Genomic DNA, 72,089 nt, shown 5'->3' with positions numbered 1-72,089 from the left:
ACTACAGCTCATTCAGAACTCTGCTGCTCGAGTCCTCACTAAGACCAAAAAAGTGGACCACATCAGGCCAGCTCTGAGGTCCTTACACTGGCTGCCTGTCCGTCAGAGGATAGACTTTAAAGTTCTGATGCTGGCCTATAAAGCTCTGAATGGTTTAGGACCAAAATACATCAATGACCTCCTGACCCAGTATGAACCTTCCAGATCCCTCAGGTCATCTGGATCCGGTCTTTTATCAGTTCCCAGAGTCAGAACCAGACACGGAGAAGCTGCATTCAGCTTTTATGCTCCTTATATCTGGAACAAACTCCCAGAAAGCCTCAGATCAGCTGAAACACTCAGTTTATTTAAATCCAGGTTGAAGACTCACCTGTTCTCAGCTGCATTTGAATAAAGCACCAAATCCACACTTTTAAGCTTAAATTTCAAAACTTACATTTAACTACTGATTTTATCTACTGTTCTGATTTGATCTGTTTTGATTTTATATACTGTTTTGTTTGTTTGTTTGTTTGTTAATTAGTTTATTTGCTTGTTTTAATCAATTTTAAATCATGCTTTTTATTTGTTCTTGTTTCTAATATCTCTGTAAAGCACTTTGAATCACCTTGTTGTTGAATTGTGCTATACAAATAAACTTGCCTTGCCTTATTTGGTCCTAGAGCCAAAAATCGACCACACCATAAAAAGTGCTATAATATTATATTTTTTCCCCACTTTAAATTACTTTTAAAACTACTTCTCCCTGAAATATTCATATAAAGTTTTCTCTCTCACACACACACACACACACACACACTTAAAAATATCATTTTTTGTTGTAACTCCCAAACTCAATGGTAATGTAACAATACTTTTTCAAACGACAACGTCAGCACTTTTCGTACTCAGGACAGCGAAAGTGTTTCTGTGCGCACTTTGGCACACGGCGAGTCAGACCTGTACGCTGGAGCGTCCGGAGCCTAGTCATTGTCCGCCAGTTTGTCGAAATCCTCCAATGGCTGTTCCAATCGATCTCCTCTTCGCTCACAATTTGCAGATAATTGGTGTCGCTACGTGATCCATTAACAGTGTGAGCTGAAAGCATCTCCGTTTTCTGCTCAATGCGCGTCTATTTAGAAATGCGGTATCTTAGCTTTCCATCAATGACTACTTCCAGGTCATTCAACCGCAGCTGTATTTAAAAAAATGATTTTTAAGGGGAAAATAAAATCCAATTTGCTTTTAGTTCTTGCTTTTATATTCAATTTGTTTGCATTGGAGTGTGCCTGTCTGGCCATCAAAATACTTTTGAAAAAAAGTGTGTCTTTTTTTATTATTTTATTTATTTATTTTATTTTTTTGACATAAAGACCTTTTTTTTTTAAATATAAAGGTCATTGATAGTGACACACAACACCACTCCCCCCTTTTTAAAGCAGAAAGACATGCTCAAAATCTGAATCTTTGGCTTGAGTTCGTTCAATGCTGAAATATGAAGGGCGCCACCTGGTGGACAACTAAAAAAATTAAATTTTAAGGCCCGGACTCTAAAGTGCCCCCCTCACTTTGACGATGGCACTACATTTAGTTATGAAAAATGAAATGAAAAATAGCGTTTATAATGGTTTTCAATGGGCCGTTTTTTGGCTCTAGGACCAAAGGTGGATGCATATTTGTAGCTTATTTTAAGCTAATTTAATGAACTCAGACCGCAATTCTAAAAATGTTTTTTAAAAAAAAATGTTTGGCAAATTTGGCTATATTCTATTCAACACAGTGAAAATGGCTTGAAATTAAAAAACACAGTGGATGAAAAATGGCTCCAGGACCCTCTTTCTAAGGGTTTGCTACCAGTCCTTCATTTGTGGTTATGAGTTACTTTTTAAAACACTCACTCTCATTCGTTCCTTGGCGTTGACCAACTCTCGTTTTTTCACAGTTTGGCTGAAGTCCTCGGCCACGAAGTATAAATTGTCCCGTCCTCGTTTGAACTTCTCGATGTTGCAGTAGACAGGGAGCGCGGACTCGCCCGTCAGCCGCTTCAAAATGTCACTCATGGATTCCTCCTCCGGTACCTTCATTTTAACGAGTACCGTTTGATAAAAATAAGCTACCACCTGGTCGATTTAATTCTTTATCGTGGCGCCATGTAAAAGAGAACAGCGAGAGGCCTCTGGCTGGCGGAGGATCACACCTGCGTCAGGAGGGTTTTAATTAGAGTCAGGTGTTGTGCCAAAAAGGACTTCCGGTATTTTCCACACTGAAAAAAAAAGAAATTTTGAGCAGGAAAGAACATTCCTGTTACATAGAAGCCGCTATCAGTTTGGGGTAAATGGACTTTTATATATCCTTTATTTACCAGGGGAAAGTCTCACTGACATTAAAAGTTTATTATTTAAGAGTGACCAAGTGGGCAGCAGAAATTACAATGAATTTAACATAATAGTGCTATCAAGATATTCATAGGCTGGTTGAATATACTTTAGGTACAATAACACAGAGTCATAAAGATACTTGCAAACTTGGTAATTTCTTCATATGTAGTTTTTCATAAATCCAGTTGACTTCAGTCCTTTTTCCAACATAAGCAAAACATCACACAGAAAAAAAAAAGATATTTGCCAAACATATCCATGATGATCAAGTCATTTTAAGCCAGAGAGAACATCCCTGTCTGAGAAATAAGTGCCTCCTTCACACTTCCATAGCTTTATTTTGGTGTCTGATCACTACCATGACCCATTACTGATGGCATTATTCACACAACAGGTTGCTTGTTAATATGTCAACAAGCGATCTGTTGTTATCTCTTTAGCATAATCTGGAAACCTCCCTCAAATATAAAAAATTTCACTGCTGAAATCCACACAATGACTTTTTAAACAGTAGTCTGGAGAATTAATAGAGGCCTGCTTTTCTCACACCAGGGAGACGTTTAAAATAAAAACATATTCAATTAAAGCTCCATTCTGACAATGTGTCACATCAAAACATATCTTTTCAGATTTTACAAATTGCTTTCATGTTCACACCTCGGCATCTTTATTGTCTTTAGGGCAAGTCAGACAACTTTACACTGCCTCAAGCAAACCCTCAGCTTAATGTCAGATGTCTCCTGTCTGCTTTAACTCCTCCACCTCCACAGCTGCTTTTCTGGGAAGATTTTTCTGCCGGTTCCCATTGTTCATGTAAATCAAAAGTTTCGGATGCTCTTTCACCTCCAACAGTCAAATCCCAGTTAAGCTTTTCTCAAAGCTTCTACTTTCTTCACATAAAGAGGAACTTTCACAAGTATAGCCACAGAATTCTTCTCAGCTGTTTAAACTCTTTTTTTTGGCAAATCTTTAATAAATGACAGAAAATCATACTGAGATCCCTGTTTCACACCATGAAAACAGTCCTGTGAGATATTCAGGATGGTGCTGGCTATCCCAGCTGCCAGTGATGTACACTGGATAGGTTACATGTCTATCACACAGTATTGTCATGGTCCTGGGTCGTGCGACCCAGTGTTTTGTGTTTAGTCTATTTTGATGTTTATTGTTTGTTTAGGTTCATTAAGTTATTCTAGCTCGTTTGTAATTATATTACCCTTGTGTTAAGTCTCCCTTGCCCTTCATGTCTGTGTGTCTTATGTTGCCAAGTTCATGTTGTCATTTCTGTCATCTTCCCCTGTACTCAGTCTCCCTGGTTCGTGCATCTACCTGTCATGAGTCATGTCTGCGTGGTTATGTTTAGTTCATGTCATGTCTAATCTCCATGTTTCCTGTTTTACTTTGAAAGTCTGTATTCAATGTCAGTGTATTTAGTTTCACTTCTCCTGTCCTGTCTTTAGGTTCATGTGTGTCAGCTGTGATCCCATGTGTGGCCACTTCCCCTGATCATCCCTCATGTGTGTTTAGTCTCTGTGTTTCATACAGTCTGTGTCGCGTCGTCTGTGTTCCCACGGTCGGTCTTTGCAGTTATCACCATAGTCTCTGAGTCTTCTTAGTTTGTCACAGTACTAGTTTTCCCAGTTTAGTTATAGTCTAGTTTAGTCACGCTATCCCTGTTGTGTTTGTACACTTTGTCTTCAGCCATAATAAAGGCTCGCTTTCTGTTAAGTTCACTCCCGTCTACTCACTTGTGTACGCACCTGGGTCCATCACACACACCACCACACGGCCTGTCTCCGCAGACCGTGACAAGTATAACATAATATACAATATAATAGAAAGCTATTTATCTCTAAATGAATACAACATTTGTACAATTTAAAAACGTTAACTTCCTGTAGGCTTCTCATCAACCACCATGGTCTCCATGCCATTATGGGAAAAGATTGTAAATGTACGCAATTCCCTAGAATGTAGAATGAAAATGGTTATTTTTAAAATGAATTCATTATTATTTTCTAAGATAACTGAAAATGCAACGTTCGGGTGAACACAATCAGCTTTCTGGGAATTCATATTTTTTCTTTCAGTTGATAACTTTGTCATTACAACCAAGCACTGCAATTAACAGTTAACCTTTTTAAGATATGAAAACTCCAAGGAAAATACAGCCTGAGTAAATAACAGGTTTGATAAAAGTCCCTTTAGAGGAATCTAAAGCTTGATTATATTCAAGCTTTAGATTTCTTTTTAAGGCAAACAATTATGTGCTTGTCTTTATGCTAATGTTAGGCTTGGAAACACTCAGAAATTAGCTTGTTAAATAGGAAGGCCTGTGACTCTGGGCTGGTTTAAGCTTTTCAACAAAAGGCTGTGAGGCCTGCCATACTTCAGTGTATTTAACTGCTGCACTCGACAGTGCATAATTACAATAAGCTATTTTCACTATAAGAAAAGACCAGAGTCCTCCAGTCCAACAGCCCATTTCAACAGGGGAAGGGACACTCGCCCCACAAGTCATTCATCACATGTTCAATCCATAACTATGTTTTTCATCAAATTTCTCTGTGAAAGCAGGTAAGTGTAAGCATGAATCCTGATTTGCTGCAGTTTTTTTTGGTCTTCATTCACTCAGAGAAGCACATATCTATGTCCTTTAATCTCCCATCAGAAGAGAAAATAGGCAGATCGTGAGTATAAACTGTACTTAATGTATCTAGTCCTATTTTCTTGCAGAGTGATGTGAGATATCCAATAAAACTGCATCAGGGATTGCTGATTCAGCAGGAGTGAGCACATGACTTGTACTGCTAAGAGAGTCTAAAACAAAGGAAGTAACCGCCTTTTACTTCATGGGCCACCAAGGCATAACATCCCATATGAAAAGAGCACCCCTCTTTGTTTATATTTAATAAGTTTACAGCAAAGGTGTCAAATATAGGGCCTGGGGGCCATAATTGGCCTAGGAAAGGCTCCAATCTGGTCCACTAAATGGCTTTGTAAAATTTAACGTAGGGCATAGATTTTGGACTGTTAACTCTATTTTCATAAGTATAATTGTATATATTCTGTCTCAAGCTCTCAATTTACCGGTTGATCTACGTCTCTACCCTCACCTATGGTCACGAGCTGTGGGTAGTGACGGAAAGAACGAGATTGTGGATATAAGCGGCGGAAATTAGCTTCCTCTGAAGGGTGGCTGGCCTCTCCCTTAGAGATAGGGTGAGAAGTTTGGCTATTTGGGAGGGGGTCAGAGTAGAGCCGCTGCTCCTTCACATCGAAAGGACCCAGTGTCCCACTGGGAGGAGGCCCCAGGGCAGACCCAGGACACGCTGGAGAGATTACATCTCTCGGCTGGCCTGGGAACTCCTTGATGTTCCCCCGGACAAGCTGGAGGAGGTGACTGGGGAGAGGGAGAACTGGGCTTCTCTGCTTGGGCTGCTGCCCCCCAAGTCCCAGCCCCGGATAATCGGAAGAAGATGGATGGATGGATGGATGGATAGTTTCCTTAATGGTTAGAGTGTTTAACAGTAAACAACCATGTCTAATTGTATCAAGAGAATCAACCTGTCTTCAACAAAACCCTTAACGTACAGCCTTTTTTTCCGTTGCTATTCATGTGTAAAGTGTTCTTGGGTTTCTTGAAAGGCCTTATACAAATTTAAGTCATTATTATTTTTATAATACTCCACCTCACCTGACCATAAAAGCAGGTCTAGAAGATCCTGGAGTGAATTAGCACTTCCTGGGTGTAATCCTGTAGATGGCAAATTGCAGTATGAAGGAGAGCTAAGAAACAGATTAAATCAAATGCAAATCTTAAAAATAAAAACTTCAAACATTCGGGGTAAGGAAGGTCTCTGCAAGTCTGCACGAAAAGAATCTGAGTAAGCTGTATGAAAATGGAGGAATGGTGTTTTTTCAGTTATATTTCCTGTGCTTTTCAGTGTTTTGCCAGTCAGAGAAAAACTGACAGCTACCCTTTGAGAAATTGCACTTTTAGGATGATCAATAAATCACAGCAGCAACAATTAAATATACAAAGTAAACCGAAAGCAAGGATTTAACTGTGTCTGTGTGTGCGTGCGTGCGTGTGTGTTTCCAGAACAGTCATTGTTATCCGAGAAAACAAATCCTCTTCAAACTCATTATAATGACATTCAGTGTTGAATTGCTCATATTGGTCCATAACCACACAGAAACATTTGATTAAGTGAAGATTAAGACATGATTAGGAGAAGTTGAACCTCAAAGGGAACATCTGAGTGCTGTAGCTGCACTAACGTACAAAACAAATGTTAGAACAGTCGAATAATTAGCCAATGAAACAAACACAACAACAAGGGATAAAGAGAGGAGACATAAGAGGTTATTAGTATAAAACCCCATTATCTTTGATCCTACCAGAACAACAAACTGGACTGGGTGAACAGAGCGTCTGTACAGGTTTGGGGCAGACGCCACTCAGTAACTTTGTTTTTGCACCACTGTGGAAAGCTGCAGTGTGCATGAATGGAACCAAACTCTTGATTTGGATGGTTTCATGTCTTCTGCCTCTTGTTATTATTAACACGGAAAGTTATGCTGTTTAGACTCCATGGTTCGGGCTCTCAATTTAAATTAAACTGAGAATAAATTATTATTAAATGATTACACAATGCACTCACACATTACCATTTAGATCATTATAATAATAAGCCAAAGTCAGCTCTATCAGTGTGCATTTATAAACACTAAGTGGAGTTGCCATTATGTTAACATTAGAGCAGATGTAAACATTTTTACTCAATATTGAACTCTTGCAAAGCTGATTTGCATTATATCAGCACTGCAGGGAGTCAGTTTTTGATACCCCATCTACTCCCATACTGGACTGGACTTCTACTTGCGTCAAGTGCATGGCTGCTGGAAAGCAACTGCAATTTTATCTACATCGCACACTTCACTATATGTAAACTGATTATGCTTAAAATAGAAGTTAAAAACACAAACACTGTGGAGGCTTTAAAATGCCAGTAAACACAACAACTACACACAGCTCCTGAGTGTAAACCAATGTGCATCAATACATGTCCTCTGCTTTGTATTCATTTATTATATGACATCATTATTAGCTATAAACACTGGGTTCTACATAGCCATGCTATTTTGCCAAGTGAACAAATGCACTTACCAATCAGAGCTTGAGTTTTATAAATGTGCTGCAGATCAGTACTCGGATAGGACATGATATTGGACAGAGTGTCAGAGTCATGAGAATTACACCAGGATGTGGTGGATGACAAAAAAAAAATCTTGTTATCAATGATAAAATGAGCTCCAACAATATTTAAGCAGCTATACTGTTTTAGATGTGACTGAGGATATTTCAAAATTAAAGCCACTCACTGTAAGTGCTCCAGCAACAGTTCAAGTTTCACCACACTTCCTTCTCAAGGTTGGCAAGAGACACTTCTCACAACCTTCCACCCTGTTCTCTGAAAACTGTTAAAACAAAATCAGCTTTTCAAGCATGTTTGCTCATACTGATCTACTAATCCTGATACTGATACTTTTAACCTATAAAGGCAGCTTATGTAGGGTGGGGCAGAGTGCCATGATTCACGAAATGAATCATCATCAATTTCCAAATTCAAAGCACATTTTAAGGTTCAGACATTTTTATGGTGCATGTTTGATGTATATTTGTAAATTTTTATATTTTATGTACATTTTTCACTTGCATAAAAATAATACAATAATACAATTCAGTGAGCTACACACTGAACTTAGAGGATGGAGACAAAGCATGAATCTTATTGTGCTAGTATCGATCTGACACCAGTACTAATGTTTGTATGGATACTGTCGATATTTGGATCGATCATGTTTGTCTACAATCAAGTACTTTCACACAAACATAAAAAACTACAGGTAACTGTGGCAATCACCTCACAACCAAAGCAATCACTGAGAGGGTTTTTTGTGCAGCAGGCAAACTCTGCTATCAAAATAAAACAGGAAATAACTAACTAAACACTAACACTCACAAACCTGACATACAGAGATGTGAGGCTAAAGGTTTGGAAAATAACATAGGCGACTACACAAAGTAAACCGAACCCAGAATACTAATGTCAGCTTGAACTGAAATAAAGACCTCTAGATATAAATGTACATGAAAGTCAAATACAAACAACAAACTAACTAAGAAACAAATACATGTCCATGAAAAGTCAAAGCTCTTTTGCCTCAGGCCATGAAAATGAAATATACTTTTATTTAATCACACAGACAAAAGCAAAAGGTAGAATGTCTGAAGGTCTCAAATAACTGAATAAAAAGCACAAGTTGTTTAAAGAGTCCTCTCCCTGCTTTGGGTTGCGAAAAGAGGCACAAACAAGAGAAAGGAAGAAAGCCTGCAGTGCTTCATCCATTTGTCAGATTGTTTGTTTGTCCCCGGCATATCTCCTTCTCTTTTATGGGATTTTATTTTATGTTTTTTTTTCTTTTTTCATTTTGGCCTTGGTTTATTCTAAGACTTTTGACTAAATGCCTTTCATTGACTAAACTCACCAAAGAGTCCTATTTTTGTGTCCTCTCTACAGCAGTCCATCAGACATATCTGACATATACTGTGATTTATTAAGCAGATTTCCCCCTTTCGGATTTTTCCAGTGCAACAAAACATAAAATAAGGATAAAAAAAAATCAGCAAACTTAGAAAAAATTGTGGTTTCTCACACGCCATCTGAAATGTCTGTTCTCCTCTGCCTCCACCTACAGCTCTTCTTACAGGCTCTTATTCCTCTGCCTCCATTTCCATTCAATGCTTTTAACAACTTTCTGATCACTCTTGCTGCCTGTGAATTCATAATTGACTTATATTGGTTAAATTAAAGCAATAGCAACGAGCGTGACCAATTGCCAGTTGTCCCGTTTAGGAAATATCATTGTAATTGTTACGCTTAAGCCTCCATTCATTATTATTATTATGAATCACAGGTGTATCATGTTGGTCTGTGAGAATGTGTTTAGGATTTTGAAGAAAATTTAAAAAACAATCTGCAAATTGTTTGTAGAGGCATGTGGGGATATCGATCAGGGGTCATGCTGTGAGTTATGTCTTTATGTGGCATTTGGCTCTTCAGGTTTCTACCATGCCAACTCCAGACAGCACTACGTGACAAATTTCAAGTGGATGACATTTGTGTTCAGACCAACAAAACAGGAAAAATTCAGTCTTAGTCAATCACACAAATATTTCTTATTCTGAAGTAAAAGTTATCTGTGGAGGCTGTGGTTCAGGTGGTAGAGTGACCCTTGAAGTGACCTTGGACAAGATAATAAACTCTGGGTTGCTCCTGGCACATACATTTGTGTGTGTTGACTGTTATTTAAAAAGTGTTTGGGTATAGATAAAATCACTATATGAATGTGTGTGTGTGTGTGTGTGTGTGTTAATGGGTGAATGAGACTTCATTGTCACCACTCTTAACGCAGTCTCAAATCAGTGCCACATTTCCCATCCACATTAGCCTCACCATTTGTAAAACAGTTTGCATAATGAAAACGTATGATGTATTTTCTACTTTCAATGTAACGCTTTGCAATTTAATTTCATAGTTTAAACTAAAAATGTAAATTTTGGAACACATCAGACGTTCACACTAGTCTCTCAGGCAGAGAGATAATTGCTGTCTCGTACGTATCCCTCCCATTCCCGTAATGAGCAGCGAGAGCCAACGCATACAAACCGACGGTGTTCCTTAAAGGGGAGGTTACTGAGTATTCACATAACTTGACGCATGACGCAACACGCCTCCTTACACAACAGTAGCTGCCTGGCGCATTACAGATTTTCATTTTACCTAAGCTGATCTCCGCACACACCCATTGTTTCAGGAAATGTTTGGAAACCATCAATCACTTCTAGGAATATCATTTTTTGAAATAAACAACAGAGTTGTTTGCCGAACGACTTGAACATCTTGTTTCACTGGTACAACTGTTTCTGTGGAAAAACTATCTTGTATTTGGCAACACACAGAAAATTGAATTCCTTCGTACACCAGTTAATTTGCAGAAAGGTGAATTTTAAACAAAAAGTCACACCACAGCAAATTCGTGATAAAATATACTACACGGCATTATAAAGGCAGCAAACATCTGACACTAAAATCCTCGATTCAACAATAAAACTCACATATCACGGAGATGGAGGTCAATAAAATGTAACTACTGTGAGATTCATTAACTACTCTGAGTTGTTGGGTCTAAGATATAACATCTGTGCTGTGGTAATGTTTACTTTTGCCATCTGCGGTGCATCAAAAGTGTTTCATGATACAAAATCTGTTTTAATGAGATGAAATCGAGAAAAGTTTTTCCCAGAATAATGAGATTCATAAAGTTGTCTTAGGACACTGAGCGCATGGTATAGAGAGCCAGAGTTAGTTCTTTAGCAACAAAGCTCCGAAAGCTGACCAAGTTATGTAAGTAAACACTAAAACAGTATATATGCTCCTGATGCAAAACTGCTTCAAACACTCTCAAATGTATTTTCACAACAATTCACTTGTAGGCAAAAACTCAACAAGTGTTGCTAATGTGGTGATGGAAGACGGATGGTTGTTTGCGAACAATCTAAGGTGCAGAGGAGGAAGAGGAGGAGGAAGACAAGAGCAAAACAAAGGACAGTACTTCCAGATGTTCTTCTTCATTGAATGATAATGAGGCATGCAGGATAAAGAGCACAACCCTACTTCAGCATAATCAGGTTGCCCTGTGTTGTACTGAAACATCTGTGTACATTGCTTTTTATAAACTATATAGGGCATGTGGTGGTTACTTACTGCTTTTACTGCACTTACATTTGTTGCTTTCTTTGTGTAGGATTGAATGAGTGCCACTTGTGTAAGGAAGGTCTGAATTTTTAAGCATTTATTAGCCCCACACGTGGGAAATTTGTTGGGTGGACAGTGCGAAGTTACAAGCACTAAAAATTAAGGAAAACAGTGGAATAGAATAAGATAAAAAGAATAACATACTATGTAAAATAAAATGTACATACTATGTTTTGTTAGAAAAATTACACTTAGTGGTATTGCACATATGTGGATGTGTGTGTCTGTCTGTGCATGTGTGGTCATGTGCGAAGAAGATTTATATGTGAAATAGTTTTTGGTGCTGATCTGCACTGAGTAAGTGAAAAAAAGATGTGTTATGAAGTTTCGAACTGGGTTAATGTGAGTTAGATTTGCATGGTGATAGTTCTGTGTAAGATATTGTTCCATCATTTTAATGGAGACCACAGGAACTTCTTCCCTTCAGATATACTCTTGGAAGTTTTGATCTTATCATATATTTTGTTATTGTTGCTAGTGGTAACATTGTTTAAATATAGGAACCAGACTTACTGAGTTTTTGTCTGAGCAGTTTCAGAACAAAAGAATGTGAAAAGCAACATATTATTTCTGCTTATAACAGTACCTGCCCACACGTCTTTCCATTTGATCTATGCCCTTCAATCAAATCCCTCTGGTCACATACCGCCGTGACCAAACATAACTTTCGAAATCATTCTATAAATAGATGTTCACGTGATGCAAGGATCACTCAGAAGAGGGGGCCTTCGATGCTATCAAGTGTGGGCATACATACACCAATACTGTTTACAAGTCGTTTAATGAGAGAAATTTGGATTATAAGTGCCAGGATGTTCCAAGCATCTTTGAAAATGTGTGTTTTTTTTGTTTTGTTTCATTTGTTTCTTTTTTTTTTATTTCCTTCCTTTTGTTTATTTCCTTTTGTTTATTTCCTTGTTTGAGTTGTTTATTATTGAGGTATTGGATAAAATTTGGAACCTGCCTGAAGTGAATTTTATACACTATTGTACCTTGTATAAAAATCACAATCTGCAAAGTATCAACAAACGGCTGAGAAATTGCGTTCCTATTGTTTGGTTCATATCTGAAACATCTCTGTACTGTAGAAATAGGCGGATGAATCCAAATATTGATAGCATCGATTAAAACGCTGGTTTTGGTAACAGATTAATACTAGGATTGATATGTTGTCTCTATCCTCTAAGTCAGGGGTGTCCAACTCCAGGCCTCAAGGCCCAGTGTCCTGCAGGTTTTAGATATCACCCTGGGTCAGCTCACCTAAATCAAATGATTAGTTCATTACCAGGCCTCAGGAGAACTTCAAGACATATTGAAGAGGTAATTTAGCCATTTAAAGAAGTTGTGTTGGATCAAGGACACACCTAAAACCTGCATTACACTGGCCCTTGAGGCCTGGAGTTGGACACCCCTGCTCTAAGTTCAGTGTGTAGCTCACTGAATTGTGTTTATTGCATTATTTTATGCAAATGAAAAAAATCCTCCTCCTCAAACATGCACCATAAAAAATGTCCTTTTTGAAAAAACCTTTTTGTGTTGACTGTCACATGTATTATATCTATAGCCTATAGCACATTTAAACAACGTTTAAATTCAAGTTTCAAAACACATGAAAGGCTGAATGGTGTCCTTTGTTGTGTTAAGTATTGTGGAAAGTAAAAAATCGTAGTGATTTAGCGGTCATTAAATTCTGTTATGAATTTGGAAACTGATGATGATTCATCATAACACACTGCCCTACCCAATATCGGCTGTCTTAAAAGTAACAGTATCAGTATTGATATTGGTATCTTTAATACTGGCCCTGTATTCACTTTGTATCACTTCGATACCAAATTTTGTAGTACCTCAGCACTGTTGTTCTGTAATTTTTTGGAGAAAAGTGATATCACCGCGACATCTCTGCAGCCAATCGGCGCCCTTCTTTCTCTCTGACGTCACCACACTACCAGGTCCAGGAAGCTGGAAGTTTCACTAGACTTTTTTTTTTTTGCACAACTCTGTTTTTAAAGACGAGTTTAACTTACGAATTTAAGACAAGTTAGCACTGTTGTGTGTTTGTTATTTAAGGGAGGTGTGTTTGTATTTAATTTCTCTGTAAGTCTGTAGAGTAGGAGGACGGGAAGGACGTAAATTCGCCACACATCCCTGACTAAAGATGTCAACCTCGAACCCTCTGGCTAATTACAGCACGGAACTCCACGATGACCAAGCAGATAAAGTGAGTACTGGCGTTCAACACTCCGCTAGTTATGTTTTGGTAGCTATCTCCAGTATGGTGACGTGACATTTGAACTTGATACGTCTCAGGGAGGACGTGAAACCGGGGTCAAACAGGTCGCTAGGCTGTTAGCATGTATTGTTTGCGTGTTATTACTTCTTCCTCTTTGGCCAAAAAATCTGCCGTTAACTTAATTAACCCCACTTCATTGCTCACACTAGAGGAAGTATGAGCAATGCATTGGGTAACAGGATTCAATAAAGCTTATTACGCACTCTATAGAGAAGGTAATGTCATATCAGGTTTCGTCAATGCAGTGTGTGTGTGTGTGTCCCTTTCTTACTCTCTGTATGGGGAAATCGTTAACGCCCTTTTCTTGGAAGAAACGGTAAAGTGTGGAAAACTTGTTCAGGGAAGTAAAAGCACAGTAATGTTAAAAACTTTAGTAGTTCCTGTCATTTGTGTCCCATTAAGCTCAGTGGGGATATACTTATAGCACCGTCCCATATCATCAATAAACCTGGGTTTTAACTGCTACGACTTGAATTTTATGTTCTTGATGGTTCATTTATAACAGGAAAAAGCCATCATTGCTGCAGAAAGCTCCAGATTTTATTTAAGAAATTTGCAGTGTGCCCAAAACAAAAGAAAACACTTAATAACAATAAAACAAACCCAGGGTGACACAGTGGAAAAGCGATTAGCACTGTTGCACCAGAGCAAGAACACCCTGGGTCTGAGTCCCCCATCTGACTGGAGCCTTGTTGCTTGGATTCTGCATGTGTGTGTGGGTTCTCTTCAGATACCTCGGCTTGGCTCCAGCCCCCTGCAAACCTGATTTGGATAAGTGTAAGAAAATGGATTAATGGGAAAATAAAATCATCCACAATAGGAAGGTTACTTAATGACGTGGTATTTACAGCTTTCCCAAGGGATTGTCACAGCGGATGTGTGCAGAAGTTTGATTTGGTGCAGTTTTTATGCTGCGACCCTTCCTGATGCAACCCTTCTATTTATTCAGGCTTGGGACAGGTTACTTAATGACATGACACCATACAATACAAGTTTACAGTATTATTATATTGTCATTATACATAATATTTTCAAAAATATTTAAATTTGTAAAAGAAAATTCATTGCAGGAATTTTTGTTTTTATCATTATTGACACAGGCTTCAAGGCCAGCCCCTTAATTCGAACACATTCTGTTTGATAAGTTAGTGACATGCTTTGGTGAAGGGACTGTGTTATGCTGTTAACGCGGTAGAGATGGGAAAATCTGTCTTGACTGAGATCAGGCAGATAGCTACAGTCTTCTGCACAACTTGTCCTTTTCACGATGCCCAGAGGCTCACAGTTAAAACACACGTCATCATTTGTGAAAACACAGGGATGATTAGCAACCCTAGTACAAACACTTCCTGTGACTGCTTCAAATTAAAAGCCTGCAAGTCACAGGACTGTAACATTTACATGATAGAGCCTTCTTTCTAGGCTAGCCCTTGCATACTAATAGATATAATCTGTACATTGCCTACGAGACTGTATGCGAAAGATGGGTGCTTAGTGATCAGCTTATGTAAGCAAGTTAAACTGTATGGGTGAAAATGCACATGCCTGATAATTACTATTAAATAATAGCGTAATAAAACTTGAATTTACTGCCATTTCAGACAGTGTAATTCCTTTTGTATTCCATTTTGAACAATCTTTTCATTGCTTTTTCATTTCATTACCTACGGTTTGACTTCTTATTCAGTGTTTCTGGTGGTAATCTTATGCAATTTGTCAAAATAGCCAAAACGAAATTACAGCAGTATTACCCTTGGACCTTTTGAGCTGATTCTTTTTGATTAATGGCTGAATGGAACTCATTTGGCCTTTTGTTCTGTTGTTTTGCTTTTTTCTCCTATTGTTGCACTCCAGTCATTGCTGTCATTTAAACGGGGAATTGTATGAATTGATGATTTTGCTTGTTCATTGACGCTACCATTCATCTACGAAACCTTTAACAGCTTCTCTTGCTGTGAGGCTGTTTACTCACACTCAGCTTATAATTACAAAACGTGAATTGGTCTGTCAGATACTCCTGCTGAGGGGAACATTTAAAGAATCAGACCTCTTCTCTTTCTAAATTAAATTTTAAATGAATGAATGAAGTATAAATTCCCATCCCTTTAGACTTAATAATCCCCTAATAACAAAGTAAAAACCTGCTTTTAGAAATTATAGCAAGAAACTTACAATAAAGCTTTGTAGTAGCCCCCTATAGTGTCCAGCTGGTGTGTGTGTGTGTGTGTGTGTGTGTGTGTGTGTGTGTGTGTGTGTGTGTGTGTGTGTGTGTGTGTGTGTGTAATTTCAGGCTTTGGTAACATACTGTACAGTGTTTGTTTTTTCTTCTGAAGCATAAGCTTAGCATAGTCTGTCACTTTCCACAAAAGAAAACGGTACAAGGCGCCTGTGAAGAACACATACAGTTATATTGTGGAGGACGGGACAGTCACGATCATGGTTCAGAACTGTTCTAGGAGCAGATAATGAGTCCTGATAGCTCGTGACTCGTATGAGATGTGTAGCTCTCCTCTTGAGAAGGATAGGAAGCGCTGTCTACAAGAGGTTAAATGCTGCTGTAGCCCATCCCAGCTGTCAAAGGGGAGGTAGTAGGATAGCAGGACTCCCAATGAGCAAGTTGCTGCTGCAGGGCGCCATAAACAGTCATTCACGCTCACATTCATCCCTACTGCCAGTTTAGAATCACTGGTTAACCTAACACATATGCCTTTTTTCACTTTCAAAGTAAGTAAAGACAATTTTCAAGATAATTTGCGCGTATTGAGGAGTTTAAAGAAGCGTCGATTTTATTATTCTAATATTCTTCCTGTGGTGTAGCAGTTGGAGAGAAAATTAAAGTTGACAGAGAAAACGGTTGATAAGATAAAGATTCTTGCATCTATCAAGATGATAGCGCTCCTCCTGGGTCCTAATCCAGTCAGTGTCAACAGTTCATACAGCTCCCTCATTCACAAGGGGTCGCCACAGCAGGCAGCTCCACGTATTTGATCTGGCAGATTTTTGCACCAGCTGCCCTTCCTGAGGCAACACCCCAGACATGGGAAAGCTCTGAATTACACCTGCTATTGATCCTCTCTTGAGGTCAATAAAGAGAGTTAAGGTTAGTGAAAGGCTAATGAAATACTCTCAATAGCAATTGCAAATAAGCGGTCAAAGAGGGTACCTCTGCCTCTACCAACGCTGAACAGGTTGGAATAGAGACTGGAGCTTTGGATAATGTTTCGCCCCTTGTCAAATCCCTTCAAAGTATAGAATAAATATCTCCATTTTACTCTATCAAAAGCTGTTTCCACGCTCCAGCAAAACTAATACCTGTGGGCCTGAAGAGTCCGAGAGGAGATGGTTAATACTGAGAAAGACCCTCGCACTGAAAAAAGAAAATCTATTTTTAACAAAAGTGTCCTTTTTTTTTTTTTAAATTAGGTATTGGAGAGATCTGGGTTACATGCAGTACATGCATTATACTTTATTAATAAGAGAAAATGCCATATTCATTGAGAAATTTGCTCTTTTAACTCACTGGAACAGAGACGCGTTATATAAGCCATGTGAAGAATCTGCAGGTGTATTTTTATGTACTATGTACTTATGTAATATCACTGTGTGTGTGTGTGTGTGTGTGTGTGTGTGTGTCTGTGTGTGGTATCAGCCTATTTTCCTGCCGAATCTTAGTCTCTTCCTTTCAGAAAGTGTAATTTCCACTTTCATAGTACTGATGTACAAGGACTACAACATTCAATCCATTGTGTTCCCTAGATACACGGTCCAACCCGAGGACCACGGTGACCTAGTACCAGAGTTGAGTTGTTGAAATGGGCTTATTTTCATTAATTTCTGTTATAGCTGTTTTTTCTCTCAAATCTTGAACAATACGTGAAATTTTTTGTTACCTTCTTGCTTTAGCCTTGCTCCAGACTGTTAAGTTTGCCTACAAAATCTTGTAAGGATTTTCAGAATAATTTTAATTTCTTTCTTTGTTGGGACGTCTTAGGCGGGGTGTCAAACATAAGACCTGGGGGGCAGAATTGGCCTGGTAAAGACTCCAGTGCGGCCCACTAGATGGTTTTGGAAAATTTGAAGGATTTTGGACTTTTAGCTGTTCTCATAATTTTCACTGTTTGTCCCACCCATAAAGACCTCCCCCGTGGACATTCATGCTACACGGAAGTAATAAAGTAATAGTAGAAACTGTTAAATGACAGGAAAGTTCCAGTTCTTTTAGAAGTCTTTTTTTTTTTTAATATGTCCACAGTAAAATAAATGAATACAACAGGACATTTTATGTGAATTAACAAAAACATTCTGCATTATAACTACAGGACAGTGTGGGCAAATTTCTTCCACTTTAAGCCCAGTATTAGTTCTGGTGACAGATTTCTTTCATTTAATGCAGCAGCAGTACTTAATCACGTAGAGAAACTGAGACATGTTGAAATTACACTTCTTTTTCTTATATTTTCCCATCTCATGGATTAAGTGAGTGTAAAGTTAAACTACACACTGACAGAAGGGGCCTTTCACTGGTCTGGCTCACTTCCATGCCCTCAGGTGTAGGATACCACAGTATGGACACAAGTTTGGTGCAAAAAGTAACATCTTCTATACAAAATGTATAGAAGTGAAGAACAAAGAGTCTAACAGTCACGTATTGAAGCAGCTGGAGCACACCTTGCGTTGGGAGTTTTAAATATCAAGCTACACAATGTCAACGTCTTCAGTTACCAGTTGGGGAAACTAGAAGAAGTCATTTGGCATTTATTTTTAACTTTAACATGATGATGCTGTTTACTCTGTGTTTCTATTTGAGTTTGTGTGGGGTTTTTTTTGGGTTTTTTTTTTTTGTTTTTTTTTTCAACACTTGAAAGGAAGCTACATGCTATTAAGCAATTATCCTTTTGAACCCTGCCAAGGAAGACTGTAATGCATGTTATATTTTCTGATGCAGACTAATCTAGTACTTAGGAAATACTAACTTTGTTAATTAATTACTTATTTATTTATCTAGGTGGACAAATACCTTCACAACCTCCAGCTGTCAGATAAGACTTTGATGGACGTGTCACTACGATTTCGTCGAGAGATGGACAAAGGCCTGTGTAGAGACACCAACCCCACTGCTGCTGTCAAGATGCTGCCCACATTTGTGCGCTCCACTCCTGACGGAACAGGTAATACCCATTTCACGTACAGGATAATGTTCATTAAGGCTGGGCTATATCATACCATTCACGGTAATACCGGTGTAATTTTGGGCAACGAGAGGAAAATGAAATATCGGGATAGAATATGGGTAAAACGCGCATGCGCAGTGCCTTTGTTTACATACGCACATGGCGGCGACACAGAATGAGAAGGCAAAAGTGGATCGTTGAATGAAACGGATGAACCAGAATTGGTTTGTGAAAATGCTGCAACTTCAGTGGTGTGGAACTGGTTTAGCTTTCGTCCGTCAAATACACAACAAAGCACTATTTTCGGTAGCGCATGCTAGCGGGCCGTCGTTATTACCGTGTTTTTTGGAAAATACGGCGCACTTAAAATCAATCCTTTGATTTTTCTGAAAATCAACAGAGCCCCTTATAATCCCGTGTGCCTTATGTATGAATTCTAGTTGTGTTTACTGACCTCGAAACTATTTTATGTACACGGCGCTCGAAAATCTGTCAAATGTTTTAGTGCGACTTTGCTAAGCTATGAAGCCGCACCGCTTGATGGGTTGTTGGAGCATTACGGCTATCGTAGGCAGGAGCCTCGCGGAGTGATGCGTACTGTGCTTCAACATAATGTTACCGTATTTTGTGTATAACCTCTTTTTAAGTTTTGTGGATATTATACATGGTTATGCTGAGGATATGTCGGCCAGTTTCCACTGGAAATGCCTTTTGGTTAAACTGTCAGCAAGGAATTTGCATTTGCACTGTTAAATTTTTATATAACTTTAATGCACATAAAAAACAGCTGCTTGTTTAAGTGAAAATACATTGATGGGGTTTTTTTGCACTAATAAAGTTGTGGAGTTGTAAAGTGTTTTGTCTAGTGTCAATTATATCGTCAGTTATATCGTTATCGCAAATTTTCAAATGTATATCGTGATAAATACTTTTGGTCATATCGCCCTGCTCTACTGTTCATATGAGACTGTAAAGAGTTGGTGTAAATGACGTGTCCAGTGAAAATGTGTTCCTTGAAAAAAGTGGATTTTGTCTTGAGGCAAGATGTTCTCATCTCAAACCAAAAACTATTTAGATAATTCATTCACACATAACATGTTCAAATTTATCCTATATATCCTCTTTACCATGAGAGTATCTACTACAAGGGTGAGGAGTGAGGAGTAACACTGGCAGCCACCTGTGTGTCTGTGTGTGTGTGTATAGAATATGTATATATATATATATATATATATATATATATAAATATAATATTGTGAGTGTTGTGCTGTATGTAACTCTGGGTTTATTCTTTTGTTGAAAAGAACAAGGACAATTCCTGGCCCTCGACCTTGGTGGATCAAACTTCCGAGTGCTTCTGGTCAAAGTCATGGGTAATGGCGAGCAAAAAGTGGAGATGGAAAGTCAGATTTACGACATTCCTGAACACATCATGAGAGGCAGCGGGTCTGAGGTAAGACGCGTTCCACATTATGGAAGGCTAATTTATGTTTTTTCTTTTACCGTGTGCTTTGCTATCGCTGAGGTTTACGAGCCATGTACGAAGAACGAAGCACGCACATTGACAGGAGAAATTGGCCTCATCAACCCAAAAATGACAATTAAATTATCATTAGTTTATTTGAAGTACATCTATACAGGCAAAAAGAAAAGACTGTCTTTTAGTTCTAATGAAATAAACTCTGATCCCTACAGTGTGCTAGAATGAGGTAAATACAACCTCAGATGAACAATTACACATGAGATTTTATACTGTGTCATTATTTATGCTCAAAGCCAAAATGCAGAAGCAGCATGTGCAAAACTACACACTCTGCATCATTCAGTAACTTATAGGACCACCAATTAATAACTTAAAATAATACTTTTCAGTCTCTCAAATTATTGTGGAGGAATTTAGGTCCACTCTTTGCAGGCGTTCATTTCTTAACCGCTCTCTTAAGGTTGAGGACTGGACTTTGACTGGGACACCTTGATTCTTTTCTCTTTCAGCTGTTCTCTTGTAGACATGCTGCTGTGTTTGGGATCACTGTTCTGTTGCAGAACCCAACCGTGACCAAGCTCTAGTAGTTAACAGATGACCTTATAGTTGACTTTAGAAAACTTTTGGATACAGAGGAGTTCATGGTTGATGCAATGGCCTTGACTTTGCAACTCTGCCAAATTAATGTTTGCTCACATGTTCTTTTCAGAGAGATGTTTCTCCTGGCAACCTTTCCAAGCAAGCCATATTTGTTCAGTCTTTTTCGAATAGTGCTGTCATGACCTTTAACATTGAACATGCTCACCTGAGGTCTGTAGATTCTAAAATGTTTTGTGTTTTGTCTGAGCATTAAATTTACTATGATGTTCCCTGGGAAGCGTGGCAGCTGCCTTGAATGTTTTTCCCATGTGAATAATCTTTTTCACTGTAGAAAGAAAAAGGAGTTCACATTGTTTGGAAATGCCCTTCCAACCCTTCCCAAACTAATGGACAGCAAGCTACTGAAAACCTCTGCTTTTATAGACAGGCTCACACTTGCTGATGATCAGTTACAGTGGCTTGCAAAAGTATTCGGCCCCCTTGAACTTTCCCACATTTTGTCACATTACAGCCACAAACATGAATTAATCTTATTGGAATTCCACGTGACAGACCAACACAAAGTAGTGCACACGTGAGAAGTGGAACGAAAATCATACATGATTCCAAACATTTTTTACAACGACACTAAACATAAAGCCAGGGCAACAATGGAACGGTTTAAAACAAAACATATCCATGTGTTAGAATGGCCCAGTCAAAGTCCAGATCTAAATCCAATCGAGAATCTGTGGCAAGATCTGAAAACTGCTGTTCACAAACGCTGTCTATCTAATCTGACTGAGCTGGAGCTGTTTGCAAAGAAGAATGGGCAAAGATTTCAGTCTCTAGATGTGCAAAGCTGGTAGAGACATAAAAGACTGGCAGCTGTAATTGCAGCAAAAGGTGGTTCTACAAAGTATTGACTCAGGGGGCTGAATAATTACGCACACCCCACTTTGCAGTTATTTATTTGTAAAAAATGTTTGGAATAATGTATGATTTTCGTTCCACTTCTCACGTGTACACCACTTTGTGTTGGTCTTTCACGTGGAATTCCAATAAGATTAATTCATGTTTGTGGCTGTAATGTGACAAAATGTGGGAATGTTCAAGGGGGCCGAATACTTTTGCAAGTTCCCCCACTTAAAATGACTAAATACTTTTTTGCCCCACTGTATATCACCACTAGGGATGGGTATTGAAAACTGGTTCTTGTTGAGAACTGGTTCCCACTGTTTCAATTCCTTGGAATTGTTTGCCATTTTTGCAAATGATTCCCTTATCGATTCCAGTCGCCCCGGATGACGTCACCACGTTGCGGAGCGTCATTTACCTGGCAGGAAACGCGGCGCCTAACGCTCAAAAGTTTGATTATACTTTACGAGAACGGCTGACAACAGGGCAACTTGCAATACTTGCAAAGTAGATATTTCATTTAAGGGAGGAAACACTACGAATATGCAAAAGCATTTGCTCACAAAACACGCGATGACCTTAAATGAATGTCGTGTTTTTAATTCTGCTCGACTCGTGAATCTCAACCCAACAGCAGCGGTAACGTTTGCACGTCCTCTCCCGTTAATGCGGCAGGTAAATAATCAACTAACAGTGCATATTATGTTAGCGCGATCTGCCTTATTACAAAACCTGCCATTACTGTGCATTTAGGTGACCATGATGAGAGAGACAGACAGAGTCTGGCTGGCTCAGATGCTGGCAGTTCTCACTGCAGTCTACCGGTAGCGTCTCCTTTCAGGCCAGGATAGACGAATGTCACCGAGCAGTAAGTTTGTGGTCAAAGGCTTGCACCCATTTGCCACAGCAGAAAAAAACAAAAACAACGCTTGGACACTGCTAGCACGGGGCGCCTACACAAACGCAAAGCAGGAGATCAAGCATAGCTGAATATGTTTCCAAACCAACTTCATTCTAAGCCAAAGCCATTTTTTCTTGTAAAACAAAGGGGTGCCTAGCAAAAAAGTTTGGGAACCACTGATGTAGCTCAACATGAAAACCAAAACAACACACTAATTAACAACCTCAGTGTCGCTCTTTTAAGACTGTTGAACTGAACTCAGTGCATGAAAGAGATCAAATGCTTGGTTTATAAATTTTAATAATATTGCAATAACAGTTAGGCATGTATAATTATCCTTTGTTTGTTTTAGAGTGACAAAAAAATCCTCGCGTTTTATTTTAATGTTGTGTAATTTTGCTTTGCATTTAACATCATACTACTGAGCATTAAAGGAGAGCATTACTGCAAACCAATCAAATGTGCTTATTTAATTGTTTCTCCATAAAAGCAGAAGTTTTGAGAATTTTCTGCTGTGGAGGAACCAGGTGTGTGTTAACACAGGGCCACAATCTTCCCAGGAGTGGGTTTCCTAGCAGATTCATGCCACTGTTTATTAAGAGCTACATGCCAGACTCTGCAGGGCTCATTTAGCATGTTAAATGTTAAAGTTTGTGTCAGTACAGTTAGAAAAAGACTGAACAAGTATGACTTCTTTGGAAAGATTATCAGTAGAAAAGCTCTTCTGTTTAAAACAAACATGGAGCAATAAAACATATTTACTCACGTGTGTTCGCACAAAACTGTAGATAAATCATAAATAAACCTGGTGTTTATAAATATACTTGTACCTGGATTTGTTTGTACTTTATGATTACATTTAAAAGTGCCTCTAACTATGTGTACAAACAAATGAATGGATGTGTTTTTCTTTAGGAAATTTGAACAAAAGTCTTTAAAATGATGCAGACTGCAGGCAACAAACACAAAGCTGTTGTATTAGAATGAGTTTAACATGGTTGCAAGAGCAAAATTGGATGTTGCTCACTTGTCAAAATCTCACAGTGGTTTTGCGTGTTAAGCCATTTTTTGTGCAGATTAAGAACTTTTCCATGCAGGTATTTGTAAATGCGTAGCAATGTCCTTTGGTCCGATGAAAACAAAAAAGGAGAAGTTCTGCCATAATACACAGTGCCACGTTTGGCAAAAACCAGACACATCAGCAATAACACCATTATACCACCGTCAAGCATTGGGCTTGATGTGGGCTTGTTTTGCAGCAACAGGACCTGGGCACTTTCCAGTCATTGAGTTAGCCATGAACTCCTCCGTATACCAAAGTATTCAAGAGTCAAAAGTGAGGCCATCTGTCTGACAGCTAAAGCTCGGCTGAAACTTGCAGCAGGACAATGATCCCACAAACAGCTGGAAATTTCCAACAAAATGCCTGAAAAAGAGTCAAGGTTTTGAAATGGACCAAACTGTAGTCTTGAGCTGTGCATAAAGGAATGCCAATGTAAAGTAGAGTGGGACGAAATTCCTCCACAAAAATGTTGATAAAGTCACACAGGAAACTATTACTTCAGCTTATTGCTCCTACTTGTGCTTCTACAAGCTACTTAATTCAAGGTATTGAACTGTAAAGTCCTTTGAAAGCTTTCTTTATTGCATGCCTGAGTTGAGATGTTGTTTACAATTGCCATAGCAAAGATGTGATGAAGTGATGTATAGTGATGTTAGTAGGATTTAAACGGCTTCAGGACTCGTAATAATGTATCACATGGTTCGTTACACCAGCAGCATTGCTAGTTGGATGAACAATGCACACATGTATGGAAAATTAAAGATGCAATTTTTTATCTTGCAGTTAATAAGAAAATTGACCTTTCTTCTCTTGTAGTTTTTTGACCACATAGCTGCTTGTCTGGCTAACTATCTGGACAAGATGGGCATGAAGGACAAAAAGCTTCCTCTGGGCTTCACCTTCTCGTTTCCCTGCCAGCAGACTAAGTTGGATGAGGTGAGTGATTTAAAAGTTCTGCCCTCAAATCACAGATTTGGATGGATTTCAATAAAGATTCAATTCAGTTAATTTCTTTCTTGTATTTCTGTTTAAGTAGAACTCTTTTTTTTCTGTGTTTAGATATATAAAGAGTTGAAATTGTTTAAAATAAATTAATGATAAAATAACACAATTACTGTTACCATTTCAAGTTTGGCATTTTAGTTGTTTCTGAATGAGTCAGATTTTTGTTTTTGACCTCTTCAGAAGTTCAAACTGCTACCATACTTTATATCTAAAGTATGGTAGCAGATATATTAATGGATTAATGGATTGCATTTATTAGAGATGGACCGATCCAATATTACGTATCGTATCGGTCCGATACTGACGTAAATTACTGGATCGGATATCGGAGAGAAATAAAAAATGTAATCGATCCATTAAATATCAAAAAAGCACCTCACAAAACTTGCAACACGGCGTAACTCGGCTCATAACCGTAGCACATCTGAGCAGTGTGGTCACGTGATAGAGCGGCTGTGTGTATTTGTAGCCTCCCTACCAAACCAGCATTTCATCTCCGAGGAAGTTATCCCACAGAGAAGTAAAGCAAGTGTGTAAGTTCATCTCTGAATGTTTGTAAAGCATTCCCACGTTAAGCTAAACAACCGATATATGGAGCGAGTGCCTCTTCTTGCTGTTACTTCAATCGTGAAACTGATTAATGATCAGCTGATCGGCTTTTCTGTCGAGAGTCCGTCTCTCTTGTTTGTTTTTGGCCCACTTCGCTCCAGAAAGAGGAAACCAGTGGCTGAACAACAGCAGCACGCTTAACCTTGATAAGCTGTTGTTAGAATTCATTTAATATTACTTTCTACACCAGGATCTTTTTCTATGTAGCTGACGGCTGGTAACTTTGCAGGGGCGGATCTAGCAAAGTGTAGCCAGGGGGGCCGATAGGCCATGAACAGGGAAAAGGGGGCACAGAAACATACTTTTCTTTCTTATTCTCATTTAAAATGTCTAGCTTTTAATAAATAATTATCTGAATCTTACACCCAAAGTTTTAATTTGATGTAAAATATATAGAAGTCCATTACCGTATATAGTAACTGTTAAGTCTAATATACCCTAGTAAGCTATAGTACTTTTTCCTTTGGGAAGGTACCATCTGTGCAGTCTGCAATTCTGTTGAAGAAAGATGTTGAATCTATTTAATTATTCTTGAAAAATAATTGATTTCTGTGCATTTTTTTTTTCACACTGCATCAAATTAAAGTTGATTACGTTGATTAAGCATCATGAGGTGGGTTCCCCTTTTTTTTTTTTTTTTGCTGGGAGTTTTAAAACCCTATTGGTTAGGTTGCTTAATATTTCTGCTAAGTACTCTTTAAAATACCAGAATAGGGAGGATGGTGTAGGTTTAAGTTTATTAGATTGATCAGTTTTGCTGAACTATGAAATATTTTGGGTGCAGTGTATTTTTTGCATACAGGTATAACAGAATAGCTTTAGTGTTTTTGTTTTGTTTTTTTTAACTTGAGTATTAACTTATACAAAAAGCAGCAAGATATAAAAAAAAAAGTTTTAAATGATTAAAAAACACACTATATCGGATTCATATCGGTATCGGCAGATATCCAAATTTATGATATCGGTATCGGACATAAAAAAGTGGTATCGTGCCAAATCTAGCATTTATATAGCGCTTTTCTAGGCACCCAAAGCGCTTTACAATTCCACTATTCATTCACTCTCACATTCACACACTGGTGGAGGCAAGCTACAGTTTTAGCCACACCTGGGGCAGACTGACAGAAGCGAGGCTGCCATATTGCGCCATCGGCCCCTCTGGCCACAACGACCAGAGAGCAGGGGGATCGAACCGGCAACCTTCCGGTTACAGAACTTCCCAATCCCCTGAGCCACGGTCACCCCTAGATATCTCCTTTAAAGTGTTGCCTTTCCAGATCTGTGGCTCCTATCTGTAGCAGGGAGATATCTGGTTTTTAGAAACGTCTTGTCTGTACGCTTGGTTGGTCATCTGATAACCTTTCTTGTCTGGACGAAGAAGGGGATGCGGAGAGCAGCATTGCTCTGCTGTTGCATGAACTGGGCCTTTATTTTTTGTTCTTTCAGGGTATTGAAAATAGCGTGAAGTTTCTCTAATGGTCCTCTGCTGTCAGCTTTTACTTGCAGCAGTCAGTGAGGGCTTCATCACACTGCTGTTTTTCTTGGGTTATTACGTTGGCATTCTTTCTAACTCTTCTTTTCCTGTGCAAAAAGTGATGCGGTCCAGTCTGTGAGTATCTGGACACTTGCTCTTTGTGTTCTTGTTGATTTATTTCTTTATTTTACTACATTAAAGTGCCAAGTCTCAGTTTGTGTAAGTAAGGGAACAGCTGTGTGATATATGTAACAGTTTTAACACAACACATTTGCCATTATTATGACAGCTCACTTCACTCAATAAGTTGCAAACATCTTCAACATTTACTGATATTGGAGTTTCCATCCTTGTTTCTAAATTGAGCAGCAAGTGCTGCAATTTAAAGCAATCATGCTAAAAAGCCCTTTGTTTGCTCTGGCCACATGTTTTTAATGCTTAATTGTATAATATTTAAAGAATCTAGCTGATTCTTAGCACGCACGATGCTTTTGTGTCATTGTGCATTTTACCTGTTGCTTCCATCAGCAGTGAAATATTCAATAAATGACAATATCACAGTTCTAATTTGACATACAGCCAACCTCCTATGCTTTTCCAAAACCACTTCTATACTTAAAATAATGGTTTGGGTTATGAGACTTTTTTCCCCTTCAATTCAGTTTTTTCTCTTTCCATCTTTTTAAAGGAAGCTCATTTTAATTCATCAGTAGAAATTCGGTTTATGGAGGGTGGATGTTTTTGTAAATTGGCCCTAAGTGTACATCTTCAGGAGCTTTTTTCCCCCCGTGTACTCAAAAGGTTTTTTTTTTTTTTTTGGTTTTTTTTTTGTCCACCATGGAGAAGACTTCCTCAGCTTTTTGCTATTTTCTACTTTGTCTGTGCACCCTTGTGCAACAGATGACACAAACTGATGTTTCTTGTAGATTTTTCTTTTTTTTTCTTGGTTTTTATTTGTTTTTATTTATTTATAATTTTTTTTACATTTTTTTAGACAATTTGTTCTTCACATTTTTACTTTTTTTTTTTTTTTACACTTCTCAAATTGACAGATAACTCCACCACAGCCTAATATCCAACACTCACTCAGCTTGAACCCACAGGTGAGCACCTTTGTCCATAAACATATGTTGAAACGACACGCAGCTTCCTAAGGTTTTAGTGACCAAACTGTTCCAGTACTTTCAGACACAGTTTTGCATATATTACAGCTGAGACTTGGTACTTTAATGCTGTCTGTTATATTATTTTAGATTTAATGTACAAACCTGTTTTTACAGTGAAGATGGTCACAAGTTTTTGTGGCTATTTTAAAAATATGCAGTAAAACTGGTTACAGCAGACAGAGGAGGCATTCAGTCTTCTGTTTTTCATTTCATTTTATTTATTTTTTTACGAGATTTACAAAGTTCATACATTTTAAAAGAGAAATTATTAGTTAGCAGATAATTACTCTGGCTTTTTTTCTATTACTAGCTGCCAGTTGCTGAGTGACCTTTCCTGTTTCGTATTCGTCTGTAGTTTGTACTTGATGACTAACAGATAAAAAAATAAATGGGAAACACGAAGTTTCACAGTGTTGTGCTGAGTTCAAAATCTGAAATCATGCCATCAATAGAAAGGTCACAGTCTCCTTTTGCCTGTGATGCACACAGCCCTGCACTGAATGTGTCACCTGAGGTAACATGTTCACTGTCATGTTCACACATGACCTCAACACAAATCAAACTGATCCATCATCAGCTTGGACTGTGAACATATTTTAAAAGTCTTCATGGTGGACTCTCTCTGGGCTGAATATAATCCTTCCAGCTTGAAATTTCTTATTGATAATACTCATTAATTTTTCTCTGAATGAATGCTGGTTAGAATGAGCAGCTTTCATGTCCCAGACCAGGCTGTGTTGTGGAACTTTATAAAAAGATAAATGTTTATCTTTGATTTATAGAGTAATTACCACCGGCTGTTTATTTACTTTGCTGTTTTAAATGTCCATATTTTACAGGGAAGAGTTAGCATTTAGTCGTTGTCAGGTTCAGTTATTATTAACACAGTGTGCGTTGCCACCTGAGTCGGGGACTCTTACAGCCAGTGGTGAAGTATGTTTCAGATTTTAGGTGATTTGTAAATCACTTGGTTGATTCACTCAAGCATTCTGTGAGTTGATGAGGTGTGTAACAACTCTGAGCAATATATCATGAAATTATTTTTTAATTGACTTGTCCTGTTGTTGTTTTTTTCCATCTGCAGGCTGTTTTGATGTCTTGGACTAAAGGCTTCAGGTCAAGTGGGGTGGAAGGACAGGACGTGGTCAGCCTTCTGAGAAAATCCATCAAGAAAAGAGGGGTAATTATCCAAATTTATAAACACTTGAACATTTGGAAAGGTATTGAAACAGTGCTAATTAAGTGTAGCTGCAGTTACATTCACTGGCTTGCCACTGTGTTAGGCACACCTTAGTAGTACTAGTTTGGACGTCCTTTTGCTTTCAGAACTTAATTCTTGATGGCATAGATTCAGCAATCGTCAGGAAACATTTTGGTCTGCACTCCCGTGATATCATCACAGTTTCTCCAGATTTCCCGGCTACATATCTGAAATGCAAAGTTCTGTTCTCCTGCATTCCCATAGTTACTCTATTCGATTGAGATCTGCGACTGTGGAGGCCATTTGGGTACAGTGAAATCAGTGTCATATTCAAGAAAACGAATTTAGGATGATCTGAGCTTTGAAACATGACATGCTAATGTGTGGGAAGCAGCCATCAGAAGGTGTTTAAAGGAAGTTTAACTAGCAAGTAACAAGAGGCCCACAGTGTGTAGAGCAGAAAACTCCACCCTTCTTTAAACTCATTTACAACTCTTTATGAAAGGTTGTAAGGACAAGATGGGAGAAACACCCTTCAACCATGTTATGAATGTTGGTTTTTCATACTTTGTCCACCAGAGGGCACTGTGCAGCGTTCCTGTTTGTATCATTTTTGAAACAGCAGGAATACAACAGAAAGTTGAGACAGATATACTGTAGATCAGTGGTCCCCAACCACTGGTCCGTGAGTCGTTTATTACCGGGCTGCAAGAGTTGAGGCTCGGGTGTGAAATGTATGGTTTTCAGGGTTTTTAACGTTATTTATTTATGTTTTTAAATCATATTTATCGTTAACTCTGTTTCCCTGGATCTTTGCCCGTGTGTTATGAAGAAATCTTTGTTTTTCGGTACCGGTACTGGTTTGTTTGTTTTTTTTTTGTTTTTTTGTTGTGGTATTTATCCGCAACGCCTTAAAGTCCGGTCCGTGAAAATATTATCGGACATAAACTGGTCCGTGGTGCTAAAATGCATGGGGACCACTGCTGTAGATCAGTGTTTCTCAACCTTTTGGAGCCACAGTACATATTTCACATTAGAAAAATCACATGGCACACCACCAAACAAAAATGTCACAAAAAGCATATTGATCATTTTTCCCTGCGCACCAGGGATAGTGGAATTGGCTTGCTTTGTCCCCAGTATACCTTTTTTGCTTTCATCTGACCACTACTCATGCTAGGGCCTTCATCTGGGTCTGAATTTTCTCCAGGACCAGGTCAGAATGACTACTTTTTCTTTTCAAATATTTATTTATTGCTATTACACGCTGCGTTGTCTCACTCACAGTGTGACTTTATGCAATTTCTTCTTTGTCTTCTTCTTCTTCTTCTGTTTTACTGGCAGTTGGCAACCGATTAATTAGAGCAGGTCGTTGTACTGCCCTCTAGTGGAAGACATTGTAGTTGTTCTGCCCGTGACTCACACCAGCCGCTCGGTGTACTAATCAGGTGGAACCAGATAATCTTCCACAGCACACCTGATCATTTCTCACGGCAATCCTATTTGCCGCAGCACAGTGGTTGGGAAACACTGCTGTAGATGTAATTAATTCACTAATTAAGTGAGGACTGCTAAATAATTACACGTAACACATAGTAGAAAAATCTTTTTATGTTTCATGTCCCGGGAAAAAACCCAAACCATTAGACAATATATCAGATTTTAAGCTTTGCTGTGTAAACTGTAACCTCTGACCAGTCAGCCTGGCACAACTATGCTATGGTTAAGCAGCTAATACATTAGCATCGTTGGCACACTGAATATTTGCATTAACAGGAGTTTGAACAGGTGTACCTAATAATGTGGTTCATCAGTGCTTATTCCTCAACCTGCAGGAAAAGATAGACTTGGGCACACATGAGAAACTCAGTGTAGAGGTGTTGTTTCTCTCATCCTGTCTGATTATAGTGTAAGGAAACTTTGCAACATGATCTCAAAACACGCCTGACACCACAAGGCAAGCGTGCTCGTTTTACTCCACTGTTTCATGACCAAATCGTTCTAATCGTTAAATCCCACAAGTCAAGAAGAAGCATGCCCATCTTGGCAGTGGTCAAAATCATTCAACCACTGACTCCTTGTCATTGGTTGGATGATGAAGAGCATATAACAGAGCAGATGAGCAGATCAACCATCACTTCTCAAAGCCTTTCTAATTTCTTCAGTAAGCTGGCTGAAGTAGTGGAAAGACTCAGAACAACATGAGTAGACAAATGCAAACCACCAGCCTGACTTGTTCTGCTATACATCTGCCACAATGCAAACATGTCCATGCAAGTTGATAATTTTCATGTATCCAGGGGTTTTATGAATCATCTTCATGAGCATGCATACATGGGGAAAAGGAGTAAGGACTGAACCCAGTGCCAAAACTAGAGTTTATGGTGAATTCTGAGTATACGCGAGGCTTGGCTCACCTCAAACAAGATATTTAGTGTCTGTTGACAACAAACTTACAAGTAATTCACACTGGCTCTTTTGGAGCAGCAAATGGTAAAAAAGTACAAATGGTACAATGTGAGAGTTTGCTTTGGTTTCTACGTGAACACACAGTGCCAAAGAGCATCCTGGTTGGAGCTCGTATGCAAATCGTGTACTCTAAGGGAGGACTGATATTAAATAAATGGAGCAGATACAATAGAGCCTTCGCAATGTGAATGCTCAGGCTCTAATAACTTGGAAGAAAAGATCTTTTTGTGCAGGCTAACACTACATGCGTCTTGTGCAGGTGACCTGGGGTAATGACAGCATGAGCTGCTGCATTGTGCCTATTAAAGATATCAATGATACTTCCAGCTATAAGTATGGAAGGTCATCCACAATAACTAAACAAATGTCCTCAGCAAACCTCAGCAAGAAAACACGTTTAGATAAAACACCTGCATAATGTCCTCATAAAAACTTAAAGATTGATTTCAGTGTAGTAAATTAAACAAAATGAAGTGCTGAAGTAAATCCAAAATACTGTGATGCAAGAAGTAGTGAATTCAAATGAAAGCTTGTTTTAATAAACAGATTCTCATTGCAGGACTTTGACATTGACATTGTGTCTGTGGTCAATGACACAGTGGGAACCATGATGACCTGTGGCTTTGATGACCGTCACTGTGAAGTTGGCCTCATTGTAGGTAAGTCTAATGTAACAGTGACTATAAATGGATTATGAGGCTCAGTGAGACTTCTACCACACAACAGTGATGTAACACCCATTAAACTGCATCCTAATGGATGAACTGCTCCATCTGTTTTCTTCTTGGGTAAAAATATCGATGTTCATGAAAAAAAAAATCTTTTAATGCTGAAGGCCAGAACATGTGGCACCTCACTGTTGCACTCAAAAAAAGAAATTTCCCTGCTGAAGTTTCTTATTCATCTCTATTTAATTTTTCCTTTAATGGATTTCATTCAGATGCAGTTTCTGCTGCAAAGTGTGATATTATTGTTATAGTATTATATTTGTAACTTGTATTGTAAAAATATATACAAACTAGAGGAGAGAAGTGAGCACAGGTGCTTTCACACTCATCTTGTAAGTGTAATCTTAAATGTGCCCACTAAGCCCAGCCGACCTCTCAGTTAGTCGTTATATAGTTACTGACAGAGTTGTTGCAGTGAAATCTCTTTTCTCAAGGAACGGGGACCAACGCTTGCTACATGGAGCAGATGAGGAACATTGGTGTTCTGGATGGTGACGAGGGGCGGATGTGTGTAAATACTGAGTGGGGTGCTTTTGGGGACGACGGGGCCCTGGAGGACCTACGCACTGACATTGACCGGGAGCTGGACGCAGGCTCATTCAACCCTGGCAAGCAGCTGTGAGTGTGTTTGTTCTCACACGACTTGGTATTAGATAAAACATCCCACGCTGGTGGCTTCACAGGCAGGCGGGTTTGAATTAGAAGCGACTCTCTCTGATTTCCATTCATGTGGGCATATTGAAATACTTTGTCTGACTGCTTCACCTTTGTTGATGTTGTTGCTGATATTATGTAAATAACCTTTTTCATATACTAATTCAGAGTTCTGTCAAAAAAGTCAGTATGTCCTGGAACATTTGCGGTTTTGCAGACATGTGGACATGTGACAATCATGTAGGTTCAAGTGAATAAGGCTTCAGTCACACAGGCCTAGAGATTGGTCCATGACCATCTGGCAACCACCGGTCGTGAGGGAAAAATGAATATTCGGCTCTGCTAATACTGGCCAGCTGCTTTCAGAGTATCAGTGAAAATGAAAAATGCGATGCAAACTGGAAATGGAGCCCTTCAGCACTGCAGCCGGCAAATTAAAAAAGGCACAGCTAACTATTTCTGGTTTATGTTTCTTTAAGTTTTACTGCTGCTTGGCTAGTTGTTGGAGTATTTGCAGACAAACATGAAAAACTAAAGGTGACCTGCAGGGAGGTTTTTGGTGCAGCACCTTCTTTGCAACTGATTTCACCCAGCGACAGCCATCAACCTGCAGGAACCATTGGCAACCTGTCAGAAAAGCACATTTTTCCCTAGCAACCAGTGGTTGTATCACATCCAGTATAGTGGACAGCTCTTGATATCACATGAGAAACCTCAATAAGAGGTCTGGGCCCAGACAGGGTTTAATAGAGTTAGGTGACGGATTTAAGTTTGCGTGACCTTAATTTCCAGTCACAATAAAGCATGCAGTGCGTCACAGAGAGATTAAACAGTTTATATACTTCAACGAATGACTTTAATGCCTAATTGGTGGATCATTATTACCATGTAATTCTAAAACAAAAATCAAACTTTTGACAGTTTATTTATTAAAATCTTTGTAGTTCTGACTGTCTCACACTTGTCAAACATTGTTATTTGTTTGTCTAAAAACATAAAAATAATACTCTGCTGGAAAGGCAGTTTACCTCAGCATTTAATTTGGGAACAGCTTTGTTATGTGCTGCTTACTCAATGAGAGTAATGTATTCTGAATACTTTGGATTACTTAATATATTATCATGCTTTTTTACAACTACATGAATGTACTATTGCTTTATTAATCCTTTATTTATCCAGGTAAAAAAATCTCATTGAGATTAAAAATCTCATTTCCAAGAGAGACCTGTGTGATTGCTGTGTGATTTATTACTATTACTGAAGGTTACTCGCCATACCAATACCAACTAGATGTTTAAATCTTAATATAAAATGAGTAACAGTAAGGTGGACATTAGGTAAGGCTGCACCTTTTGCAGTGATCTCCTATAGAAAACAGGTCCGCGGCTCCAAACCGTAGTAAAGGGACCTCTGGCTATTACGTCGGGTTCCGTGTCGGGCTCGTAGCTGAAAACTAGCTTTACTTTATTGTGTGGTTCAAGTTTGCTAGCGAGAGACAGAGAGAGGCGTTGAAAGGCTGCTCCAACGGAACTTTTTGTTTCTGAGGAAAACACGAACACAGTGTACAGTCGAGTCTTAATAGCTTACTTACAACTGGGCTCGTCAGGCTCTCTTTTTGGCTGCAGTGGTTATTATTATATTTACATGCTTCCAGCTCCCGTTTCTGCTCGGTGACAACTTGTACTTTTCCACTCACCTTTTTCTCCCTCCTCACGCTCACAGACACATAACGGGTATGGCAGTGCATTCTCCGTGCAGCACAGACTACACTGCCCATGAGGCTACATTCTTTAGGGCTATGCCTGTAACACTCTGCCTGCATATTAAATCATTTTTGTGAATCATTTTTTAAAATATTTCTTTACGTCATTATGCGGGCCGCAAGTAGGGGTGACATGGGCCGCGAGATTGAGACACAGGCATTAGAGCCTCTTAATGCGTGTTTTGTTTGGGGCGTGGAAAACAAAAATAGAGAGAGCATAGCCGAACATATGAAACAGGAAAATACCGCCATGTAATCCCTTAATTTCAGCAAAGTAACTGTATTCTAAATACCACCTTTTTAAACGGTAACTGTAACAGAATACAGTTACTCATATTTTGTATGTTAAATACGTAACGGCGGTACATGTGTTCCGTTACTCCCCAACACTGTGTGTAGATGTACATAAATAGAGCTCATCATATTTTATAAATATATGTATATCACATTGTTTTGCTTCTCTTTTTTTCATGTTGCATGCAGGTTTGAGAAGATGATTAGTGGGATGTACATGGGGGAACTGGTACGTCTCATCTTGGTAAAGATGGCCAGATCACAGCTGCTGTTTCAGGGCAAGACTACGTCAGAGCTCCTCACCACCGGACACTTCAGTACCAGCCACATCTATGCAATCGAGAATGACAAGTTAGTTTTTCTTTGTGTGTGTGTGTGCACATCTGCACCTTGACACTGCATTCTGTGATATCTCTCAGATGGCGGATTAAGTGCAAACCTGTTGAACATTATGTTAGTAGCAACGAGCTATGCCAGGAATTAAGATGCTCATCGAAACTGCCGAACAACCAAGAGCTACATCTGACACTCTGCAGACCTGAATTAGTCTGTTAAATGTTAAAGTTCATGACAGCACAAAAAAAAGGCTGAACAATTATAGCTCCATTGGACGTCAGTCTAAAAATAACATGGCAACACTGCTGACGTTTTTAAAGTTGCATAGGTTGGGTGGGCTGGCTGTAGTCAGGAGGTAGAGCAGGTCATGTACTAATTGGAAGGTTGATGGTTCGATCCCTGACTGCATCCTGCCTTCTGCATCACAAACTCCAAATTGCTCTCCGATGCATCGGAGTGTGAATGTATGCATTATATAAGCAGTAGATAATAACCAGGGGCAGCACGGTGGCACGGTGGTTAGCACTGTTGCCTCACAGCAAGAAGGTCCTGAGTTCAATTCCACCATCAGGCCGGGGTCTTTCTGTGTGGAGTTTGCATGTTCTCCCCGTGTTTGCGTGGGTTCTCTCCGGGTACTCCGGCTTCCTCCCACCGTCCAAAGATATGCAGCTTGTGGGGATAGGTTAATTGGATAATACAAATTGCCACTAGGTGTGAATGTGCGAGTGAATGTGAGTGTGAATGGTTGTCTGTCCCTGTGTGTTGGCCCTGTGACAGACTGGCGACCTGTCCAGGGTGTACCCTGCCTCTCGCCCTATGACAGCTGGGATAGGCTCCAGCACCCCCCGCGACCCTGAAAAGGATAAGCGGAAGCGAATGGATGGATGGATGGATGGATAGATAATAACCAGTCCATTCACCATTCGGATGAAACTCATTCATGCAACAGGAGCCCAATCACAGCAAGAAATCTCTAACAGAATGGTGAAAAAGGCAAAGAATCAAGGTGTTGTAATGGCCCAGACCTCAGCCTGACTGAAATTCTATGGCAGAACCTTAAGAAAGTAAATCTCCAAAAGTTGATTCTGTTCATCTGGACGTAGCGTTTTGTGGGAGAAACGTTTCGTCACTCATCCAAGTGACTTCTTCAGTCTCAGCTGACTGCAGGTTCCCCAATCTTATAAACAGTACGTTTGCATAATGTCATTATGCAAATGTATTCAAATTTACTGTACTGCAAAATGTACTGTTTATAAGATTGGGCAAACCTGCAGTCAGCTGAGACTGAAGAAGTCACTTGGATGAGTGACGAAACATTTCTCCCACAAAACGCTACGTCCAGATGAACAGAATCAACTTTTGGAGATTTACTTTCCTGGATGATTGAGAATGCATCAAGACGCTAAGAAAGTGTTGCATAAATGAGTGCTCCCACACTGCAATGAACTGAAGCAACATTTTAAAGAAGAGCCAAAATGACACAATGACAAGAGAGAGTGATAAAGTCACACACAACACAATTAATTCAAGTTAGGGCCAAAATGACAATCACGAGTATTTAGTGAACAATAATATTATAATTCACACTCCTTTCACATCTGTTCACATATTTGTATCAAAGTAGTCCTTCTTATTCACCAAAACTTTCAACAAAATGAAATCAACAGGGCATTACTTTATATACATTTTAATGCATGATCACTCATATTCATTTAATTGTAGGAAGCCAAACTTGAGATTATAATTTGTTTAACTGTGGAACCCTGCTTCAAGTTATTGTGGCTGAAAGTTGTTTCAGACATCACTAAATAATGGGGTGAACTGCATAAAGTCTTGTGTAAACGTCCTCACATGGCTCTATTTGCATATAATTGCCATCGCTCCTGTTTTGCTAGATTTTTTATTTTTATGTTTATTTTTTGGGTGGATTGAGTCAAAATATTAGTTATTTATAGCTAAAGAGGTGAACAAGTGATGTTTAACACCAAATACATGTTTAGTGGGTCTTTCAAAGATTCTTGAACAGAAATCTTCCCCAACAGCAAAGTAGAAGTACAGCATGCAGGGAAGAGAAACCCAGACCATCTCACAGAACACACAGTCCATTTCCTGAAAGTTTATTATTCCTTTATTGCTTTCTGGTAAATAATCTATTAATAGGTCTTCATTAATAAGTTAAATTCTGAGTTTGAATGTTCAAAAGCAGTGGGCAGAGATTATATGCTAGTAATTAAAAATGTGCTGTGAAGGTTGAGGATAGAGAAGGAAGAGGCGTACAACCCAAAGAACACCTTCCCCACACTGAAACACGATGGTGGGAGTGTTATGCTTGTGATTGTTTCGTTTGTCTGGAACTGAGAATCTCATCAAGGTGGAAGGAATCATGAAGAAGGATATCTGCAGATTTTGGAAAAAACAAACCTGTAGCAGCGAGCACCAAAGCTGAGATCCTCCCTTTGTCTCCAAACACCACAACCCAAAACACACATCTCTCCTGTTGGAGAACTACCTCCAGACAAACAAAGTGACTCTTCCTGACTGGCCTACATAAAGCCCTGAGCTGAATCAAAATTGAAAATCTGTGGGATGAACTAAAGACTAAGATCCATGCCAGAAAAACATAAAATGTGGAGGAGCTTAAAAGATTTGCAAAGGAAATATGTAGTTGTATATGCAACTAGCTATTAGCATGGAGGCTAATAATTTTGAAGCTGTTAGTTTTTGTTTTTTTGTGAAATCATTATGTTTCCGTATGCAAAGTAAAATAATGTGAGCATCTATAATAATCTAGGCTGTTTGGAACAGCTGTGTTAAAAATGTCTTGCCCTTTTAAAAAACACTTGGCACGTACTTAAAATAAAACGACGTTTTTATGGGGGAGGGTAAGAATTCTGTCCTCAAGCTCTTCTTCTATTCTTCACATTAATTTCTTCACTTTCCTTCCTGCAGAGATGAGGAAGGTATTGCTAGTGCTGAGAAGATACTTCGTGGCCTGGGGCTGGACCCGTCGGTTGAGGACTGCATAGCAACTCGGAGGGTGTGTCAGATTGTATCCACACGGGCCGCACACCTGTGCGCTTCCTCTCTAGCATCAGTGCTGCGACAGATCCGGGATAACAAAGCTGCTGAGAAGTTGCGTGTCACTATTGGAGTGGATGGCTCTGTTTACAAGAATCATCCAGAGTAAGTGAATCACTTCTGTTATGTTGGTCTCGCCAACACATTCATGACTTTGATCTGTGTCACTGGCACCTTTTACTGTAGCTGTGGAGTGACTGTGGCTGTGTTTGTCACTTCAAATCACATTTTTACTATTCATTCTGTGTGCCTGCATGTCCCTGAGACAAAGAATATAAGAGCATAAAGGCAAGTCTCAGGGAGGTGATCTCAGTGAACAGCCACATACAGTGGGGCAAAAAAGTATTTAGTCAGCCACCGATTGTGCAAGTTCCCCCACTTAAAATGATGACAGAGGTCAGTAATTTGCACCAGAGGTACACTTCAACTGTGAGAGACAGAATGTGAAAAAAAAATCCATGAATTCACATGGTAGGATTTGTAAAGAATTTATTCGTAAATTAGGGTGGAAAATAAGTATTTGGTCACCTCAAACATGGAAAATCTCTGGCTCTCACAGACCTGTAACGTCTTCTGTAAGAAGCTTTTCTGTCCCCCACTCGTTACCTGTTTGAACTCATCATCTGTATAAAAGACACCTGTCCACAGCCTCAAACAGTCAGACTCCAAACTCCGCCATGGCCAAGACCAAAGAGCTTTCGAAGGACACCAGGAAAAGTATTGTAGACCTGCACCAGACTGGGAAGGGTGAATCTACAATAGGCAAGCAGCTTGGTGTGAAAAAATCAACTGTGGGAGCAATCATCAGAAAATGGAAGACATACAAGACCACTGATAATCTCCCTCGATCTGGGGCTCCACGCAAGATCTCATCCCGTGGGGTCAAAATGATCATGAGAACGGTGAGTAAAGATCCCAGAACCACACGGGGGGACCTGGTGAATGATCTGCAGAGAGCTGGGACCAAAGTAACAAAGGTCACCATCAGTAACACACTACAACGGCAGGGAATCAAATCCCGCAGTGCCAGACGTGTTCCGCTGCTGAAGCCAGTGCATGTCCAGGCCCGTCTGAAGTTTGCCAGAGAGCACATGGATGATACAGCAGAGGATTGGGAGAATGTCATGTGGTCAGATGAAACCAAAGTAGAACTTTTTGGTATAAACTCAACTCGTCGTGTTTGGAGGAAGAAGAATACTGAGTTGCATCCCAAGAACACCATACCTACTGTGAAGCATGGGGGTGGAAACATCATGCTATGGGGCTGTTTTTCTGCCAAGGGGACAGGACGACTGATCCGTGTTAAGGACAGAATGAATGGGGCCATGTATCGTGAGATTTTGAGCCAAAACCTCCTTCCATCAGTGAGAACTTTGAAGATGAAACGAGGCTGGGTCTTCCAACATGACAATGATCCAAAACACACCACCCGGGCAACAAAGGAGTGGCTCCGTAAGAAGCATTTGAAAGTCCTGGAGTGGCCTAGCCAGTCTCCAGACCTCAACCCCATAGAAAATCTGTGGCGGGAGTTGAAAGTCCGTGTTGCTCGGCGACAGCCCCAAAACATCACTGCTCTCGAGAAGATCTGCATGGAGGAATGGGCCAAAATACCAGCTACTGTGTGTGCAAACCTGGTAAAGACCTATAGTAAACGTTTGACCTCTGTTATTGCCAACAAAGGTTATGTTACAAAGTATTGAGTTGTATTTTTGTTATTGACCAAATACTTATTTTCCACCCTGATTTACGAATAAATTCTTTACAAATCCTACCATGTGGATTCATGGATTTTTTTTTTCACATTCTGTCTCTCACAGTTGAAGTGTACCTCTGGTGCAAATTACTGACCTCTGTCATCATTTTAAGTGGGGGAACTTGCACAATCGGTGGCTGACTAAATACTTTTGCCCCACTGTATTTGCTCTGTGTGATTATATAAATAAGTCAGACAAACAGTTTAAAGACTGAATGCTGGAAGGATGTATACATGATAAAGGAGCATCATCAAGTTCACTTATAGCAGAGAAAAATCCATCTATAAGAAATTGTGCTCTTAAACTGAGTCCTTATCTTTCTGCCCCCCTTTTTTCTTAAAGGAAAATTGCTGCAAGCTGAATTGCCTGCCACTTACCTTTTCCAGGTTTCCTAGCTGGCTTGATTATGCGCTGCTTTTAGTGTAACTGAAAATGATAATCTATAAAATATACAGCTTGTCATTGTGTGTGTGTGTGTGTGTGTGTGTGTGTGTGTGGGGGGGGGGGGGTGTTAACTGACAAGGAGGGTGTGTTCAAGACGTTAATGGGCACAGCTGATTGTATTTGTGCGACACAGGGTCAAAAGATGTTCATTTTAAATTTAAAAGGTTTGCTGATCAAATATATCTAGTGGAAATGTCACCAGGTTCATCAGTTAAAGTGCACAGTGTGTATGAAAAAAATGATTCTGTGTGTGTGTGTGTGTGTGTTCCTTGGCAAAAATCATAAGCATGATATACTCAGGTATAAGAAGTGGCTACACAATGTTAATCTCTGAAGAAGGAAATGCCCATAGATGATGTTCCTGATTATTGTCTGGTGTAGAGCAGCTTCAATGTAAAAAAAAAAAAAAAAAAAAGATCAAAACACAACAGAGCAAGTTGTTTGGGTATCATGTGTACAAGCGAAAAAGGAACAACAGAAGACAGAAACCATGGGGACTTAACCAAATGTGTGTCTTTTCTAGGTTTTCCAGGAGGCTCAACAAAATGGTTCGTCGACTTGTACCCGACTGCGATGTGCGTTTTTTGCAGTCACAGGATGGTAGTGGGAAGGGTGCAGCTATGGTGACTGCGGTGGCCTTCCGACTTGCCAACCAAAATGCTGACCGGCAGCACATCCTCGACACGCTGCGCTTGAGTCGCGAACAGCTGCTGGAGGTAAAGAGGCGATTCAGCGAGGAGATGACCCGAGGTCTGTCAAAGCAAACCCACAAGCAGGCCAGCATCAAGATGCTTCCCACTTATGTCCGATCCACTCCCGACGGATCAGGTAGGTTTAACCCCACCTTCCCCAAGCTCTGGCTTGCTTTTGACACAAGGTTTCTTTTTTCTTTTTTTCTTTTTTTTAAATATAATGAGTTAATGTCTTTTATACCTGGACAGAACATGGCGATTTCTTGGCTTTGGACCTTGGAGGCTCCAGCTTTCGAGTGCTTCTGGTGCGAGTGAGAAGTGGAACAAAACGCAGTGTGGATATGCAACAGAAGATCTACAGTATCCCACAGGAAATCATGCAAGGCACAGGGGAAGAGGTAGTGCTTCAACTGAAACTGACTAACAGGAAGCTACTTGTGATTAAGAGCTAAATTAAGGCCAAATGTTGGTTAAAAACTTGCCATGTCAAAGCACAGTACTGTGGATGTTTGCAAAAGTGATGCTTTGTACTTATTTGTACTTATACCTTATAATATTCCTTTTAATTTTGTTTTTTTGTTTGTTTTTTTTTCTAGCTGTTCAACCATATTGTGGACTGCATAGCTGACTTTTTGGAATACATGGGCATGAAAGGAGCATCTTTACCTTTGGGTTTTACGTTCTCCTTCCCCTGCGATCAAACCAAACTTGATGAGGTAATTTTCTGTGTTTGTGTAAAATGACCTATAAACTATATGAGTTCAGACTGGTTACATCTTTCTCTTGGTGCCTTTCACCAAAAACGTTTATACTTTTTACCCCAGCAAAGACCCACCCTTGGTCTACGTCAGTTTCAGTTTAGACTGAAGTAAACTTCATGATTCAGTAGTTTGTAACTTGATGTAATCATTTTCTGAATCACTTGTATCAATTTCCACATCATCATTGTTTTGCCCACCCCTCTTTACAGCATTGCTTCAGTTCATTGAGCTTTGCAGGTAGTTGCTTCATTTGTAGTTCTCGTGAGGTCCCACTGCAGCATCTGGGCTTTGACTGGGCCATTGCAACACCTTAATTATTTTCTTTTACAGCCATTCAGTTGTAGATTTGCTGGCTGTCTTAAAACCAGCGTTTTGTTGCATGAACCAGTTTTTGTCAAGTTTTAGCTGTCAGACAAATGGCCTTACATTTAATTCTGTTTTTTTTTTCTAATTACTCTGTCATAAAACTTTGATAATTTAGGCTTGATGAGACTGAGATGTAGTCCTTTTTGTAGATAGGACGCCCAAATGCCCCAGATCAGCAAAGTGCCCAAACTTCTGCTTTTATAGAGGTGCTCACACTTGCTGATGGATCAGTTCATCAAGTGCATTTGATTAACAGCACCTGGTTGCTACTTGCACTGTACTCTGGTTTAGCTTAGTTGGTTTTGTTTTTGTTAAATAAATAATGATGCGGTGCAGGATGTCATGTTTTGTGGTTGCTCGGAGGTTGTATTTATCTAATTGCCAGACCTGCTACGGATCAGGTTATTTCATTTATATCTTCTTATACTTAAAACTTTCTTCTTCACGCTGTATGTGAGCACAGGAGTGTGTCAGGTAGAGAAACTGGTCTAAACTATACTCTGTTTTCTAAACTTGCTGGGACACTCTGGTGGGGAGTACACAAGCTACAGTGGCTTGCAAAAGTATTCGGCCCCCTTGAACTTTCCCACATTTTGTCACATTACAGCCACAAACATGAATCGATTTTATTGGAATTCCACGTGAAAGACCGACACAAAGTGGTGCACACGTGAGAAGTGGAACAAAAATCATACATGATTCCAAACATTTTTTACAAATAAATAACTGCAAAGTGGGGTGTGCGTAATTATTGAGCCCCCTTTGGTCTGAGTGCAGCCAGTTGCCCATAGACGTTGCCCGATGAGCGCTAATGACTAAATAGAGTGCACCTATGTGTAATCTAATGTCAGTACAAATACAGCTGCTCTGTGACGGCCTCAGAGGTTGTCTAAGAGAATATTGGGAGCAACAACACCATGAAGTCCAAAGAACACACCAGACAGGTCAGGGATAAAGTTATTGAGAAATTTAAAGCAGGCTTAGGCTACAAAAAGATTTCCCAAGCCTTGAACATCCCACGGAGCACTGTTCAAGCGATCATTCAGAAATGGAAGGAGTATGGCACAACTGTAAACCTACCAAGACAAGGCCGTCCACCTAAACTCACAGGCCGAACAAGGAGAGCGCTGATCAGAAATGCAGCCAAGAGGCCCATGGTGACTCTGGACGAGCTGCACAGATCTACAGCTCAGGTGGGGGAATCTGTCCATAGGACAACTATTAGTCGTGCACTGCACAAAGTTGGCCTTTATGGAAGAGTGGCAAGAAGAAAGCCATTGTTAACAAAAAACCACAAGTCCTGTTTGCAGTTTGCCACAAGCCATGTGGGGGACACAGCAAACATGTGGAAGAAGGTGCTCTGGTCAGATGAGACCAAAATGGAACTTTTTGGCAAAACGCTATGTGTGGCGGGAAAACTAAGACTGCACATCACTCTGAACACACCATCCCCACTGTCAAATATGGTGGTGGCAGCATCATGCTCTGGGGGTGCTTCTCTTCAGCGGGGACAGGGAAGCTGGTCAGAGTTGATGGGAAGATGGATGGAGCCAAATACAGGGCAATCTTGGAAGAAAACCTCTTGGAGTCTGCAAAAGACTTGAGACTGGGGCGGAGGTTCACCTTCCAGCAGGACAACGACCCTAAACATAAAGCCAGGGCAACAATGGAACGGTTTAAAACAAAACATATCCATGTGTTAGAATGGCCCAATCAAAGTCCAGATCTAAATCCAATTGAGAATCTGTGGCAAGATCTGAAAACTGCTGTTCACAAACGCTGTCCATCTAATCTGACTGAGCTGGAGCTGTTTTGCAAAGAAGAATGGGCAAGGATTTCAGTCTGTAGATGTGCAAAGCTGGTAGAGACAAACCCTAAAAGACTGGCAGCTGTAATTGCAGCAAAAGGTGGTTCTACAAAGACTCAGGAGGCAGAATAATTACACACACCCCACTTTGCAGTTATTTATTTGTAAAAATGTTTGGAATCATGTATGATTTTCGTTCCACTTCTCACGTGTGCACCACTTTGTGTTGGTCTTTCACATGGAATTCCAATAAAATTGATTCATGTTTGTGGCTGTAATGTGACAAAATGTGGGAAAGTTCAAGGGGGCCGAATACTTTTGCAAGCCGCTGTACCTTGGATATAGCAATCATAGCCTTTTGCATTGTCAGAAAAAAAAAAACCCAACAAATAATAACAATCAAATGTTCCCAGCAGCTTGAAGTTTGAACAATCAGTGAACTATAGGGAGTGTTGTTTGGATGATGATGAAAATAAGAAGCCCTGCAGACTAAATTTGAACTCTGAATCATCGCCCCAAACAAAATACCTGGAATAGGGTGTCATGCAGACAGAGTTGCATAAAGAAAGATATTTTGGTGATCTGTGAATGTGATTGTATAAGTGGGCTCGGTTGTTGAACTTGAAAACAAGGAGCGACAATTGATGACAACAACCTGCCACATGTGTTAAGCCAGTGGTTCCCAAACTTTTTTTGCCAGGCCCCCCTTTTTTTTACAAGAAAAATGTTCGCGCCCCATGCCTCCTTCTCGCACGTGCACGCACACGCGCAAACACATCCTCCAACCACACACACCCATATTTTGCTCCATTGCTGTTTATTTCACACCTCAAACATTTAGTGAACAATTAAGCAAATGCAAGTAATCTGCAATAAATTACAGGTTGTAAGAAAATAAACTACTAACTCTTTAACGCTACGTCCACACCTACACGGGTATTTTTGAAAACGCAGCTGTTTCGTCCACACGTAAACGGCGTTTCGAATCACTGAAAACTGTGATTTTTTTTAAAACTCCTTTTTTGCGTTTACGTGTGGACGAGGAATACAGAGTTGGTCAGGCAACGTCAAAGGTATGTGCCTTTTTTCACGTCACGCTGTGCGCCACGTTATTGTTTACAGGAGATGAATTGCAGAATGGCAGATTAACAGTATTTTGTCTCTATCTTCAGGTTTTACACGCTTACACACATGCAGTTACTGTCCCTCTATTTAGAAAGGCAGAGGCGTCACGGTGTGATTATTTTAGTTGTTTTTTTCCTGTGTAATAATATTCAACATTGTTATCAATACATTTTTCAAAAATGCCTCTCTGTGCAAAATAGGTTCAAAAACATAAACAACTGTGGGATACTGTTTGTCCGTGATTTAGACAGGGGACACAAAGTGTGGCAGGATCAGCCTGATATTATTTGTATCCCGCTGTAACTTTACTGTATAAAGAGCTAACATTTCCAAATGGAGACAATGGAGGTTTGTCTTCCTTGACTGCTTCTTGTTTTTGTTTGTGTTTTGTTTTTCTAATTGAGACCTGAGTTGTTGTTTTTTTTTTTCTTTCTGTGTGTGCTTAAATTTTCAGCTCTAATGACACCCTGACTACAAAAAAATGTTTATTTTCTTTGCATGCAAAGAGTAACGTGAACCAAAGTCAAATGTTTGTGTGCACAAACGTGGCTAAATACAAAGGATTCTGATCGTGACTCTGTAATTTGTCTAGGGCATACTCCTGAAGTGGACGAAGGGGTTTAAAGCCAGCGGCTGTGAGGGGAAAGATGTTGTCGCGTTGCTTAAAGAAGCTGTCCGCAGCAGAGGGGTCAGTACATCAATCACAGTCTTAAATACAATTTTAAAGTCACTTCACTTTTTTTCATCTGCCAAAGCACAGCATAAGTTGCCTCAAGGTGTTTTATATGTAAAGCAAAGACCCAACAATATTACAGAATTGTGGCCTTGAATATTAACCCTTGATTCATGTAATAAAAAGAGCCAAAGTGGCTAGACTGTACCATGATGTTATACAGTCACATGTAAGACCCAGGAGAGCAGCACTCTAAGAGATCCACCTACACTTGTCAGTGAATGTCTGAATTTTCTCTCCAATGCTTTTAGTTACGACTTTCATTTCTGATTGAATAACAAGTACATCAGTTTAATTGCATGAGATTTAAAAAATAGATTAAAATGGTCTTGTGTGATTCTTTGAATTTGTGTTTGAGTTATTTTCTGAAATGGCTGAGTGTATATGTACACACACAGAGAGATATATACATGTGTCTATATGTAGATATTTATATATATTTACGTGTGTGTGTGTGTGTGTGTGTGTGTGTGTGTGTGTGTTTGTGGCTGAAATGTAAGATAAAGTAATGTAAGTAGTGCTTGTTATAAAAGTACAGAATCTTATTATATAATCTGACAATTTACCAAACTATGATTTATATCTTCTGTTTTCCGGTGCTCACAGCGTTAGATGATGCACTAAAGCAATATGAGGATTCTCAGACCCGCAACCATTAGAACTGCAGTTGAGTGAAGAGTGTAGATAAGCGAATAATGTCTTTCTAGTGCTATGGATAATATTAATATTTATGCTTATGCTCAGGCGGCACGGTGGCACGGTGGTTAGCACTGTTGCCGCACAGCAAGAAGGTCCTGGGTTCAATTCCACCATCAGGTCTTTCTGTGTTTGCATGTTCTCCCCGTGTCTTTGTGGGTTCCCTCCGGGTACTCCGGCTTCCTCCCACCGTCCAAAGACATGCAGCTTGTGGGGATAGGTTAATTGGATAATCCAAATTGCCACTAGGTGTGAATGTGAGTGCGAATGGTTGTCTGTCCCTGTGTGTTGGCCCTGCGACAGACTGGCGACCTAAGAGATCCACCAGGGTGTACCCTGCCTCTCGCCCTATGACAGCTGGGATAGGCTCCAGCGCCCCCCGCGACCCTGAAAAGGATAAGCGGAAGCGAATGGATGAATGGATGCTCAGTTCCAGTTCATAGATATGAATACGTTTGTTTACTTTGCTTCCAGGAATTTGATTTGAACTTTGTGGCAGTAGTTAATGACACAGTGGGAACCATGATGACTTGCGGATACGAGGACCCCAAATGTGAGGTGGGACTCATCGTCGGTAAGTTTGGCCACCTCCCTCCTTCTTTGAAGTCTTGCAAAGTTTATTTATTGTTTGCAAACATTGTCTGGTATATTTCTATTTATTCATCATCTTTGTAGTCAAGCTGTTCTATGAAAGTCCTCGTATTTTGTCTGATTAATTTCAGGCACAGGGACCAATGCCTGCTACATGGAGGAAATGCATAACATCGAACTGGTGGAGGGCGACAATGGCCGCATGTGTGTCAATGTCGAGTGGGGAGCATTTGGTGAAAATGGGGAACTAGAGGAGTTTTGCACAGAGTTCGATCGCCTCGTCGATGCCTGCTCTAACTACCCTGGGAAACAGAGGTACTGGATCGGTAATAAATGAAAAATCCACAGCGTGGATTCTCAGAGCCAAGATTCACAACAAACAGCATCACATGTAGTTACCATTATGAACACATAAGGGAAAAACAAGACAAGGACTGACTGAGAGAAAGACACACTGGCTCAAGAAACACAGAAGAGTCAGGGAGTCTATCATGAAATAATAATGCTGCCAATTAAAAGACACATGGAGAGTGCACTACACTGCAAGTCACCACTGTGACAGTTGTTTGAATAGATAACTCATAGTGTCACACATCAAGAGCTCTCTGTGGCAGTAAAGCAATTCCAGCAGTCAGTTCTGACATTTCCCACAATGACAAAGTTTCAGTGTCGAAAACTGGAATCACAGATTTATTTATTTATTTTTTTATAAATTACTGACATTAGTCTTTTAGAAATATCAGGCTCCAGAAGTGCTCCGTATAAACTAGACCTTTAAGATATTTATGGTCACAAGTCAGATAATCTTACCATTGTCAAATACTCAATCCAAATTCTGTAAACAAAAACTATGAAGGAATAATCGGAAACATTTGTTACAAAAGGAGGAACAAGTTTGTCTTACTCAGCATTTTTAGACTACAGACAAACATGTTGAGAATAAATTTAACCCTGTTGTGCTTTAAACTCAATTTGCACTATTTTATTTCTTAAAATTTCACGTTTCTTTCCCTCTGTAATGTGACACTGCAACACTCTGTCCTGATACCCAGACATGAGTTTCTCTGCATCGACGTCAGTATTTTTTTTTTCTTTAATGCCTAAGATAAGGTTTATGGTTAGGTGTTATGGTTGATGTTGGTTTGTGATGATTATCTTGCTGAACAATTTATGAATCTTTAATTCTCACAAAGCTTAATTTCTGTATAGTCCAAATGTTTACCAACAAACTGGCAGTGGCTTTTTGTCTAGTGAGCCAGAGTGATGCTAACTTTCAAGTTGGCCTACAAAAAAACATTGCCGCTGCAGCATTCTGCACTTCATAACAAACAGGCCATTATTCACCAAATTCTTAAACTTCACATCAGGCCCTTTTGAAAGTACACATCATTTAAAATCCAACAAGTCAAAAGCAAGAGTTAATCTGAATAACAAATGTATATTCTTTAAACAACTATGTTGGTGACTGTTATTATATTTGTAGGCTTAGACCTCAGCGCCCTGTACTATGACCTTCAGTGCACCCAAATTACCTTCCTGTTATCTGGATTCACTTATCCTAGCATCAGTGATCAGGATAAGTGATTGCATAAAGCAGGTTATCAACTCGCTAAGTTAACCCAGGGGGCTACCCTGTGTGTTCACATTAAAGTGGTGGTGCTGGCAGCATCTTACCAATCCAAAAGGGGCATTTCACCAATCTTATAACTCTTGTTTTCCCCCACAGAATGATCCCTATGAGTGTCACCTATTCCAATGATAAAATGTAAAATATTTCTATGTGATCAAATATATCTAAGAACATTAAAAGAACTGAAAAATGCAGTTCGATGCTGTAGAAAGACTACTGAAGAATGTAGCCTGTCCTGCTCTCCCTGCAGATGTGAGGGGGCCGTGGATTATAAGTCTAAATGCTGAGAATTAAGTCTGATCACATTTGTCTCTTGGCTCTTTGCACACAGTCGATCACTCAGTACCTTTGGCTGAATGATAGAGACTCAGCATAGCTGCCAGCTATTTTATTCACCCAAAGAGCTGTTTATACAGCTGTCTGGATAAGATACGTGTTTTATCTTTTTTTAAAAGCACAGTTCTTGTATGATTGTTTATCAAACTACTGGATGGACTACAAAACAGCAGAATTGTGTCTGCAGGAACATCTGTTACAGAGACACTCTTAAACTAAAACGATGCAGAGTGATTTCCACTTGGGGTTCAGGTTTCATTTTGTTCTTATAAATAGAATTAGATTAAGGAAAAATAAATTCATCAGCTTCATCAGATCAAATGTTAAAAACACATCAAACAGAAGAAGAGCTAAAGTAATCTGGGGTCATTTGATGAGCATCTCTGTAAATGTGCAATCTTTGGATAGTTTAACTTGGTGGTTAAATACAGTTTGTTAGCAACATGTTTTTAACAGTTTCTAATTACCAAAACAAAAACAGCAGACTCCATCAAGAACAAACTAACAATAACAAAAAACAATACCAATGAACTGAATACCCAGAGCATACAAAACAACACAAAACTGCAAAAGTATTTTTGTTTTCTATGTTGTGCATGTGCTACACATGCAAACTCATCAGCATGCAACTATTTAAGCAATATAACATTATATATTATTTAATTAATATAGATATAAGATGATAGGTGGACATTTTACCAGAGTAACTAGTCACACATACACACTTGCATGTATCTTAAGATGGAAAAAACTGAAAAGCAAAGTTTTCCCTTTGCTTTTCAGTTTCAGTACTATCTGTGAAAATGAGTTTGTGTGATTATGATCACTTTACTGCAGTTCTTTGGAGATCTGAGCAGTCATGGTGTTGATTGGTTGTTTCTTTATTTCAACAATAAAGCAAAAGCTGCACTTTAGTTTAGCTTGTAGTGGAATTAGAATATATACAGGCAGATTCAAAAAGCCCAGAGCAAGTGAGTCTGAATATGTTTGAAAATGAGTCTTGACTGTATTTGAGTGTTCCAGGAAAAGCCCAGACCTCTGTGGAGAGTTGTCGATCCAATCTGATTGACTTTGAGAGCATCTGCCTGTGAGAATGAGATAAAGGGTTCAAAGCTGTCCCAGAACCATCCAAGTTCAGCCTTTTTTCCTGAAATCTATATATTCTGTATTCAAGTCCACAGGAGCTCAGGCCTGCCACCACATCACATTTTTCTCTTGTTTATTCTGTTTATCTGAACACATCCAGACAAAACATTTAATTTGTTGGCTTAAAGCACTTTGTGGTCTTTGTTCTGAGAAAATACAAAATACCAAGCCACCGAAGAGGGAGGTCACACCTTTGACCGGGAGATGAAATGAAATGAAAGACACATTGTTGTTTTAAAGACAAGTCGGGCAACATCATTGGTTTCCTCTTGACTTATTCATGAGAGAACATTAAGATGTAGCTGTGAGTAAGACAGCAGAGCTATACCTATACAGGCATACTATACATTGATTATTTCAAAAGAAGAAGTGCTTTATTAAGTTATTTTTTCTTCTTTTAAAGAAGCCTTTTGGAATATCTGTAAAAAGAAGTCTCAGTGTCACGTCAGGGAGTTCATGCAGTGTGTGTCCTGTACATGCCGAGCATATAACATTAGACAGAATTCATTTCAGTCCCTGTTACACATTCTGGTAACTATTCCATTAAAATCTGCTTTAGTAATGACATTTGTTTTTGTTAATGGAACAAATAACTTATCTGACTTCTCTTAATTAATGTTTCTGTCTCCTCTTTCTCAAAGTAAATTGGTGCTTGCTCACTAAATTGCTTTTTAGTAACATTTGGGACTGAAATTGTAAATGGTGATAATGTAAATACTGTGGCTACTGTGTTGTCTGTGTGCATGGATCTGGAAAGTTTGAAGTTTGTGTGTTCTCTCGAAGGTATGAAAAGATGATCAGTGGGATGTACCTGGGGGAGATCGTGCGGAACGTGTTACTGGATTTTACCGCTAAGGGCCTGCTGTTCAGGGGCAAAGTGTCAGAACGACTGAAGACGCGAGGCATCTTTGAGACAAAGTTCCTGTCGCAGATTGAAAGGTGAGTATTACAAACTGCTCTAGTCTCAACATGTCTGTTGAGCTCACACCATCTTGGTCACATGTTTGGCATTTGTTATACTAAAGCCTGAGGTGTGTAATGATTATGTATAAAATGATGAGCAGCATGTCAATACTTTTTGTATCACTGACTCATTTTTGTTCTTTGAAACCAACACAGACTATTTAGATGTGATAACATAAAATCACAGTGTCTGAATATGTTGCCATCCTTTATACTTTCCAGTTATCCTTTTATATTTTTATATTTATTTAAGTATGTTAGTGAAATATAATACAAAGTTAACAGAGTTAACCATTTTTCCTTTTCAATGATAGTTAGCAGCCCAAAAAGGAAGCTCGACTTTACACCACAGTCTGTTCTGCTGCGATGCTTCTCCAATACATGTGCTGCTCAGACTATAGTAAAGCCACTTGTTATCCCTGGGTGTTAAATGCTGCCATTGTGTAAGATCCTGCTGGTATCATAGAGATGCACTGCCAGTGTCCTGGTCAAGCCGAGTGCAGAAGGTAAGACAGAAAAGAAACAGAGCAAAAACAGTTAAGCCGATATTTGGAGGTTTGAGGGGAGGCAGTGGGTCGAACGTTTGTCAGTTGGAAAACTGCAGTTTGTTTTTTGTTAGGGAGCTTTGTGTTTTCACAGAAAATCCTAGCTTGGGTTTAATATTCCTGAATGCGGCAGCTGTGGCTCAGGATCAGGAAGGATCAGGCTTAGGACGGAGAGGCTTGGGGGTTCGATCCCTAGTCGCTCCAGAGCCCGGAGTTGCTCCCAGTGCATTCATCAGAGTTTGGATGTTCTACTTAGAAGAAAGAAAAAGTGAATGAAACATGTTGGATAAAGCTGAGTGCTCAAGTATCACTCAAAGAACTCTACTTGAGTAGTAGAGCAGAAAAGTGCTGCCTAAGAACTAGGGCTGGGCCATATCATACCGTTCACGGTAATGTTGGGCAACGATAAGAAAATGAAATCTCGCGATAGAATATGGGTAAAATGCGCATGCGCAGTGCCTTTGTTTTCATACGCACATGGCGGAAAAAGCATAGCAGAGAATGAGAAGGCAAAAGCGGACCGTTGAATGAAACGGATGAACCAGAATTGGTTTGTAAAAATGCTGCAACTTCAGTGGTGTGGAACTGGTTTAGCTTTCGTCCGTCAGATACACAACAAAGCACTATTTTTGGTAGCGCATGCTAGCAGGCCGTCGTTATTACCGTGTTTGTGGAAAATACGGCACACATAAAATCAATCCTTTGATTTTTCTGAAAATCGACAGTGCGCCTTATAATCCCGTGTGCCTTATGTATGAATTCTAGTTGTTTACTGACCTCGAAACGATTTTATGTACACGGCGCTCGAAAATCTGTCAAATGTTTTAGTGTGACTTTGCTAAGCTACGAAGCCGCACCGCTTGATGGATTGTCGGATCATTACGACTATCGTAGGCAGGAGCCTCGCGGAGTGATACGTACTGTGCTTCAACATAATGTTACCGTATTGTGTGTGTATAACCTCTTTTTAAGTTTTGTGGATATTATACATGGTTATGCTGAGGATATGTCGGCCAGTTTCCACTGGAAATGCCTTTTGGTTAAACTGTCAGCAAGAAATTTGCACTGTTAAATTTTTATATAACTTTAATGCACATAAAAAACAGCTGCTTGTTTAAGTGAAAATACATTGATGGGGTTTTTTGCACTAATAAAGTTGTGGAGTTGTAAAGTGTTTTGTCTAGTGTCAATTATATCGTCAGTTATATCGTTATCGCAAATTTTCAAATGTATATCGTGATAAATACTTTTGGTCATATCGCCCTGCTCTACTAAGAACCAGTCCATCTACTGTATGCATCATTAACACTGCATGCTAAGAAGTTCAGCTCATCCAGTGTGAACAAATAATACCAAGGTGTCGTTTGCATGTGATAAGGAGGACGTGACAGACCAATGACAAGCAGACCTTTGACCGTATTTGAAACTCTGGGAATGAGAGTAGGCTTTGCAACCTGTGTGATGATGGCAGGATTTCTAAATGTTCTGTATGCTAGTAGCATCAGTTAAGGGCCTGAGGGCTCTGTCTTATCGAAAGCTTAGTTTAGCATTCTGATTGAATCATCCTGGATTTACCTCCCCTGCTACAGTGCACATGAAAGAGCCAAGATGTGTTATTACAGATTAATCTAAAGAAACATCAATCGCGCTGGGTGATTTTAAAGAGATTGATAGAAGCAGATCAATGCAAAAGTACAAAGAAATGGGTGAGATCAGAGATGTTTCAGAGAAAGGCTGTTACTTTGTGTTCATAAATTGTGCTCTTTACTTTCAGCACATTTGATGTGGAATTACAATATTTTAAATGGGTAAAATGACATTTATTCTAATGATTCTACACAAAGTCATTTAGAATGAGAACATTAAAATATGTTGATACTTATCAACTAAAGTTCACAAACTGAAATAATTGTGAAGTGATTAAGATCCTTTTAGCTGCACGTTGCAACGGACTGAGAAGGAAGAAGGTCTTTGGTCAGAAAGGGCTCCATCTGTCACTTTCCCATAGCTGCAGATGTCCTCTGCAGAGGAGTGAGAGCTCGCAGCGGCTCATCATCCATAAGGCTTTTTATGAAGCGAGATAGAAAACATCATGTGGCAAATCTCATTTAGAGGAAAGGATGTGGAAATAGAAAAATGGATGAAACAAAAAAATAGTGCTTCTCTGTAGGTCACAATGCTGCAGGTCCATGTTTGCTGCATCCACCAACATGTGGAGTCTGCAATCTTTCTAAAATCCAACCATGAATCTCTCTGAGTCTTTATAGGGTTTAAATTTGCACGTGTAAGACTTTGTCTGCTTTAAAGTTCCGCGTTTCTTTCTGATTATAAATGCTCTGTATGATTGTGTGTCTAATAAGTGGACTCTCTTTGCGCGTGCATAACACTTTCTTCTCTCCGACCCGCAGCGACCGCCTCGCCATGCGTCAGGTTCGCTCCATCCTGCAGCACCTGGGCCTCACCGGCTCCACGTGCGATGACAGCGTGCTGGTGAAGGAGGTGTGCAGCGTGGTCGCCCGCCGTGCCGCTCAGCTCTCTGGCGCTGGTTTAGCCGCTGTTGTCGACAAGATACGGCAGAATCGCAACTTGAATCAACTCTCCATCACCGTGGGAGTGGATGGCACGCTTTATAAAACGCATCCTCAGTAAGAAGCAGTTATCTCCTAAAACAGCATTTTATTCAGTTCGTAAGAATCAGACAAGCCTGCACTATTAAGCCCTGAGTGGTTGGGATACAGAGCTACACTGCACACTTTTATATTCACAAATTTATTATATTTTTTTCTGAATTGTAGATTTTTGGATAAACTATTCATGATTTGTACAAAGAGCTGCAGAAATGTATCTTTTTAGTCCTTTGAGGACTTGAAAGAAAAGACCATCTGGGTGTATTACATTTAAGACAACGTAGTCATCAGCTGCAAAAATACTCTTATTTGCATAGTAGAGGAAGAGAGTTTCTTGCAGCTTTTTGACACTTATTTCTCCTCTCTCTCTCTTTCCTTTGCTTATTAAGTTTCTCTGCCATTATGCAAGAAACACTGCGGGATTTGGCGCCACAGTGTGAGGTGACGTTCCTGAAGTCGGAGGATGGAAGTGGAAAGGGAGCAGCACTGATCACCGCAGTGGCCTGCAGGGTCAAAAATGAAGGACAGCAGTAAATCCCAAAGGCTGCTGTGATGTCATGAATAGTTATATATATATATTTTTAATGTTTTTTTTCCACCCCCAGTGTAAAGGTGTGTAAGAATGTGTTTTAAGATTTGTGTTTGTAATCTTTGTAGCTGATATTGAGAAGGGGGGAGTCTTTAAATGAAGTTCAGACAGCGCGTTACAAGAATTGCACCTCCTGTGAAATGTGACTGTTACAAGCTGATGGGCTTGTTTTGTATACACTCCATCTTTGTCTTTAATATTGAATATCCCAGGCTGCCTTCCAGCTCGTGTGTATAAGTTTATACACTGATTGAAAAAAGAAATGTTGGAAAAACTTGTTTAGGCAGCACGTGTCACAAAGTGCCTCCGTCACAAAAACATTTCCATTGCCTTTATTTGGAAAATTGCTGAACACGTGGGAGATTAAACTGTAACTCCTGTGTTATGAAACCAAAAATGAAATGCCGGTTGTTGTACTGAATTTACCAATATTTAAACACAGCGTTTATATAAGTGAACTGTTCTGTTCTGCTGGACATGCTGAAAACCAAATCTTATTCATTCTGTATTTTTATTCATACTGTGTTTGTATTTGTAGTGCTAGCAGAGGGCTAATGATTACCATTAGGTTATTCTGATGCTGTAGGAAAAGTACCAACATTAAATATTCTCACTGCACCCATCCCCAGGGACTCTTACCAAACAATAGAGGTCAGAAAATAAAGGAGAAAAGACAAAAAGTTGAAATCCAGCACTGGTGGGAAAATGTTTTTAATTTATTTTTCTTTTTTATTTGTATTAACTTTATTTGCATGTTTAAATATTTCATTTTGCTACCAAAAAGGTTAAAAAGTCATGTTTCTGAAAATGCCCGTCAAGCCGAAACTCAGCAAAAAAGAATCTTTTTTAAAAAAAAATCAGAATTCCCAACATTCAGCAGCAACATCACTAAAATCAAGCTTTAGTGAATTTTTAGAACCACAGCACTTTGCTTTTTCATTCATAATCTGTCTGCTAAGATTGTCTGGCAGATCATAATTCATCCTGCGGTTTTACTGCCATTAAAGACCGTCACATTACAATTGATGTATTCGTTTGCTCTTTCTTTTATTCAGATGGGTACTAAAATAGATCCATTTGGGAGCAACTTTCAAGCAAACAGATACTGTAGTGAGGGTGCAGGTGAATCACAGCATGGCTCATGCAGGCTTCATAGTTTTAAGCTTAGCCACGTGCACGTGTAATGTGCCTGTGGATGAGTTCAGGAAACAATCAGTACACAATTGTGCATTTACACTCTCATTTCTTCCTCCATTGTCCTTTATTCCATTATTCTTGTTACGCAGCCTCCATGTTGCGTCCTTTTCAAACTCAAAGGTCAACAATAGGATATACATATACACAGTTTAGTGTTCGTGAAAGAGGAGATCACAAGATCCCTCTAAACCTTAAAGAATGTGTCTGTCACCAAATACATTTGCTTATATCCATGGAGATGTGAGCAGGCTTCATCTGATAACCTCAGAGGTGAGTATGCTCCTTCAGCCCACAGCAGATGTGCATTTGCCTAATATGCAGTCTAATTAGTGTTACTGCATTCAGTTTAACCGAACACCTTAATCACTATAAGCAGACCTTTATAATGAGCCTTCAGTCCTTTGAATGGCACATGCCAGGGTTGGACGGCTAATGAACTGGACATCACATATGTTAGTCATACGCTTGTATAAATGTTGGCTATATACAGTCTGCTGTTATTAATATAACTCCAGGTTCACCTAATGCTGCAGTCCTGTGTCTGTATTTAAAAAGAAAAAGGATCTCAAAATGCTTTTAAAATGGTCTCTCTTCAAGGTGTATGGCTTTTCTGGGAGATACCCTTCGTGTGACATCATAAAGATGTAAGCTTAGCACTGAGTGTTCAGAACAGTTTGAAGCCTGAGCTTTAAGCTCACATGGATTACTTTTACATATGCTGACCCGATTATTTAAAACTTTGGTCACTTTAATATGAGTATCTATCCCTGTAGCAATAAATGTATGATAAAAATAAGGCGGTCCTAGCCTGTTTGGTGCCCCGGGCGAACACTCCCCCCCCACACACACACACACACATATGAAGAGAGAGAGTATGCATAGAATGCAAACAGCTACCAAACAGCCATCATAATTTGTCATACAATGAGAACAGGAAGAATCAACAATTGACAATGACTAATTAACATTAAAATCTGTAACATAATGTATTGTTTGGAGTTCAGTCTGTTACTGTTACTATTTTTACCATTTCTTTTTGGAGCAACTGTAACCCACATTATTTCCTTAGGGATTAATAAAGTATTCTGATTCTGATTGTTTCAGGATGACCTGCCATTGTCCAATGACACATCTGCTTACCTGCATCTTTTGCTCGTTTCTCCTCCTCTTCTTTTCTATTTTTTCTAAACTGAGGACCTGATGGCTTTGAACTTTAATTGTCCATCTTACATTGGTTTTAATTTTGCACTCCAGTATGAATACAAATCCCCCAATTCGAGGATCGCCACAACATAACCTAATAAACTTACCTTAGTTCACAGATTCACTTTGTCTAGGGTTTATTTCTGAGATTTCGCACAACCCAGGATTCAAATCATGAATACATAATGGGCTTGGATTTACATCATTATGAATGAAATGCGCTCTATTTGGAAGCAGCAGGGCTCTCCTCCCCTTTCGACGGGTTGTGTGTGAGACTTTAAATAATCAAACTGTAAATTATAAATTTTCAATTGTTATTGATCCCTTTACCCCGAGTCCTAAAGTGTATATTTATTTTCTTACTCTTCTTATATATATTGTTTGTTTACTTGCACTGCTGTAACTGGAGCCTCGCCGTCTCGTCTCTCTATATTCTGGACTGTAGCGGAGATGACAATAAAGTTTTACTTTGACTTCAGCAGCAAGCAGGCGCACCGAGGGCTCTCGCGCTCACTTTTCACGTATAGAATTTCGAAAAAACATCGGCGCAAATTACAAGTCTGTATCATAATGTCTGGTGTTTTCGTGTTTGTTAGTTTGTCTTTATTTTGTTTTATTTTGCGAGCTGGTTATTAGATGCTGCTCCAGCCAGCCAGAGAATCCCCTCGCCGCCCCGCCCTCTCCTCCCTGTGCCGCAAGCAGCAGGCGCACCTCGCAAACGGAGGGCGCCCTTACTCCCAGCAAATGGGCGATAGAAAACCGATCGGTGACAATGCCATTCCCAATATGCGCTGGCTGATGTCGAGGCAGCATGAGTACGAGCAATTTTTTATTTTTATTTTTTATTTTGCCGATGCCCGTGATGCCGCCCCCCACCACGATGCCGCCCCGGGCAACCGCTACTGCCTGTGGGTAGGCTGGTATAGTCCTGTTGCGATTGCAGCAACATGCCATGATGAATATTTCACAATATGTGCACACTACATGCACACAGAGAAAGACTTACCATCTTAATGTACAGTAGTTCAGGTGCATTCATGGAGGACTGCGGTCCCTACATGAAATGAAACATGCAATAATTTATTAATATTATGTTTTATCACAGTAGGGGAGACCGGGGATAGTTGTAACATTTTTGACATTTCTGTCTGTAAATTGGAGCTCTTTTAAGATAGTGGATTCAAAATGTAATGCAAAGTATTTACATGTCTCTGCTATTAAATAGTGCAGCTATTTTCTCTGCAGCACAATTACCCATTGCATGGTATGGCCTCAAACACGAAGAGTGAAATGTTACAATTAACCCCATAGTCTGGGTTAGTTGTAACATATCCTGGGGTAAAATGTAACACAATAAAATAAGGGTACTAACAAAACATTAACATGTAATCTTTGTTTATTCAACACATGAACGCACTTAGAGCCATTTATGTAGCTGTGTGTTTGTGTGACAGAATGCAGAAATCTAACTTTTGATTCCAACCCCCCAAAAAAGACAAATTATGGAATTTTCTGCAACTGAATATTTCATTAATTTTGGTTGGTCTTCTTTGCGTTTGGCCTCATTGGCTCAGTGGGCATTATAACCTACAACTCTTGCACCAATTTTGAACATAACAATGAAGCTGAAAAAATGTAGTTGTTCACCAGCATCGCAATTCCATTACTTTTTATCATGGCTTACCTTGGTGTGGTTTGCAAAGTGCTTCAGAAAGATGAGGAAATCTGTTTCTTGCACCCATCCTGATTTATTTCCACTACCAATACTTCCTACTGCCCATCTCTGACACAGTGGCCTGCATAATGTATGTGTGGGAACACAAACAGTGGAGGAATTGTGTTGCCAGTGGCATTAACCGCATATACAAATGCGACCAGTGAACCTCTCTCTGCTGATGTCGTTGCCCCAACTTGTTTAATATAAGTTAAAGTAATAGTGTGGTAAGTTGTAACATCTGCATTATTGTTACAACTAACCCAGACTGTTGCTGTTACAACTGACCCAGACTCCTATAGCCATGAACTAGCTAACATTACAGCCAACGGCTAAAACATTAGCACTAAAGACCTGCACAGAATATATCTCCATAGACATACAAATAACATAATTTAAGTTTGATGAGTTTAACTGCAAAGCAGATAATGCTATTAGAAATTGAAATAAAGTAGAAAAACTTACTTTTTGGCATACAAATTACTTTTTTTCGTGTTAAATTGTTTGTGTTTGACAAAATGTGCTGATTTTTCACATGTGATAGCACAACTGAGTTGGGCATGCACAGGATTAATCACATCATTTGAAACTTAGCCCTGATTGGAGAAATTGGAAGTGTTACAACTGACCCACGTTACAACTATCCCCGGTCTCCCCTAATCATGAAATCAATGAAAGAATTTTTTTTTCTTTCATAATTCTGGGAACCTTTTTATTAAATAAAGTGTTTATTGCCTAATCAAGTAGATGCAACAGTTACATTAATTGCATCGATTTCCTTAATCAAGCAATATTTACTCATGTAACACTTTTCATATGAGTCAACAAGTGCTTTACAGAGTAAGGGGCAGATTTGGTGCTTTTTTTTTTTTTTTTTTTCGCCTGTCCCATTTGGTTCTTTAGCCATCAGAATTGTTGTCTGAAGACCAACAAGGATACCCAATGGATTTACTTTGCCAAATGGATCATCGTGGCATTGCCGTATTGGTCCATTTGGTCGATCTTTGGTTTTATTATTTATTATATTTTATTTTCAGATGTTACAGACGGGACAGACATGAGTGAGAGATAGGAAAGGGAGAAAGAAAGAGGAAGGAAAGGAAAAACAGAAGGGGAGAGGGACAGTGAGAAAGGGGGGGAGAAAAAAAATAAAAATCTCCTGGATCACCTGTTGAGAGAAGAATAGAAAACAAGCAAAAAAAGACAAAAAAACAAAAAACAAAGCAACATACTAAACACAACACCATCGCATTAATCTAGCTAAGTGTAAACAGCAGTAAATACTAAATATTCAATGTTGTTGTGCAGCACGCAGGACAGATGTGCTTCGAAGTAGCAGCCAAGAAAGGTGTAATTTGGGTCTACAAGCAGTGAACACCCGTGTGCATACCTGTGTGGATCAGCGCGCTTGTATTCCAAAGGTTTCTCCATGTAACGATCTGCTAGGGAGTGTGGGGGGGCCACAGCCCCGTCCTCCAGGGTGTGAAGCAGGTATGGAGGAGATCAAAACTCCAGACATCCAGAGGCCCCCAGAACACAAGAAACCATGGAAGACCAACAGAGGGGCAGCCGCGCCACTGTTCCAGTAAGAGCTGAGGAGAGTCCCAGATGAGGGTTCACTCAGCAGCCGCGGAGCAGAAGCCAGGGGGAGTTGCAGTGACGCGCCCGTGAGCTCCGCCGGCCGCCAGCTGTGCCTGAGTGACCGAGCCCCAGGCCGAGAGGCCGGGGGCACCCCACCCCCGAAGGGGCCCGAGCGAGCCCCAGGCTCCAGGCCCCGATAAGCGGCCGCCAAGGAGTGAGCCGGTGTGTACCTGGACGCCCACCCCCAGACACAAAGAACCACCAACGCACCGACACCTGAGGGAGTCCGCCACCGGCAGGGGAAGTGGTGGTAGGTGGAGATAGGCCTCCAAACCTTGGAGGGCCTGAGGTGTCCCCAGAGAGGTGGCGTCTGATACCCAACCTGACATATAGACACAGACATACAGGCACACACAGACACAAACATCCATTCCCCCCCTCATGCTCTCATATGCACTTACTCCACACTCAACCAACGTGGAGACAGACATAAAGAGACGCTGTACACACGATCACACTCCCCAAGCGTACTCTACAAACCGGGTCTAGGTACCCTTGCCCCTGGAGGGGGGAACTGCACCCAGACCCAGGTGGTGTTACCCTTTTCCCTGCGGTGGGGAGAGGCAGACCACCCCGACTCCGTAGCAGCAGGGAGGCCCCACACTCCAGACCGCAGTCGGACGGCCAACTCCTCCTACTAGCCCTCCCGCTCCAGCAGGCCGCAGAGAATGGGGGTGGGAGAAGACTCCAAACCTCCCTCCACCCGCTCATTGTAGTGTTGATGCATGTGTGTTCTAAGGTGCAATTAAAACCCAGGAGGGCATGGAGCTACCTGCCAAGGAGCAGCAGGTAAGCGCATAGTCCCTCCTGATAGCCCTCAATGTCTAAGTGTATTTAAAATTGAGAGGTGGGCAACGACGCCAGGGGTGAGGTGTACACCCTGATGGTAATTTGGACTCCGTGATTGTGCCCACCCCCAAGATCCTATATGTATGTGTAATGAGAGTGTGAATAATGTGAATGTCTAAGTTGTGGGATAAAATTGAGGCAGAGGCAGCCAGAAGGGGACAGAGGGGGGGTAGCCTCCTCTGCACCCTGGTGACATACCCCTACTCCAAGGCCCTGCATGTGTGGGTGGTTGTGGTGGAGCGGGAAGAGAGAGGCAGCTGGAGATGGGGAGGGAAGGAAGGGAGGGGCAGGTAACCCCTCCCTGGGGCCAGCTCCCCCGCTGACCCCAGTAGGCACTCCCACACTCCGCGACCCGCCAGGGAAAGGGGGCCCAGGCCCATCCAGACCGGGGCCCAGTGCAGCAGCGCCTCCCGGCCCCACAGAGCCCGGGACAGTCCACCCAACCCCACCACAGAGAAAACTGCACCCACCCCACCATCCACTCATCTTCCAGACTACATAAGACAGTAAACGCCCAGGCTGAGATCTTCCTCCACCTCTCCTGTATCTCCCCCTCCTGCAGAGAGAGTTCCTGAAGAGAGGAAAGCTCCTGCAAGATGTGACAATCTTCCCCACCAGTTGAAGAGCCCCCCAGGTGGTCCGACGCACCGGCGGCACCCTGCTCCAGGGCCGGGCCCCCATGCACCCACCCGCCCACAACCCCGGCAACACACCAACCAGGATCCAAGCCCCCGAGGCCCGGCCCGGGCCCCAGCCCAGAGACGGAGCGCCCCCAGAACCTCACGCCCATCCCGGACCCACCCAGGGCCAGCCAGGCTACCAGGTCAGTAACCCACGTCCGTCAGCACAGACCCTCCCCTAGCCCCGCTGCACGCAGCCGCGAGGAAACAGTCACCTGAGAGCCAACAGAGCCCCCAACCGGACATGACCGCTACCCCGGGTTGAGCCCCCCAAGGAAGATGCCTCCGGGGAACCCCCCGACGCCCTAAGCCTGTCCCTACCCCCACACCAATCACAACAGTGAAGGTGGGACCAAATTATGACCCCCCACCCCCACTAGGTGATGGAGCTGATAAAAGGAGTCCAGAGCAATTGATCTGATGTGGTGGCAGAGGCTGTATCAAGACTAATGTAATCTAATAGATAATTTCTATATTGGTTAGAATTAAGATTATTTTTATTTTTCCAGTTCATGAGGACTGTTTTCTTGGCTATGCATAGGGCAGTGAAAATCATATGGGCGATATTCTTTTCTGAAGTGACATTATCTAAGCTGCCCAGTAAACACACTAAGGGGGAGGTTGGAATGTTACATTTCAGACACTTTGATAAGTCTTCACATATCTCGCGCCAAAACTTCTGAACTGGTGGACAGAACCAAAGAGCGTGGATATAATTGTCCGGTGAATTGGTTTGGCAGTGTGAGCAGTTGTTGGTAGACGTAAAGCCCATCTTGAACATCCGATGACCTGTATAGTGCACTCTATGTAGTATTTTGTATTGTATTAATTGCAGACTGGGATTTTTAATTAATTTAAAGGTTTTTAAGCAAATCTGAGACCAAAATTTTGGTCTAAGCTGACTGATAAATCTGCTTCCCACTTTGCAATAGGAAGGGATATTGATTCATCTAATTTAGAAAGTGTTCTGTATATTTTAGATAATAATTTGGGGGATTTAAGAGTAAGAAAATGTGCCGCACTTAGTGGTGTTTGTAATTCAACTTGACTGAGGTTAAATTTCTTTTTTACTATGGATTTAATTTGTTGATATTCTAAAAATCTTGTCTTGTTGATCCCATATTGTGCAACTAGTCTGTCAAATGGAATAAATTCTGTTCCCTCTAATATATGTTCTAAGTATTTAATTCCTTTACAACTCCATTCTGGGAAATTAATCATATTATTGTTTTGTAATATGTCAGGGTTATTCCAGATAGGTGTACGTTTGCATGGGATTAATGAAGACTCCGTTATTTTTAGAAACTCCCACCATGCTGTCAGAGAAAAGCTGATGTTGATACTTTTAAAGCATTCATGTCTTTTGATGTTTGAGCTAATAAATGGTAGGTCTGAAATCTCTAGATCCTTGCATAGTGCCTGTTCAACATCTAGCCAGGGCTCAACTAAGAAGGTATGTTTTAACCATTCTGAGATGAACTTAGCCTGTTGGCTAAGAAGTATTGGTGAAAATTAGGCAGGTCTAATCCTCCTCTATCCTTGGTTCTTTGTAGCGTTTTTAAGCTGATACGCGGGGGTTTATCTTTCCAAAGGAATTTGGAAATATATGAATCCAGAGATCTGAACCAATCTTGTGATGGTTTGTTAGGGATCATCAAAAATAAGTAATTTATTTTTGGTAAGATCATCATTTTTATAGTGGCGACCCTTCCCATGAGTGATATGGGTAAAGATTTCCATCTAGTCAGATCGCCTTCTACTTTCTTTAGAAGTGGGATGTGGTTTAATTTAGTTAAGTCTGAAAGCTTAGGAGAGACATTAATACCTAAATATTTAATATTTCCGGATTGCAGTGGGGCAGAGGAAGAGTTATGGAAGGAGCAGTTAATGGGGAGAACTGTAGATTTTGGCCAGTTAATTGAATAATCTGAAACTCTTGAAAACCAGTTTATTAAAGTAATTACCTCAGAGAGGTTGGTTTGTGTGTTTTGCAGAAAAAGCAACACATCATCCGCATAGAGACTGATTTTATGTTCTATGTTCTTACATTTTATGCCCTTAATTGTTGTAGCCTGTCTAAATGCTGCTGCTAGAGGTTCGATAAAAATTGCAAAAAGTGAAGGGGAGAGTGGGCATCCCTGTCTGGTGCCCCTCAGGAGATAGAAGCTGGAGGATGTCTGGTCATTTGTTCTGATACGAGCTGTTGGGGAATTGTATAATATTCTTATCCAGTTTATGAAAGAGTTTCCAAAACCAAATTTGTGTAAAGTTGCGAATAAAAATTTCCAGTTAACTCTGTCAAATGCTTTTTCTGCATCTAGAGATAATATTATGGTTTCGATGTTTTTATCGTATGAGTAGTCTATTAAATTAAGTAATCTACGAGTGTTTGTTGAGGAGTGCCGACCTTTTATGAAACCAGTTTGGTCAGGATGAATTAAGAGGGGGGTCATTTTCTCTAATCTCTTTGAGAGAGCTTTGCAGATTATTTTAAGGTCTACATTTAAAAGAGAAATTGGACGATAGCTTGAGGGAAATAAAGGGTCTTTGCCTGGTTTTAGCAGGAGACTAATGTTGGCAGAATTCATATTTGGTGGTAGTCTGCCATTTTCCTCGATTTCCTGCAACATGCCGTGGAATACTGGTGCCAAAATTATCCAGAATTCTTTGTAGAATTCTGCAGGGAAGCCGTCTGGACCTGGAGCCTTATTATTGGGCATACTTATCAGGGCTTCCTGGAGTTCACTTGGCGTCAGTGGCGAATCCAGTTCCATTGCTTGACTTTGGAAGAGTTACGTTGTCAAGAAACAGATCAATTTCATTTTTAGATGGGTTTATTTCTGGTGAGTATAAAGTTTCATACACTGAAAAAAATGTTTTTTTGGCCCTGTAATTATTATTTCAATTAGCTATATAAATTTTACAAAAAAATACAAATTCAGTGCTATTACTTTAAAATAGCAGTTTTTCTTGTAGTGCATTACTTGAGGATTGTTTGTAATTATGTGTCCTCAGTTTTGTATGTAAATTGAATCATTCGATCCAAGTAATATTCACTAAACCAATTCATTGGCTTAATTAGTTGATATTTCCAAGTAAAATGTAATGGAGTGACATCAGTGAATATGGCCACCTTCTCTGCATTCGGAGCATGACGTCAAAGCCCCTCCCCACATTTGAGCGGTCTTTCTTCAGACATACCATGGTTCACATTTCGACGGTTGGCAGACTTGACGGAAATGGGAAGAAGTAGAACCATGAATGTAAGTTTTAAGCGGAACAAACTTTGTACGTTCCTGTTGGCTCACCTACTTAAGTCAGTTTCTCCGCACTGAAAGAAGCTGCGCTAGCAAATAGTGTATTTTCCTGCTAGACTTGCTGACTAACTTTCCTGGCAGGAGGTATGTCCAGAATTTCCCACAGCACTTTACAGCTTAGATGGCCACCTAAACAACACACGCCTGCTGCCTTAACTAACGTCTTTGTGAATAAAACGACCACGGTCCAGTTTAAAATAATTGCTGCACAGCTGCCATGAGGTGTATTTTGAAAAATAACAAAACAAAAAACGATATACGCACTCGATTTCACTCAAGTCTTCATATTGACCTGTTTTAAATTTGCCACCGAACTAACATATGTAAAAAAAAAAAATAAAAAATAAAAATTAATATCAGTGTGCATCCTTGAGTTAGTAGAAATTAGTTGAAAAGCATATAGATAACCTTTTTTCTTTTTTTTCCTTTTTTTTTTTTTTTTTTTACAGAACATAGGACCTTCTGACTGCTAATTTGAACTCCACAAGGTAAGATCAAATTAGTAACGATTAGGTTTAACTTGTCACATAATTTGTCTGTTTAAGGTGCCACAACATGAGATGGATGTGTAAGATATGTAGCTTTGAGTCAGAGAAGAGGTTGGGATTGTTAAAACACTACAGACTAAAGCATGGAAATGGTGGTCGCAGCCAGTCAGTCCCTTGTCTTCACACTGATTGCCCTTGCTCGTTTAAAACATTTAATGCCCTTAAGACCCATTTGTCTCAACACCATGTGAAGATGGTCACACAAAGTGGACCTCTTTCATTTACTTGTCTACTTTGCTGCTCTGTTTTTTTTAATTCAGAGAAGCAGTATTTTGAGCATCTTAACAACCACTTAAGGAAGTTTGAAGTAGTTGCATGTGTCTTCAAAGACTGCAACTTCAGTACAAATATTTATTCCACCTTTGCTACACATAGACACAGAAAACACCAGTCACACACCCTTGAGGATTTTAAAACTGAAGTATTAAAAAGCAAACCTAATGAACCCATGTTTGCTCAGGATGAGACCTATGTGGAAGAGAGCTTAGAGCTTTGGGATGGGGAACCACAGGAGTTGTCTCAAGATATAAAAGAGAAATTTGGCCATCTATTTTTAAAGTTAGAAAGCATGTTCAATGTCCCAAACAAATGCATTGATGAAATAGTAGATGAGCTTCAGTTTATATCCACCTCTGCATCTGGTCCACTTTTAAGAGATGTGGTGGTGTCCACCTTGAAAAGCCATAACTGTGATCTGGATCCAGCCATTATCTCAGATTTAGTGAAAAATCTTTGTGAGACACACCCTATAAGTACTGCCTTGGGGACAGGTGGCCCTTTCACAACTTATTACAAGAGAAGAGAATTTATGAAGAAGCATTTTTCAGTTGTTGAACCAGAAGAACACATACTTGATAAAAAAAAGGGCAAAACCTTCCAGTATGTCCCAATATTGCCCTCCTTGGTGCAGGTCCTAAGTAAGTCTTTTCAAGAAAACACATTTGAAGGTGAAAAAAAAACTGAAAATGACTTTAAGTACCAGACATTTCGTGATGGATCTCACTATCAAAACAACAAGTTTTTCTCTGTAGAGGAGAACAGAGTGAGTCTCATCCTGTACATTGATGACTTTGAGGTATGTAATCCTCTTGGGACATCTCGAAAAAAGCACAAAGTCACAGCTGTCTATTGGGTGTTGGGAAACATTCCGGTGCAGTTACGTTCCACATTGACATCAATCTACCTTGCAATTCTGTGTAAGGCTGAAGACACCAAGCAGTTTGGATTCCAGCGAGTTTTAGAGCCACTGTTAACAGATATCCAAAGCTTGGAGAAAGATGGTCTTTTTGTTCCAGCGTTAGGGAAAGCCATTAAAGGGACTGTGGTCAGTGTGGTGGCAGATAATTTGGGGGCGCACTCTGTGGCAGGATTTGTTGACTGGTTAATATTGTGATAGGAGGTACTGATATGTTGCAAAAAATTCATTTGCATGTCCAGTGATGAGGCAGAAAACTTTCCTCACTGGGCAGAGACAGTTTCTGGACCCACAGATTATGACATGCACTGGACTCTTGTCTTAACACACATCGTTGAGAAATTCATGTTAAGTTGTACACTTCACAACGTTAGAATGTAGCTGCAGGCTTACATTCTCCATGGGTAACTTTCTGTTTACATCTGTATGTGCTGTTATGTATGTATGTTACATATGTTATGTTGTGTATTTTCTGCAATAAATTTTCTTTTTGGGTTTAATAGCATCATGTCGATGGCAGAAGGGACATTATCATTCGTTGCTTAGTTGAGTATCTTGGAGAGAGTGGAGAGGAGCTGATCAAAGACCATCAGGTATCTGATGATCATAATGACTGTATTAAAATTGTCTAACCTTATAATCTGGTCTTCACTTGTGATGATATATTGAAGGTCAAAGATTCTCTACACTCGTGATGTTTTTTAAAAAAGACTCAAGATTAATATTTTCAATCAGGCTTTTAACTAATTTCTTAAATCTTTATGCTCTTACCCTTTATTTTTTAAATCATATTTAATCTTTATCTTATCTGCCTTAAACTTTAACTTGCCTTTTGTCTGGTTTTTTTCTGACTATTTAACGATCACTTATTAACTTTATTTTATGAGCAAAAGAGTATTTAATTTGATTATACCTTTATAACCTATTTTAATGATTTAATGGTTCTGGTCTACCAACACGCGTGCCGTCCCATGGACAGCTCCAGGCTGGATGGCCCCCAAAAGGGATTTTCTTTGTCTCAGGGTCAGCCTCTGTGAAGCACGTTCTGTAACTTTACGTATGAAAAGTGCCATATGAATATTGTTTGATTTGAGTATACTAAATTGAGTATACCTCTTTTTTATTTTTACATTTTTTTTCTCTTAACCTTTTCTTTTACTTGGAATCTATTCTAGTTATTTCTAATTGTGGTTTGTTTGTTTTCACAGGAGGACGTCAGCCAAGAAGCATTGAAAGAGGACTGCAGTAATCACATGATGAAGATCATCGTAATCCATCCCAATGTGGCACAGGAAAACCAAGATCCTGTGAACGTGTCGGTCATCATTGAGGGGACAGAAATTCTGGAGGACTGCGGAAGTGTGACAAACGCTTGCCTCCTGCTCATGGGTGTCATCTATGCTGTCAACTTAAGTTACCCACTGAAACTGAAATATACGTTTGAGGTATTTCAGAAGCTGTTTCTTGAGCTTGACATCCTTAAAATGTCACCAAAGGTCCAGTCTCTCCACAAGAAACTTTTAGCGTGAGTGTTCCAGTGTTATTTGTGCTTTTGTCCAGTACAATTAATTTGTTTGCATTTTGTCTGTTTTCTGACAGTAATTTCAAATGTTGCTCAGTTTTATACAAGTTCTTTCTGTCCTGAACGTTCTGAGAATGTCTGCAAAGGTAGTGATTGCAACTGTTAATGGACAGAGTTGATGTATGTGTTCTGAAAGTTGATTAGAAGAAAGGGGACAGTGCACACTGAGTTTTTGAATAGCATGTTTTGTTTTGTTTTTTGTATATGTGTATATGCTCTGTTTTGAAATTTGCGATCAAGAAGTTCTATGGCCATGTTTTTTGTGGTTATAATGTTATGTAGATATTTTAAATATATCTATGCCATTTCAACTGTGAAATAAAAGTGTCTCTTAAGCTGCAAATATTTGTTTTGGAAAATATTGATTTATTATTTAATAGAATAATAAGAATATTTATTCAATTCGATTAATATTAACTAGTACATTCATAATAAATATTACTTAATAATTACATAGAATATAACAAAGAAAAGATGAGTAAGAAACACAAAGAAATATCAGCAATGTTCACTTGGGTTTTGTAATTGGATGCAATGGTATTCTGAGTAAAAGTTACAACCTATAGATGAGTATTGCCAGTGCAATTTACTTGTGTATTTCACATAAAAAATAGATGGTTCTAGTAAGTAAATATTACTTAGAAATAGCCCGAGTAAAGATTACAAGCACTTTCTGTGTGGAAAAAGTTGCCTAGCTTTTTTTAAGTAAATGTCACTCCAATTTTTTTCAGTGTAGAAATCCCTAAAAATGTTGTTTATTCTTCCAGGATCATATATTATGTTCCCCGATAAATCTTTAGCAGCACATATAGTTGTTTTTTCTTTATTTATTTTTAGCTGGTTAGCTAGAAATCGACCTGATTTGTTACTGTGTTCAAAATTCTGCAAGCGAAGTCTTTGTATAAGGAATTGTGTTTTTTTATTAATAATTTCATTTAATTCTAGTTTTGTTTTGCATATTTTGTTCAATGTTTCCTGATCTTGGTCGCACGCGTAGGCTTCTTCTAGTGATTTGATGTTTTTTTCTAATTCCTGAATATTTTTGTTTTCTTCTTTCTTTTTGTGTGATGAGAAAGATTTGGTGCTTTACAGCAGATAAAATCAAATCTTTTACATCTAATGCTTACAAACATTATCATCTTTATTCATTATTAGTATTAGTGATTTAACAAGCACAAAACTCAATTCCCAAATGCCCACTATTTTTGATCTAACATATTTTTAAAGTGACAGAACAATCTTGACCTGCACTTCAGTGCCAATTCCATCAGGGTTCGCAGCTAAGTGCTAGCTTGATGAAACAGCAGGGATGGGCTCTGAAGGAGTCAGTGATTCAAGATGGCGCCGAGTATGGCAGCCTTGTTGCGAGCTCCCCCAAGCAACAGCTTTTTTCTGTGTTTAATTTTACTTTTCCTTCATTTTTTCGCGAGTAGCACATGTCTCCTTGTGTACGACCGACAAACCTTACTGGACATAAAAGACGGTCTTTCTTATAACTTTCCGGAGTTCAAGTTTTGCAACACGGACGCTCCGTTTGCAGACCCCCCATTCATCTCACCTGAGACGCCTTTGTTCTCTGGCCCTGGAGGCTGCAAACGCCGACGCAGAGGGAGAAGATCTAGCGTTCTGGTTCGACTGAGACGGCGCACTAACAGACCACCGTTACCCAGTTTATTACTGGCTAATGTGCAGTCTCTGGAGAACAAGCTGTGCGAGCTTCGGGCACGGATCTCATTCCAGCGAGAGATGCGGGACTGCTGCGTGATCTGCCTCACAGAAACCTGGCTATCGGACAAGGTACCGGACTCCGCAATACAACTACCGGGGTTCTCCGTGCATCGCGCGGACAGGTCACAGGATCTTACTGGGAAAAGCAGAGGCGGTGGTGTGTGTTTCATGATCAACAACAGCTGGTGTGATTATGCGAACGTGCACCCGGTCAAATCCTTCTGCTCACCGGACCTGGAGTACCTGATGATTAAGTGCCGGCCATTCTGGCTACCGAGGGAATTTACAGCAGTGATTATTACGGCTGTTTACATTCCCCCACAAGCCGACACTGACCGAGCACTCAGGGAACTGTACAGCGCGATCAGCAGCGAGGAAACCGCACACCCAGAGGCGGCGTTTATCACAGCCGGAGACTTTAATAAGGGAAACCTGAAGAAAGTCTCACCCAAACTCCACCAACACATCCATTTTAACACTCGTGGAGATCGGCTACTCGACCACTGCTACACCTCTTTCCGGGATGCGTACAAAGCCCTCCCCCGCGCCCCATTCGGCCAATCAGATCACCGCTCCATCCTGCTCCTGCCCGCCTACAGGCAGAAGCTGAAACAGGAAGCTCCAACCCGGAGGGCGGTGCACTGTTGGACAGACCAATCGGAGTCTGCGCTGCGGGACTGTTTTGATCACGCGGACTGGGAAATGTTTCACGTGGCTGCTAGGAACATTGATGAATACACAGACTCAGTCTGCGGATTTATCAGGAAATGCGTGGAAGATGTCGTCCCATCCAGAACAGTTATATCCTTCCCAAATCAAAAACCCTGGATTAACGGAGATGTTCGCGCGGCACGGAGCACCGCCTTTGCCTCCGCGAACACATCGGACTACAAATACGCACATTACCAACTCCGGAAGACGATCAAAGCAGCCAAACGTGAGTACAGGGACAGGGTGGAGCAACAGTTTGACAACCCTCGGAGGATGTGACAGGGACTAAACACGATCACAGACTTTAGAGGGAAAACCAGCACACCACAGACCACGGCCTCTCTGTGTGAGGATCTAAACGTATTCTACGCTAGATTCGACACAGCGAACACCATGAGACCGGACAGTGTGCGCACTGACGTCATCCGCGGTGCGCACACTGTGTCTGAGGAGGATGTGCGGAGGTGCTTCAGGAAGGTGAACGCACGCAAAG

The 72,089-nt window shown here is 40.1% G+C and overlaps 2 protein-coding genes across 2 annotated transcripts in view; one reads left to right on the top strand and one right to left on the bottom strand.

Annotated features, from left to right (window-relative positions):
* Positions 1-2,078, bottom strand: part of figla (folliculogenesis specific bHLH transcription factor) — an 8,925-nt gene extending 6,847 nt beyond the window's left edge. The window contains exon 1 of the mRNA XM_085367853.1: positions 1,878-2,078. Within this exon, the coding sequence (XP_085223979.1) occupies positions 1,878-2,063 (186 nt within the window). The 5' untranslated portion in view covers positions 2,064-2,078. The remainder of the gene's footprint in view (positions 1-1,877) is intronic.
* An 11,116-nt stretch (positions 2,079-13,194) lies between these two features.
* hk2 (hexokinase 2) lies at positions 13,195-56,151 on the top strand. Its single transcript, XM_085367064.1, has 18 exons — positions 13,195-13,463; positions 18,541-18,703; positions 20,011-20,159; positions 24,467-24,586; positions 28,989-29,084; positions 32,134-32,233; positions 32,737-32,920; positions 35,202-35,363; positions 38,298-38,531; positions 41,148-41,452; positions 41,566-41,714; positions 41,913-42,032; positions 45,968-46,063; positions 47,279-47,378; positions 47,527-47,710; positions 51,291-51,446; positions 54,424-54,660; positions 55,032-56,151. The coding sequence occupies exons 1-18, from the start codon at positions 13,401-13,403 to the stop codon at positions 55,174-55,176; spliced, it is 2,763 nt and encodes a 920-aa protein (XP_085223190.1). The 5' UTR covers positions 13,195-13,400; the 3' UTR covers positions 55,177-56,151.
* The last annotated feature ends 15,938 nt before the right edge of the window (positions 56,152-72,089 follow it).

This window comes from Diplotaxodon limnothrissa, linkage group LG12 (assembly GCF_057381915.1).
Source record: "Diplotaxodon limnothrissa isolate DT_005_m linkage group LG12, D_limnothrissa_male_GT1.1, whole genome shotgun sequence".
Lineage (NCBI taxonomy): Eukaryota > Metazoa > Chordata > Actinopteri > Cichliformes > Cichlidae > Diplotaxodon > Diplotaxodon limnothrissa.
The sequence above is the reverse complement of the archived record's forward strand: the minus strand, read 5'-3'. Positions and strand labels throughout refer to the sequence as shown.

What these genes read in the sequence shown, in the direction of transcription:
- hk2 (XM_085367064.1), top strand. Translation starts at nt 13,401, where the DNA reads ATGTCAACCTCGAACCCTCTGGCTAATTACAGCACGGAACTCCACGAT. An exon ending in AGCAGACTAAGTTGGATGAG is followed by an intron (nt 24,587 to 28,988) that starts GTGAGTGATTTA and finishes TTCCATCTGCAG; the next exon opens with GCTGTTTTGATGTCTTGGAC. An exon ending in CTTTATAAAACGCATCCTCA is followed by an intron (nt 54,661 to 55,031) that starts GTAAGAAGCAGT and finishes TTGCTTATTAAG; the next exon opens with TTTCTCTGCCATTATGCAAG.